Source organism: Fulmarus glacialis, unplaced genomic scaffold (assembly GCF_000690835.1).
Source record: "Fulmarus glacialis isolate BGI_N327 unplaced genomic scaffold, ASM69083v1 scaffold27780, whole genome shotgun sequence".
NCBI classification, from domain to species: Eukaryota; Metazoa; Chordata; class Aves; order Procellariiformes; family Procellariidae; genus Fulmarus; species Fulmarus glacialis.
Window position 1 is genome coordinate 1 of NW_009186270.1, and position 72,089 is coordinate 72,089.

General features: G+C 40.4%; 1 protein-coding gene across 1 annotated transcript; it reads right to left on the minus strand.

Annotated features, from left to right (window-relative positions):
• Positions 1-3,351: 3,351 nt before the first annotated feature.
• Positions 3,352-58,363, minus strand: PRRC2C (proline-rich coiled-coil 2C). The gene is given in 34 exon segments (XM_009587426.1): positions 3,352-3,681; positions 7,182-7,308; positions 9,050-9,153; positions 11,178-11,396; positions 13,004-13,111; positions 13,573-13,807; positions 15,827-15,963; positions 16,542-16,654; positions 17,335-17,538; positions 18,472-18,679; positions 22,905-23,006; positions 24,740-24,829; positions 29,575-29,826; positions 32,474-32,662; positions 33,643-33,728; positions 34,220-34,562; positions 35,026-35,180; positions 35,786-35,994; positions 37,171-38,698; positions 38,789-39,516; positions 40,314-40,527; positions 41,605-41,851; positions 42,471-42,631; positions 43,457-44,108; positions 44,881-44,955; positions 46,000-46,141; positions 46,431-46,518; positions 46,602-46,735; positions 47,710-47,789; positions 48,167-48,402; positions 50,324-50,455; positions 53,429-53,535; positions 56,824-57,001; positions 58,249-58,363. Coding segments are annotated over 34 exon segments (7,959 nt in total). The 3' UTR covers positions 3,352-3,420.
• Between the last annotated feature and the right edge of the window lie 13,726 nt (positions 58,364-72,089).

The following is a 72,089-nucleotide window of genomic DNA, read 5'->3' on the forward strand; positions in this document are numbered from 1 at the left end:
GGGGGGGGAGGGGCGGGGGGCAGGGACAGGGAAGTGAAAACCCCAACCAAAATAGTTCCTTAATTTATGGGAGGTTCAGCACAATTGTTTGTGATGACCAAAGTCCTCGAGAAGAGATTACACACCAAATCCCACTCAAATTAAAAACGCAAGACCTATTCCAGCGTAAATGGCCAGGAGCAAGTTATCCGGTTAAATGTCATAAAAATATTCAATGAAGCAGAGTCAGTGACTGAAAGCTCAAACTGGCCTCCAAGGCAGCCAGGGTGGCTGGGGGCTGTTTTGGGGAGGCACACATCAAAATCGGATTATTTGGATGCACCAAATGCTCAAGCATTTACTTCTAATTAAGTTTCTGCAGAAATATTATCCTTGTTCTGCTCAGTGCAAGAAATAGCCATAAGCTTGATATATTCCCACTGCTGACTGTGGCAAATTCATCTGACTTTTCTAGTTGAAGAATTTAAGATGAATCCTTTCAGCAGCACTTCCTTAAAAACAGAATAGTCCAGTGAACGATTTCGCATTTTTACGGGGTCCTTCCAAGATGAACCAGAAGACAGCCTCAAAACAGGGAAACATCAGCATAACAATTACCATTGAAACCATCTCTTTTAGAGCACATTTGTAGTTCAAACCGCTGTCTGCCTTCACTCAGTCCCCCTACCTTCATCCTCCTTTCCCCGAGCATTTGCTGCAGCTGTGCTTGTATGGTTCCTGTAAAAAAGGCAATTTACCCATGGTGTTGCCTACTCAGAGGTTACTTCTGCCCGCCGCTCCAGCTGTGGATTACAGCACCTTTATTTACTCCATATTGCTGCAGTTTTACTAGAAACCTCCTAAAAGAGCCAACTCCAGCTCCTCTGGTGCCCCCAAACCACCCCCAGCGCAGGCAGCTCTGCCTGCTCCGACCCACCACAGGGCTGGCAGCAACACCCCTGACCAAAGGCAAACTGCACGACTCCCACGGCACTTGCAGAGCCACCCCGACACCCATGGCTGGCTTTCCTTTCTTTGCATCCCTTGGAGATGGAACGCAAGCCAGCACCTTCTCCCAAGGCAGGAATGACTTCCCAGAGAGCAAGCAGGAGAAGGTTTCTGGTGTTCGGTATGAACCCAGAGTTCCCTCTGGTGGCCAGCTGACCATGCCAGCCTGGACCTGATCCTGCCTCTTCATAACCCCAGTGAGCCCGGGATGCCTTCACCCCTGCAGCTGAAGGGCTGCTAGGATGTTCCGCCCTTCATCCTGCCCCATGCTGAAGGGCACGGATCAGTAATTGTGTGATTTGCATGCGTGGTAGCGAGCGCGTGTTGCTCCGGAGCAGCACAAGGAATCCTCCCCTTCCCTTGGGAAGGCTCTCGTCAAGGCTCTCGTCAAGGCTCCTGCTCCCCCTGCAGGGAAACCTCTTGCTTTTAACAGCCCCTTGCTGCGAGGGTGCCTGCGCAGCCGGCGCCTGTAGTCACCCACCGGCTAAAATGAGAGTAACAGGCTGGGTTCATCCAGGTCTCCTGACGAGCGGCTCTTCTCTCGGAAACAAAACGCAAGCTTCCAGCACCGTGCAGCTCCCCAACACGCCGGAGATGTAACGTCTTGCAAACGCAACCGGAAAAAAGCCAGATGGAAGCCATGTCCTGAGAGACCTTCGCTGGAGAATGAGATCAAAAGTGCCGGGAGAAACAGAAATAAGCTGTTTCAAACCGTTTTTCCTTACACGTCTGGTTGTAATACACACTCTTCACTTGGCACACGATGTTCAGGTGCTCTCCTTGCATCCTGCAGCACTTTGCTAATCATGAGATTACCCAGATACTTTATTTAGAGAATACTTTATTAGTTTCTGTAATCAAACCCATGTAAATAAGACCGTACATATTTAATACAGTGCGTTACCCCTGTACAAATGGAAAAAAAATTAAGTTTAACATTTCTAGACCAATATGGCTGTTAATTTCTGTACAATGCCAACTCACACTACAAGTGGGATACTTTTTTCCAAAGTTGACATCACAGCTAAAGTTTCCAAAAATTCAAATTATATATATATTTATATAAAAAGATAACCAATAGCGATTCACTAGGCATCAATAGCAGCAACAGCCTTTCCAGCTTCTGCAGTCATTTGAACAAAATTATACACATTAGACTTTCAACTCACTCTTCCTTCCAAAAAATGTAAAAAAAAAAAAAAATCCCAGAAAAAACCAGCAAATTCTGCTACTGATGTGGTACCTGGTGCTTTTTATTAGCTTTTTCAATCATCGTCTGGAAAAAAACCTCTAGAATAACATTATTAAAAACAGCTCCAGTATAGCACAGTCACTACTACATATCATAAGCAGGTACAGGATATCTTACATTCACAGAAGTATCATACAGTACTGTCCTACAGCTATAATACTAGAGGATACAATTAAAAAGGCATTTATTTGACTTGATTCTACTTTCCAGCACGCTGTGGGCAAGGAGGTGGTGCGACGCAGCTCTGATATAAAGAATGCACCTTTTAGATAAAACTCTCTTTAATCCAATAAGGTTTCTTTTATTCTCGTGGCACAGTTCTAAGTGCTCGTTGCTGTATACAGACATAAGCTGGAAACCGTTTAAAGATCACTCGCATCATATAAAGATAGCTGGACAGAGGTGAACAGAACAAATTCGACTATTGATGCAATGAACCTTTCAACTCCAGAGGTGAACGACTGAGGGGGGAGTGGGTGTAGAGAACACAGGTGGCCAAGTAGCATTTTCATATGGTGATCTAAATACAGTATACTGTCATCCAAGAAGCAGCAGCCAGCAAAGCACTGCCTTCAGAGGGAAATTCAACATCATCAGCGTTACTCTTTGTGTTACGGTAAGTTAGATGTCACATGGCAAAGGCAATTTTGCCAGCTATATGAATCCCTCTGTTTATTACAAGATAGAAGCTTCTTAAGTCACTAAAAACTTACACACATTACTTGGCCCAGCACCATCTTCAGATCTGCATGTTCTCATACTCATGGGTTTATAAAAAGATAAATAGCAGCTGAAGATCAGAGCCTGAAGAAAATAAGAGAATTCATCTTGTCAGCTAGGAACATGCCTCCCCGACCACCTTCTTCCCCGCTATTGCCATTTCTCAAATTTTTTTCCACTTTGGGAAGCATACAGGTGTGTAAGCCAAAACACGCGTACACGTGTAGAACCAAAAGCAGCCTTCATGCTGTTAGAGAAGATACGAGCCCAAAGAGCCTAGAAGCTCAGTTGGATACGCAGCAGTTTGCACCCGTAACTGCCGATAGCTTCTATGTCCCTTTACGCTGTTCAAAGCCCTGCAGGGAAAGACGACTGTTGTCTCGTCCTTTGGGCTACAAATTCATGCTGCTGTCATCTCACCCACCCTCCCCTCTTCCCCCACCTCCATGGAAACACAGCCTCTAAGATTTTGTTTCTTCGGTTTTGATTGCCTGAGGTTTGATTGGTCCAGTTCTAACAGGTTTTGTTGCCGCAGCAGGCGCAGGGGTAGGCTTTTCCTCAGTTTTGTCCTGGCAGACTCCTGAAGAGTCAGCAATTGCCTCGGTGGGTTTGCTCCCGTTCTCGTCCACTTTCTGCGCTTTGCCTCCTATGGGTTTGCTCTGCTGCTGCTGCTCAGAAAAGAATCTCTGGGTAGACTGAAGTACCTCTGCTCTCTGCTTTGCCTTAAGAAAGGGAGAAAATATGTTTACTGAAGAGAGGGCATTGGAATAAGAGTGACTTCACAGAAGTATTTCCTAAATGAAAGAGGAAGGACTAACCGCGGTGGCCAGACTTTCTTAGAAAGGCAGCGTCCATCCAGTTGCTTCCCAGATGTCACCACATCTGGGCGCTTGGCTCCTCAGTAGTAGCTTAACATCATGCCTAGGCTTCCCTTGCCCTTCCTAATCCTCACCCCATAAAAGAGGATCAAGGACAACAGTTTGAAGCATTATCTAACATCTTTTTATGCCACTACTACTGCAGAGCTTAAAAAATATAAACACTGCCTACCGTAGGCTCAAACTGAAGCTTCACTCCTCAGTAAGAGTCAGACATGACCAGAAGGCACGTGTCTGTACGCTGCCCATGCCCTGACACCGGGGGCCATGCCAGCTGTCATTTCTCCTGCCGCGTGGTCTGGACTTCTTGAGCGCAGGGGCTGTATGACAGCAGCAGAATCTAGTCTGAGCACCCCAATTTTTCCCCCCTGGTGTTCTGGACACAGGCTTCAGAGTCTACAATGGGGATAAAAGTGAACCGGGTTCAAGGCTGTATTATATGTAAGCTGAAGCCTTATCTGCTTCCCACTCAAAGCAGGCGCTCATGCCAGGAAGCACAAACTACTGCCTGGCTTCCTTCAAATCCCTCCTCTGAATCCTACCAGTAACTTGACTTGCACCTGTGAAATTCAGCCTTTGTGACTACATGTTTCATTTACATTTTTATACTGGACTTTTCATGTGTCAGTGAACCACTGTGCTTCAGACCAAGCACTTGGCTTTCCTGCCCAGACTTGGGCAAAGCAGGAATTGCATTAAGAGTTCAATCTTTTGAAGCTGCACAATTAAGCCCAATGCAGTCAAACACCTTTTTTAAAATTAAAAAGGCATATCTTAATACAAGGAACCCCAACTACAATACCAGACACTAAGCCTCCATGTACCTCTCTAAGTATTTCACGCTTTTTTACAGAAAACAGGTGAGGGGACAGGACAAAACAGCAAAAGCCTGGAACAAGAGGTCTCGGCTTTAATACTGTGTAGTTGCTCCAGGTAACTCAACCAACAATAGAACAGAAAACAAACCTGTGAACTCTGTTGTGCAGGACTGCAGCAACAGTCTGATTTTACTGGAGCCAGATGGACACCTGAAATCTTTTGCATAGATTTTAGCCATCCCCTGAGATTAAGGCTAGAAGGCTGGATGACTTGATCACAAGTAACCAAGCGTGACAGAATAACTCACATTCTTCTGAACACTGCTTGCGGGGAGATTCAGAAAACCAGGACTGTGTATTAGTATTTGCTATGACTGGCTAGATTCAATTTGTAATATAGACTCAAGACAATATACTAAGCATCACCTAGTAGGTCTACAGCTAGCATAAACTGGTGGTAGAAAACTAAATGGACCAAATACCTAGAATTCAAGGGGTAATCAATTCTCCTACAACCAGACATAACCAGGAAAAATACACTCTTGCTTTTACACCTCAATGCACATGTTACGGCAAATGACAGTAGATGAAGGAGCTCCTTAGTACCACCTATTCATACAAGCAACTTATTCTGCAGAAAACAGGCTAAGTGTACAATGGTGTCCCTACACAGACGCCCCATATTGCAGTCCTGTCTTGGTAAGAAGAGTTTGCCTCAACCTGAAGGGTCCCAAAGTGCTTTAACAAGTTAGACGACTTCCATCAACTCCTACTGCAATGCAGCCACCTCTTCTGTGGAGTGTACCATGTTACTGCATTCTACCATAGGCAATTAAGCACAGGCATTTCAAACCACTGGGAAATCATTCTCGAGAGTCACCAAGGAGCAAGGCTGACTGGAACAGGAGGGTTCATACTGCTGCTCAGAGCTGGGGAGGCAGATGCAAAATGATAGCTAATAGCTGGGTTTGTAGGCTTCATTACCCATTCAAAAATGAAACCTAGTTGTCAGATTGCCATTGACAGCAGTGGCAGCTTCACAACTGCTGACCACAAGACCACTTGAGAAAGGAAGCTCCCTACAAATTTTTTAGTCTAAAGTTCTTATTTAAAACAAAACAAAACAGGGCTTAGAGAAGGTCTGTGTTCAGCTCTTAAAGGCCCAGCTACCGGCTCTGAGTCCAGAGGCATTTTAATTAAGACATGATTTGCAGACACATTCCTGCCCTACAAGCTGTCAAGACTGAACTGGTGTTAACAGCACTGCTGTTCAAATACTAACCTTCACGTCTCGTTCAGCCTTCATCGCAGCCTGGGCCTGATTGCCTCTGGCTCCAGATACTGATCCACAAAGACCTCTGGCCACACGCGGTAAATGAGGGTGGCTCATAAGGCCTGTGGTCATCTGAGACGGCATCTGACTATGCAGTACTATTGGCAGCCTCTGAACAGGCGCTGGGAAGGTGTTAGTATATGGGGCTCTTACCAATGGAGGGAGCAGGTTAGGCTGAGAGAGGATCTAAGTGGGGGAAAAACAACAAAAAGACATTTCGCAGTTAGAAAACTGCCAACTAGATTGCATGTTGGCATTATCTTAAAGGGGAAAAAGTTGCTGCTCTGCTGTCAAACTGATGTCAAGAAAAGAGGCTTTTATGTTAAGAAAGGCCACACTTGAACTCCAGAAAAACACAGCCCTATAGTGCTGCTGTGCCTGAAAGTAGTACCAACAACTTAAACCAGCATGTAATAAGGGAGAAGATCCACGCAAGGCAGTGGAGGAGTCACTAGTGAACGGCAGCCCTGGGAAGGCTAGGTAGTTTCTGCTAGTGGCAATCCAAAAATCAAATCTCAAGTCCTGCAGTCAAACACTCCAAATGCTGAAAGACAGACAGAAATACCCTACATTTTTACAGAGGCTGTATTTCCCTAGCAGCCTGGCTACCGTCACCTGTAACAGGGATGCACCACCCTGTGCTCCCTGGAATGCCAGAAGCAAATCAAACCCTTTGCCATCAGCCCTGCTTTGTATGGACTGTATGACGTCCAGAGATCCTTTCCAACCTCAGCTGCTCCATCAGTACTTCAGAGCTGCATCTCAGACAAACAACTGCAAATCTGCTTTGTCTTTAAACATTTAAAATATGCACTGGGACCCTTCTGAGACACGAAGCTTCTCCCCTTCCCCAACCAAACGATCTGTTTTTGCAGGATGAGGTGCATTACAGCTGCATGGGGAAGCCAGCAGAAAACCTTCTGTTCTACATCATTCACAACTTGTACTGAATTCCTCAGTGTGCACAGAACTCTCAAAATTAAACACACCACCAAATCTGCACTACTAGTTAGCAAGATCAGAGAGAGTTTTTTTGGCTTTGATCTTGAAAACAGTTTTCTCTCACCATTTCATTTTAAGGATTCCATTTTGTATCTCCCCATGATAAAGCCTGAGGAAACACAGCTGAGTTACAGAGTCACCAGGTCGTACAGAGAAACAGATTTGTTTGTAGGAAGCCACCAGTCACCTACCTGTGGTGCAAATTGTGCAGGAAACGGCTGTGTCATTCTCACAGCAGCAGCTGCTGACTGAAACTGCTTCTGGTAGACAATGCTGTTCATTTTATTGGACTGATTGTTAGGACTTGTAGAACTGGCCCTAAAGAAGATTATACCAGTTAGAATCACACTGCTCTCATTCAAAGCATGTTTCTGCCTTTAGTTACAACTTAACTAGAGATTCAGCATTGGAGGGGGAAAAATGATCTCTTAGAGAAGCTGGTATCAGACATGATTCTGTACCTACCGTTAGTTTCAAATGCAAACAAACTCAGGAACTTAAGAATACAAGAGAAATCAGAAATATTTAGGATATGGAAAGATTCCAGGGTAAAGTCTGCATGAAAGAGACCTTTCCCAAAAGTATTCATAACACAAATACTGTTGTTAAAAGTGTGTTCCCCTTCCCATCCCTGCTATCTTATGTTCAGCCCTACCCTTTTATGCTGTTCGCTCTATCGTGTCAAGTTCAGAGCTTGTCACAACTGGCATTAAGCATATGCAGCAGAAGCTGCCATGTACAGCTGCTTCCACTCTGACCTGTTGTCAAATGTTTCAAAATGCACTTGAACAGATTTCAAGAATTCACAGAAAACGCTCTCCCCCTGTTTTATTTGGCTAAGAACATGACCCTCCATTAAAACTTTTAAGAGGTGTCGAATCACCATGAATTAAATGAAGCCTGAAAGATTATCTGGGGGAAGAGCACCAAACAGCCCTCAGAGAAAGAGAAAAGAGTGAACAGCTTTCTTTAGGAAATGGAGCTTGAGAGTTCTCATGCAGAGTGTGTGGGTGATACACTTAACGTAAAATGAGCAGCGGGGCACCAGTGGCAAGGAAGCCAGCTAAACTCAATACACACGAACATTTTGTAAGCTTAAAGTCTCTGTTTAGTTTTCACTTTGAACTCTTGAGATCTATTACACTTTTGTCAATCTTCCCAGTACCTCCACACCTAAGAGCGAAAGCTTATAATAAGCCCTGCTTTGGTTGCTAAGAGAAGAGACATCTCGTGTAGAATCTCCAAGATATATACCATCGAGTCAATTCTCCTAAATGCTGACTAGCTTGCAAATTCAAGTTTCTTCTTCCTCCTCCCTTCACTTTTTTCTTAGGTGAAGTATTGGAGGCACGACTTCAGCATTGAGTTCAAACTCTCACTTCTACTTCACTAGAAAAGCCTGAACAGTCTGCTACAGTGAAAGCCACCAAATATAGTTATTATGCATGGGAGCGTGGCTTCCAAGAACAAAACTATCTTGTAACAAAGTTCCATTTTCAACTTCCTTCAGCCCACTGATAACTTCACCCATAAGCAGCCCAACAGGTTTACCATGACGTTCATCTGCAAATGATCATTTTCTGTTAATTCTGTCAATTAACCAAGCAAATCTGCAAACAGCTTACTAATTTCACTTGTGAGAAGCTTATAGATCTTGCAACGATTCTTAGTTCTCTAACAGAATTGTCACCACAACTGCAGTGTAAGCCTTCAAGTGTTTTTACTTTGAGCACTGCAATTAAGATAAACTGTCTTAGAGTTTTATCCCAAAGTACATCTTCCCTGCCACTTCTGTGCTTTCCTTGTACAATCCAGGTCATTTTACATTACTTGTTTAGTTTCGTTTAATCGAAAAAATATTTTTAACGTTTTATTTCAGAGCTACGTACTTCTGGCCAACTATAGCAGATCTGATGACCTATCGGAATGCTGCTTTTAAGCACTGTATTTTATATTAGTAGCCCTTCACCTCAAACCTTTCAGAATTGGCTGCTCATGCATGACTAGGTACATTTTCTAGCTCTGATTTCAAAGAATTTTGAACTTAAGAGAGATTTACCGGAAGGGACTGGAGGTTGGAGTAGTACTTCTACCAGTAACTGGTGGTGTTCCAGGTTTAACATCAATGCCACCTCCAAAGGCCTTCAGGTCCATTTCCGATATCTGAAAAACACAACAATTGACATGTTAAATCTAATTCAAAGAAAAATTACATTTACTAAGTAACTGTTAGCTTACCTCACATTTTTCTCAGTGAAAATAGATCACTTAAGTGGAGGTGAAAGCCACATTGCAAAACAGCTTCTTATAATTAGGACAACCCCAGCACCACAAGCGCCTCTGTGTACAATTTTCCTGCACTATTTGGCACTTCCAGCAATGGTACTGGCTTTCTAACTTTATTGTCCTGCATAATGAAAAGGGATTTGTGACTCATCTCACACGTTTGGCCCTAAAAAAGAATATATTTCAGGGTTGAAATTTCCTTCCCCATCTCAGGTACCACATGAAAATATTTAGATATAATCCTGAAAAATGCTGAAGAATGCCAGAAAATAATCCAGTTCTATAAAAAACCCCAAAAGCACAGCAAAAACGATGCTATCATTCACACAAAAAATCTCCAGACTCTAATTGGAGCAATGAATCTTGCATGTTAGTTTGCAGATACACTCAACAGAATAAATTAGTCTCTGGAATAGTATCCTTCCGCATACGGCCATGAAGCATAACGGCAACAATAAATCAGTTAAAAGTGAGCGGCTGTTTTAAGTTGACTTTCTTTAGCAGAAACATGAGGCAGGAAAGTCACCTAAGGCCATCATCCCAGTGCAGTTCTTCCTCATTTTTTGTTGAAGTGAGTGATCATTTTCCAATGACAACTGTAGCAAGAAACATGCTGCTGCTTGGAAGATGGGCTCATAAAAATTATAAAGGTGAAAAGGTTTGGCCAGATCCTATGAAGCTAGAAAACTGCATGATGCAAAAATCACCATATACTTTGGTGGATCACAGGATGAAAACTTAATTAGGTGATCTGGAATTCTGGTTGCAGTTACTGTCCAAAACATGGAATTAACACCTGAGAGAGATTTTTCTTATCACAGCTGTAAACCATTGGGACAGCAGGGTAATTTTATACTCAAAAGCACCCTAAAATCTAGGCCACAAGCTGTAAGGACTTCAGGTGCAGCTCCAGAACTAGATTACTCCCTGCACTGGGGAAAGACCTCGCTGTACCTGACAGAAAGATTAGCTGTGTTCATGTCCAGTGTTGTCACCCACTGCTCACCTGAAAGTATGCTGCAACTGCGCTGTGCTGCACACTATCCGAAAATCCCAGGTGCCTGTAAAGCTGTGATTCCATCTAAGACAAGAGACCTTGTGACTGGAAGCCAGCTCCACGCATCTCTCATTAGCAATTACAACAGCAGCTCCAGATAAAGGAGAGAATTACCTCCTAGGTATTCACGTTTCTTGCACTATTTCAGTGTTATCTCGTTACTAGAGCTGTCACTCAAGGACAGTTTTCTTCAGCTGCAAGACCAGCTTTTTTTTTTTTACATGTCAAAGGTCCCACCTTGCATACAATACTACATTCTCAATATGCACCTTGCTGTGGTATTCAGAAAAGCAGACCCCCAGCAACATTAGTAGAGTTTAAGTCTGGTTTAAGGTCACAGCTGATACAAGGTCCATTGAAGCCCCTAAAACTCCAGTATGTTGCACTGGAAAGACTTGATCCCATGCAACTTGCTCAAGTATGAGACCAGAAAAAAAAAAAGACGACAAACACATGCATGACCAGAATAAAAAAACCAGTCCTGACAGTGTAACATTGTTTGCCTGCTGCTCTAACAATGGCTTTGTACCATTTTCTACATGGCTTCTACATGAAATATCCTACTAGTCCATGAAGTCTTTATCAAACTACACATTCCTATAGTGCAAATGGACTAGTATCAAGTTAGCTACAAAAACTCAGCTAAACCTTTACAAAACGCACAGACCCAGTCACTAAGGAACTAACCTCGACTGGCTTTTCTATCTTCTCCTCCCTACCTTTTAAAGTCAAGGCAGATTTTTACATGCAAGAGTCTACATGGGTTGCTGTGCTGGTTCTATAAAACAGCATACAGCTGTGCTTTGTATTAATTTTTGTACTGTTGATCTACCAATATTGTTACCTTTCCAGTTGCAGCAATCATGCTGTGTTGAGTTCCTGCTGGGATTAATCCTCTGAAAGGCTGGGTTACTTGTGCAGGTCTGCTTAGATTTTGAGCCTGTGCTTGTGGTGGCGTGTGCTGTAGTGGTGGTTGTAAAGATTGGGGTAGGGCAATAAGTGGCTGTGCTGTGGATCCAAAGTTTGGCAAAGAAATCTGTGATCCTGGCAAAGGTACCGTCACCTGGAAAAAAGTACAAAATCACCAGTAACATATACACAAGGGCCATTATTTAACCTTCTTTGCTAGCTCTCTGATGTCAGGTATATTCAAGGTAAATGGCTTAATGAGTTCAAACATTTACCCAGACAGCGGCAAGCAAGTAAGTGAATTTATTGTTTAGCCTGTCTTTATAATCAGTTCTAATGGCATTGGGGTCTTTGCTTTTCAGAAACAAAGTTGCATGCTAGCTCCTAACTCCAACATCATTCAACATGATTTCATTGTATGAAGAAGTAAATGTAATTCAACTCAGAAAATAAAAGTAGAATGAAATAGCCAACTGGGGGGGTAGATGGGGTTATTTATTTACTTCAAATAATTTTTGTCGTCATAAGGACACTGTTTGGGATGAAAACTAGATTTTACTTTCCAGCAGTCCCAACAGCCAGCAGCCCGAGCTAAAAAAAACCCCCCAAAATCCCCACACAAACCAACAAACTGCCGCCTGTCCCTTGCTCGCATTAACAGGGAGTGCTGTGGGCTGAAAACACCACAGAATGGTAGTGATAAACATGAAAACACCACAGCAGTGACCTGACTGGCAGGAGTTACTGCATTTCCTAGTCTGACCATCAATCCACAACCTGCAAAATTATATTCTAAGTATGACTGGAAGAATGATATATTCTCCAGATGTGAAAGACTTACTAGGTTTCTGCTCTGAAGGATAACAGATTAAAAGTATAGAGACAGCCAAGCTTGAACACATTAAAAGCACTAACCCTTCTAAGAGGTCCTTAAAACTTTATGCTAGATTTCCAAGCGATGAGATCCAATTTTTTAAGACTCTTCTAGATTTCTGTCTTGGCAACTTTTCATGCATATGAAGTAGGCTATTATAATAAACCAGTCCATCATAAGCTTTTTTTTTTTAAAAGCCACTTAAGTAAAAAAATTGAACCAGAAGATGAAAACCACTAGACAGCATCCTGTAAATATCATAGAATGCTTGCACACAGCAAATAAACATTTCTTTCACAAAAGAATTCAAAAAACTTAAAATCACTGGAGTTATTTTACAAGCCTCTTGATGTAGGTTACTGGTTACTGACTTGGCTGTCCTGTTTGCCTGTATGATCATCTATCTGCTGACTTCTCATTTGTTTTCTACATATTTTGATATCGTTGACATATGTAGCAGCTCTGAGGTTTCATCTCAATGAGATTTGGTGTTAAAAATTAGGCTGCACTAAGCACCTGGAATTTGTCTCTCTTTCCACCATCACTAACTGATACCTGCCCCCATAAAGGCAGCATATGCCTCAATCAATTAGCAACATCACTGTGCCAACCAAATCTTTGCCTGCCACTGGAAAATGACCTATTTAAGAGAAGGATGCCAGAGACAAATGATCAACATGAACTTGTAGGCCATCCAACTTCTCAGCAATTCAATTTTTCAGAGCTGCTGCAGCAGTTCTCCTTTGCTATCCATTTTCAATTCTTGCATTTTGGAAGAATTAAAGATTGTCTCAGCCCCCACCTCCACCCCACCCCACAAAACCCATCAACAACAACATGCTTTTAAGAAGAATACAATTTAGGAAATTTACCATGCCATAGTTTACCTGCTGGAGAGCACTGGGAGACTGTGCAGTGTTGTAGAAATTGCTCTGGCCAGGCTGTTGAACTTGCCCAGAGTACAGATTTGAAGCCTGAGTGAGCGTAGCTCTGGCCTAAGAAGAGCGAGAGACACCATTACATCAAGATACTTAGGAGAGCAGTTCTGAGACAGCATGGCACATCATTCTGTATTTCAACGAGTACAGTAGAAACCACAGCATAGGAAGCTGACAACCTGAAGGTTTCAGCTTGTGATAAAGCTCTCATTTGCAAGTGGTAGAATAGCCCTTTATCACCTACCATAACAGAAATTAAACCTGAAGCTCCAATTAGTGACAGAAATGCAAGGAGCCCTGTAGTTTGGGGAACAATCCTCAATTCAGAGATTATGCTAATGTACCTTTATGAAATTAAAAGAACATTCTCTTCCAAGCATCTTAAGTTTCCTGCCACCTTGACTATCATGTAATTATCACAGAGGTGGGCTTATCCCAAGCTGAGCAATACTTGATTTATTATTGCATTATCTGTATCAAACCATTGCAGAAGTTTTGCATTTTGGAGCATTTCCTACCTGGAGAATGTGTGTATCAATAAGCTGAGAGCCTCCCAGTCCTGAAGCTTGACTAAGTTGATGTTCATATAAGATAGGAATAGGTTGTGTATTAGAAGTCTGTTGAAATGCCAGGCTTGACTGTGCCTTAGCAAGCTCCTGGTGTTGTACTGCTGGGAAGTTGTGTAAGGCCGTACCAGACAGAACTACTGGTGATGGCTGAGACAAACCACTTTGCATAAAAGCTTGCTGGGATCTGCAAGAGATTCAAGCATTATACATAAAAATGCAGACAGAGCTCAACAATGAGCCACCAAAAATTAACAACACAGGTTATATTCTTTAAATGGAATTAGAATGCTTAGTTCTACCAAACAGATTTTCACCTAAGAAAGGTAGATTTTTCTATTTACTCTGCAGACAACAAAATAACAGATGCTACTAAAGGCCACAAGAGAAAATGACTAGGCTTTTTATTTACATCTTAAAGTACACCTAGCTATTTAGATGTGTGTGCTAAAATAGTTCTTGCATAACTTAACTGTAACATACAGAAGCTACCAGTTCTTAGTTCCTGTGCTATAAGGTAGGACAGTGGGGAAGCACCACATGTGAGTAGTTACACTTAGTCGTAGAGTAAACTGCTTTGTTCTCTTGACTTCACAGATCTCCACAGTCGAACTTTTAATACTTACAGGTTAAATCACTGGATGCTGACAATTGTAGCTTCCAAATGCATGTTTTGGCTTCAAAATAGTAACACAGGCAGACACCACAGCCTTTAATTTTAACTAGATATTCAGTTCCCTTGTCACCAGCACGGGGAAGTTGCAGTTTGTTTAAAAAACAAAGACCAAAAACAGTGCAACAAAGCACCACACAAAGGTTTAATCCATCAGAAGTATTTATCCAAACATTTCCATTAAGAGCCTGCTGAATAGCCACCTTCAGACTGAAGAGTCAGAGTTTTTAAATAAATGCCCCTCTCAAAGCTCTTCAGCTCAGAGGACAGTGTTTCTGATACAAAAACACTTTTCACTTTTTCACTTGGTTGATATGTACCAGCATAGCACTGGTCCTGTTAATCTGTCAGCATAGTGGCCATATGCTTGCCTGACAGAACACCCGGGTTAGCTTTGTTCTGTACCTTTCCCTAATTGCAAAACATTCTTACAGTTGCACTCTGAGCACTGGAGAAACTTTTCCAGAATGTATGCAGAGGACTGTCTTCAATGTAGCCAAAAACATTTTCACAAGCTTTTTTTTGTTGTTGTTTTTTAAACCAGTAACCTGTACATCTCAAAGCTTATCCTCCTCTGCACCTTTAAAGATGTGGGAAAAGCATTCATACTCTTATAAATAGCACAACCAAAAACTCCATTAATACTGGGTTTGTGCGTGACCAGATCAGCCAGAAGCATTTATTTAATCTGGACTGCACGCCAGACTGTTTGTGTTTTTGCAACTAGCCAACTGTTTGCAACAACTTTTGTCAGCTGTGTCAGGACCAGCAATATTTGCTCCAACAAAGTCAGCCAAGCACAAAGTCAGGATACACATGTAGTCAATTAAACCTTCTGTGGCTTCAGCTTTCTACATTGCAACAAGCAGGTTTTTCTACAGCACATGCAAAACCCTGTAATTAAATTTCCAGAGAAGCTTTCTCAAAGTAAAGCTAAAAACTTGTCAGAATTACACCACTGTGAATCAGTTTTTATAGGAACTGCAAAGAAGCTTTGGAAAGGCTTATAGTGGAAGTTTGTCTGGCTATCAATGCCATTTGAGACATACTGGTCTTCCTATTATCTTGTAGCAAACAGAAAATATTTATTCTAAAACATACCCCTCTATCCCCTACGCATCTGAAATTAAGTTCCTGCCACCTATGGGGCTCAAACTAGGATTTCAAAGTGTTTCAAGACTCCAATGTTGGTTTGATTAGAAGATAACAAACACAAATTACTGAATTAAAGGGACAGACTCCTCTTTTTCTGTTCTCTTAGTTTGAAAGACTGATGTTTTCAGCTTTTTAGCCTTGTTTCCTAAAGATACAAATATCATGCATAATTTTGAAGCCACTATTTCACAACTACATCTGCACGTGCAGACTAGCCAGACAATCCACATACAGAGTTCTCAGCCAAACGGACAAAAGAGATTTGGGGGAAGACAGGAAGATGAGGCAGCTATTGAGCACAGAACACAAGTCTGCAGGAAAGCAAGTTCTAGAAATTCTACCACTCAAAGAACAAAGAAATTTGCAAATGCTACCTACCTATAAGGTTGTAAGGAGGAGTTGAACAGCTCCTGGGCTTGTGAAACAGCTGGTGCTGCTCCTAAACTCAGCTGAGCTTGATGCTGTCCTTGCAGAGGTGCATAGATGGGGATGGGGATCTGCTGAACTGAAGCAGGCTGCATAAAAAAAGAAACCATTAAATATCCAAGGACAAAAGTCACATAGAAAAGCTACAGTGTGTGCCAGGATTTGTGTAACAGTATAAAAAGTAAACAAAGAATGTCAAATCTCAAGGCTGCATGCAGACCTGGTATTGCTCCCATTCAGAAAATTACTTTCTAGTTGAATTTTACACTTTTCCTTGCAAACAATGAGCAGAGACTGAATGAATCATTTAGATTTGCATACAAAACAACTGCCCGAGATTGCATACAATTTTCTACTACAAAAGTTGAATAAACCTGCACTAACATGGCCACACAAACACCTCCCATGAATATGTACTTTTACATAAAGTATATTTGTGAGTGAAAGCTTATTCTCTCAACTTTCATGACAAACGCTTTAATTCTCAGGAACAGTAGAGATCAAACACTCTATGCCTGCACCAGAAGGAAATAGCAAAGGCAGGCATGACCTCATTTTTGCAAAGTCTTTAGTCCCCTCTCCCCTGCCCCATTAGCTCATTAGTAGAGCTTTAAAGGCAATATAGACAAGGAGGGGAAAAGAAAGAAAAAAAGAAATCCCCAAATACCTGAGAAAGCCCTGGTTGAAAGCCTTGCTGTTGGGCCAGAGAAGGTGGTGCCAAGCGCGCATGTTGGGTATTGAATAGATGACTTGTATCCATATAAAATGCTGGGATTTGAGCTGCAGTACCTCAGGAAAAGCAATACAATTAGTACCTGATTCCAAACATCTCCCTGCTAGAAAGGTTTTCATCAAGAGTTAGAGATGCAGCCACTGTCAGTACTTCCCAGTGTGACAGCTACCAGACAGACTGGGAGAAGAAACAACTGAAAAGCTGGGTGTCTAACCAGCTTGGTATCTTCCAATTCATCCCCAGAATCTATCAGTCTTGCATATGCATCTCCAGTCCCACGCAATTCTTGGGGGACAAGCAACAGATTCTGGCCAAAACGGGTGTTTGAGTGAAGGAAGGGGAAGAACATATCATGCAATTTCAGTTAACTATATGTAGGGTTTTCTTTAGAGAAAAATGCCATGATTCTAAACTATTATAGCACTTCAAGAAAGAAGTCAAGACTTAGTCATTCTTGGTCTTAAATAGTGATTTACAATTCTGCAACAGAAAAATGGTACATCAAGAGATTCAGACTTACTTCCCTCAACCAACTAACACCACAGTATTATCTTTATACTTACTGACAGAAACTTGCATATTTAGACACAATTAGGGAATATTTGCTTACAGAATGCTCTCCGTCATTCTGTCTTTACTGCAGACAAAATCAAAACTGAATTCAACTCTCCAGCTTCAGAACTCCAAAAAAGCAGACACGTGGCTTCTCAGCCACAAACACTATTACCTGCTGCAGACTGAGACACATAGACCTGGGGACTTTGCTGTTGCTGGGCAATGAGAGATGGCATGCAGCTCAGCTGGGAAAAGTGACTGGCAGAAGCTAGGCTGCTTGTCTGCAACTGCTGTGGTTTCACTTTACATATATTAGGAGGGTCTGAGGTGCTTGCAGTCTTCGTACTCAGTGAAGAGGTTGTGTATGTTCCAGCTCCTAGAAGGAGAGAAGCAAGTCATACATCATAAAACAGCTAAAGATATTTCAAAGCCTCATCTTTCAGTGGTCAAAGTTTTGGGACAGCTATGCAAGCACAGCCACAACTGGTTAAGAACACTGAAACCTAACGCAGCTGTTTCCATCAACATAAGATGAACAGGGATGACAACTCTGTTAAGTTCACTATAGGAAGCACTGCAACCATAATACATCTCCCTTCTCAAGTACAGAAGCATATAAAAATACTGAAGTAGACATCTTGGTTAGTTATGCCACAAAATATTGCAATGTATGGTGGTTGTGCCTCTCATGGTTGAGAGCCGGCCTCCAAAGAAAGGTCTTTTTCAAGCACTTCAGCTCAGATTTGGCATACATTCTAATATTCCAAGGTGTGAAGATTTAATCAGATATAGCATCTTTTGTTTGCGGCAAAGAACCAAGGTGGAAACCAGCACTGTTTCTGAAGAGCAGCTGGACATTTGTGCTGCCTAGCGTGAGGGGGTCTTGGTATGAGCTGTTGAAGCTTTGACTCCAAAAGCAAGAGCACAAATGAAAGTAAGACTGCAACTAGCTGGATATCAGAACCACCACCTGCTCCAAAATCTACTTGCTTGCCTTCATTCAGCTGAACAAAATGAACCAATAAGGCAGCCAACAGAAGTTTACCTCCTCTTTCAAGTCCATATAAATAGCATAGGCAGAGAGGTGTCATCTTAATATTCTTTTCAGCTGACTGAAGTGAAACAGGTGAAGTATCTCCTCATTAATTAAGAGGTTATTTGGGAAGCTGCTGATCAGATCCAACATTTCATACTAGCATAAAACTTCTGTTGGCTTTGCATCAAACAGAATTCCAAAAGGAATCTAATCTCTTGAAAAACATAACCAAGGAGCAATACAACAGGCTGCTACAATCTTGACATCTGGTACCTGATAGTGAAGTTGTTGGTGTAACCGAGGCCACAGGAATAGGAGGCATTGATGCACTAGAGAAAGAGCTGTAAGTACCACTGCTTGGCCCAGTGTTGCTGCTGCTGCTGCTACTGCCACCAGCAATGGGAGATGCTGCTGAGGTCACTGGCGAACTCTTCTCCCCCATGTTTGGGGAATTCTCCCATGCTTTGCGTGCAGACTCCATCTATTTAAAAGAAAACAAAATTTCCTCATCTATTAGGAAGTTTAAACTAGTCAAACAGTCTTCCTCTCTTAACAGTTCTTTTTAGTTCAAAAGGCAATTCAGGCTTCATGCGAGCCTCTTTTAAAAAAGTCACCATAATCGTGCAACTCTGTTCATGCAAAAAGCATACAGCCTTAAGTTGGAGCTTCTTATCTGTTCCAACTGCACACGTGCATATTTCATCATCTTAACATTCAACGCTCAAAAGAATTCACTCACACTAATTTGGCTTGGCTTTTTTTGACATGAAGAGCAAAAGACACAGTGAGCAAAAGAAAGGTAAAAAACCCTCTAAATATTTCCATGAAGTCCTTTACTTACAAGTTATCAGGCCATTTAAATGAAACAGCCCCTTGCTTTCTTGGTAAATCATCCACTCTGCGTGACCACCAAAATATTTAATGCACACTTCAGCAAACACGAGTGTCGTCAAGTTTAGATTTCCAAAGCAAGTGCTGTTCAAGAAGCAATCACGAGCTGACACAGCTTGTGCACACTGCTTTACATTAATGCTAAAAATGCTTCATGCTCCTCTATTTCTATAGTAATTGTAAGTTTAAGTCTTGCACAGCAAGGAAGATGAAACTTTAATTTAAATATTTTATACATTCCTTTCCACCAAAAGTGGAAAGAACTATTGTTTTACTGCACCCAATAACAATCTAATTATTGCTACATTAGACACGCAATGCCAAATCTTTGAACTGAGACACTTTTGAGGGACTATTGAAAAGGAAAAATTAATGTTCAGACTACACCCACTAATTTAAAGGCTCAAACACAGTCCACGGGCTTCTCTACAAACTTCAGCTGTCCTCAGTTGAAACAAAGATTTTGCTAGCAGAGCTGGATGCCATAGGCTGAAATTGCTCATCTGGCAGACTGTAAGCTTCTCAAGGCCAGGTGCCATCTTTAATGATCTATGTAAAGGGGCAAATACATATTCACCAACAAATCCGACCTCACTGTCTGGATCAATAGAGCCCCCTAACTGGGACTTGCAGTCTCTGGAAGTCATACTTTCAACCTATCCTGTTTTACATGAGTTAGGCACAGTCTGGACAGACCAAACATGGCTTAGATTATTTGTCTAGATGCTTCAGAAGTGATAAAAAAGCAAAGCAACATCCAAAGAAGCGGGTTACAGGTGATCAATACACACACACCTGGAAAGTGGAGTTCTGTGTTCCTCAAAAGAGTAAAGGGGGAGGAGGGAAACTTTGTTACACAAAATGATTTGGAGGTAAGTCACCTATTTTCCTTTCTGAGACCATGTTCCCCAGCAATCATTCTCAGCTTCCCCTCCACAACATTTTCCTCCAAATTGGTTCCGATTCTTGCAGACAGGGCAAACTTCAAAATTTATTATTAATCTGCTGGAAAGGATTTTGCTTAAGGTGGACTACAGGTAAGACTAGAGGCTCCTTTCTGAACACCACAGGCCCTGGTAAGACAGAATAACAGTCTTGTACTGCACCGGTATTAAGTGAAGAAGTACCTGTGAATGTCTGAATCAAGAAGGTGTAGAAGCTTCATTCACTGAGTTTCACGATGTCCTGGAGAAACTATTGATAACAAAAGCTAGAGTCTACATACTGCATTTTGTCTTCCAAACCTAACCACTGCCAAGATCCCAGATCATCCCACACCCCTACCAATTTGCAATAAAGGGCATATAACAGAGTCCTGTGTTTTCTAACAGCTTTGCTTTTAGAGAGCTCCTTAACAATCTCTAACTTCTTCAGCCAAACAAAAAGATGCAGAACAGACTGGTACTCTAGGAGCACCTACGCAGCACCATCTACAGACCAGATATGAACGAGTAAGAGGCTCCAAATTAAATGAGGCTGGGGAAAGCGCTGTAACTTCACTGCTTGCTTAGTTATGGGAAAAGGAGAGCACAAGTTGGAGGTCATGGTTGCTTGAGGCTTCTTTTCACTGTTGACCCATTGGGGCCTTCACATTGCAATAATGGTCCAGTACATATTACCCAAAAACTTAACTGGAGACAAGTATCAATGTGCATAACCTTAAGTATGCCAAAGTTTAAGTGATCAGAAAAAGAAAGTCGACATGTGTCAGATTCTGGACCAGATGCCTGCACAGGAATTTTAGATGGAACCTCGGAACATGGAAGAGGGCCAGGCAGCTTAGTTTAAGATTGCTTTGGACTTCCTTTTGCTGAGCTCCTTACCTACCAACAGCCCTATCAGCTAAGTCCTTAAGAGGATGTCTGCCTTACTAAAGGTATCTTTAGCAAAGTTACTCCAAGGAAACATGAGATCTTAACAAGCCTTCCCATATGAACACTTTATACCACCCTGGCAGAATGATGCCAAGTAATGGGAGCAATTGTGGCTGAGTTCCCCTGCCGAGTTTCCTCACAGACAGCTTTCTGTGATAGGGGATGGAGGAAATAGGAGACGTAAGGATTATTCCTTTATGGAGGCAGAGCCTGGAGATTTTGTTCTTTTAAGGGAAGAAAGGAAATGCTTTCTCCTCTGCTGCTCCAAAAGTATCTTTTAGAAGAAGCAAGGATTATATTGAAGAGGATGACAAAGAGCAGCTCTGCTCTGTCTGGTCCAGAAGGCCTGTTGTGAAAATGATAGTCTCAGCGCGTGCTTCAAAACAAGCTTGTTGCCTTCAGCATTTGCAAAAAGGAGGTAGAGCTCCAGTGGCTGGAATACAGAAATTAGAGACAAAGCTGCATCCAAATGCCTTTCCATTTAGATTTTGGTCAGAGTGTTCTTCAAGGTAGCCTCAAAACATGGATCTTCAACATATTTTGGTAGCACACAAGATCCAAGATCTATCATCCACTGAGAAAGCAATCAAATCAACTGACAGCAGAACAGCAGAAAAAGAAACTGCAGGATGAATGACACAAACACCGCAGTTTGCTCTATAACTTAGCAGTGTCACATTCTTTGCAGCATCACGCTGTAGTAACATTCCTACCTGTATTACATGTGAATCGGATATCCAGCTGCTAAACAGAGACTGCTATTTCAGAAAAATGCTTTCAGGCGCCAGAAAGTCAGATTATGGTAACTTATTATACAAGAATGCAATAGAAAACCAGAATTTTGTTAAATTACTTGTCCCTCTCCAGCCCTCTCCCCATTTTTGCTGGTCTATTGTTTTAAAGTGATGTTACGTTTTTTTCAGGAAATAAAGTGTTAACAAAAGAAAAGCAAAGATTCAACAAGAGATCATTAATAACTATGATTTGTAGAGAACATGAGCAAGCAGCTGTCAAACCATGCCAGCGAGATGCAAGTCTCACTGGGACTGACAAGCAAGTTTCTCCAAAGTGTTAGTTCTGCATCCAATCCCTAGTTTCATTTCTTCTTTTAAAAATTTAGAGAAACTAAGTTCAAACATCACTCTTCCTTCATACTAGAAGCAGCAACAGTATTTCTACTGGTTCAGTCACCTGCAGTCACAATCACAAAGCCGATCTAGGACACCAAAAAAAAAAAAGACCAAAAACTTCTAAAGATACAGTAGCAAAGCTAGAGCCCAACTCTATGTTAGTGAGTTATACAATGCACACAGTCCAAAATCCAACAAAATGGGAAAACACCATTCAAAATATTCTACACACTTGCTCTACACTGGAGAGCAGAAAACAACAGAACATTTATAACACAACAAAACACGTTCTGACTAGCTGATCAAACTGCCCTTCATAGACACCAACACACCACCTACATTTAATTATTTAGAACTTTAGCCATCCAACTCAAAACCACATTATCACTGCACCAAAATCTTACAGCTAAGAAGAAATCAAGCTCGGCTTACCAAGCAACTCCTTACAGCCTTTAATACCAAACCAGGCAACTTACTTTAAGCTAAACTCTCAAAAAACCTCAGTCAGATTCTGATGGTTTGTCATGAACACTATGGTACAATGCTAAAATGCTAGGATCTTTTTTTTTTCAGGGCAGTGGGAGCCAAGATCGGTTGAGATGCCAAGTGTTAATGCAAAACGGGGTTAGAGATTTATAATTTAAATGCATCCTTTGATAGAGTCTTGTGTTTCAGCCATCCGTTTTTATGCAAAAGCAGTTCAGCAGAGGAAACAAAGGAAGGCTCTAAAAAAAAGGTTCACCAGCAAGTTCTCCATTAACTTTTTCCCCTGCATGCAAGAAAACGACCCTTAGAGGGATGTGGTACATACCTTGAGGGTGAGGTCGACGGTAGCGGGAGAAACTGGAGTTAGGCTGGAGCTCTGTTGTAGAGTCTCCCTCCTAGGGAGGGGAAGGGTGTGGGGCAGGGGCACCTGAAAGGCAGGCAACACACATCACATTCTAACTACGTCTACTACAAAAGCCCCAAAAAAGCAAAGCTCAAGCTTTATTAAGTGAGCTACAATTTCTTCAAGGCTTGAGCATTTGGCAGGGAGATTTTGATAAAATAAGGTGAAAATTTGGTAAGCGGGGAAAGGCCATTCAGCAGGTGCTGAGATGCTTCTCATCTCTCTTTAAGAGGCTGATGACTAAGGTTCTGAAGTGTCCATGTCTCCTGCATAAACAAATACCAATTTTCTGCTTTGGGATTTACTTTAAAGTACCATTTCAGTTTACTGATATGCAAAAATTCTTCCCAAGCCAAGTTTGGCCCCTTTTGTACCAATACGGTACATAGGGCCTTCATGACCTAGAGTTCTGAGATGCAGTTTCTGAAAAGAGGAAGCTATAAACCTCCAAAGTCACCAGACCATGAAACAAACCAAAACAGATTTGCCATCCAATAACTGAATTCAGTTATCTTGTCTTCCAAAAGATGAAAGATGTGAAACTTAAGGAAATAAACGTGACATAATGCTATTGCTATCTTTGCCTAAGAAAACACTGATGGATTTCCTGGAAGTTTAAAATGAAATATATCAAAAATACTCCAGTGGCCAGTCTATTACTTCTGACCATTTCCTTCTCCATTCAGAGCACAGCTAATGGACTTCCACTGGATGAGGTAAGGCTAATCCAAAAGACAGAGATACCGAAGCTTTGAAGCAGGTGATAGCACAGATCCTTTGTGGCCAGGAGCCCCCATTTCCTGTGTTGCAAATCCAACTCCAACACCCCACAGGGGAGCATACACTAATATCATTAACACAAAAGAGTTCAGTCTTCCACACTAATCACCAAAGGCACAACCACAACACCACCAGAAAATCCAGCAGAAGAGTAAGTTCAACCGGTATTGCTTCAAAACTGCATTAAAGGATGCCACAGTAAGCTGAAAAGCATTTCTTAGATGGAATTCACAAGACATCTTCATAAAAACCCGAGATCCTACTGTATGATTCTTTCCTCTCACAATCAACAAGTGACTCAACTCTGAGCTAATTCTATTTCTGCTACTCAAACAACAAAAATCACAAGATACAAGTTCCCAACCTGACATCCCAGCACACTCAAGACAAACTTGACTTTGCTACAAGTCACAACCCGGCTGGTCCTCTCAATCGCTACACCACGCTCACACAGTCAGGATCATTGGCTTTGAGGACTGCATACATCTAATCTCCGTAGCAAATGAACAACTGAAAGCCTGCTGTCTGCTTTCAGAAACCATTAAGCTGCTCCCTTCACATGCAGTTGCTGTGATTTCAGTTCAAAATTGCTTTGTTTGTAAAAGCCTTTCTTCAAAATTGCCTACAGAGCTCTGCTGCTGGTACCAGGTTCAAGTCCCAACTGCTGCCGAGAGCATGCTCTCTCCTTACGCCTATCCTGGCTTTTTTAGAATTGCCCCCAGAAACATCTTCTCCACTTTCTGTGCTCTTTAGCTCATCGTGGTTGTTCAAAAGACAAGAAAATACATGATGAATTCCAGAACAGATACTAATCAAACCGACTGTCCTTCCGAGCAAGATTACTGGACAATGCACAGCTAGATAACATGAAAGAAACCCTAGTGACTTGTTTACTGAAGGCACTATTTTGTGCTTTAAAGAAGTGCGAAAATATTTTCTTGTCTTCAAAGTCAAGACGATCACTCCAATAGACTTACGTTCGTCACCAAAGTCTCCTCCATTTTTGTACTGCTAGTAGCCACTGTGTTAGGATGAGAAGAAGGTGTAGTGTAGTCTGTTACAGACTCCTGTGAAGAAAAATAATTCCATTAAAATATCTCCCTTATCTAAATTAGATTTTAAGTTTCTTGGACAGATGTCAGCCTTTCTACAGGAAGAGTTCACCAATCAGCAGAAGTTAAGAATTTCACACCAGTTTTTTCTTAGAAGACACGTCCAGCAGTCCTTGCTTCTGAATTGCTACTGAGGTCAGAAGAATTCTTGGGAGATTACAGTTTGCCTCATGACCTCACAACGTACATCTGGAGACAAGTCAAAATACAGTCTGTAAAGCAAGAATATACAGTGATGTACTGCCTGGGCACTAGACACATTGAACTGTAGTGGCATTACATCATTTGTCACCCAAGATGCTTTAGCCACCTGTGGGCACTTTTAGCCTATTTAAAAAGTAAAATATATTAGCTGAAAGCTTTCTGTAGCTTTAAATAAATCCAGAAATTTCTTGGATAAACCTATGATAAGGCCCTCCAGACTGAAAAGAACACATAGGGATGGTTGCAATTTGCAAAACAATTTTCTTTCCTTTAAGTCCTGCCTCTGAAAGTCACAAGACTCAGTTTCTCTGGATGATGAAGTCTACCTCCTGATTTCTGCACTGGGTAGTGACTTCAAGGAAGAAAAGGGCTGAAGTTTCCAGTCTACCCAGAGGCTTTCCTTGAAGCTTATTTGTCACAGTTAGGTGGACCTTAATGTGCTCAATGAACAAGGTCCACTTTCATGGACCTAGCTGTAGCCCATGGTTATTGCAGTTGTAGGTATAAACTGCCTGATGAAAGTGTCTCATTGATAACACTGCCAGCTCTCTCGAGAATGGCCTACAATGAACAAAAAAGGCACTGGTACTTCTGTGAAGCCATGTTGAGCACTGTTTTTTAGCTCTTGTCACTAGGTATCTACTGAGCGTATTCTGGACAGGTAAACAGGTGTTATCAGAACCTGACCCACAGATTTTGTTAGATAAACGGTGTGACCCTGAATTAACCAAGATCCACTCTCTAGCAAGCACTGCCAACTCCAAAGTTTTGCATGACTGAAGCCCAGAAAAGGCTCTATCATTTTTACAGGGCCAAACACCAAGAAGGAGCTGAAGGACAAATTAGCAGCAGGACTGCTGATGAGTGCCTGGACTTGCCAACACAAAATGATTTTGAAGGCACAAAGCACATAATGCTTGTTTAATTGCATCCAACCAGTATGCTGATGATAAGCTATTAAAAAAGTGCACACTCAATTTACTCCTCAAGCCTATGGCAATATCTCCTAAAAGAGCAATTAAAGCATCAAGATACTAACTGGCAAATAACAAAGAATCTTCCTTAAAACGATGAGCTCATTTTGGTAAAAGACTAGGACAAGCTAAACCATAATGGGGTGAAAAAGGACACAATGTGCACATTGACTTATTTTTGCATTTACGAAGGAAAACAGAACTATTTTCTCCATTTAGTTACTTCCTTTACTTGTTAAACTGGTGAAATACGAGATATACGATGTATACATGCAATGCTGAATCACCCTACAAGGATGAGTTACCTGCTGAATATGCAGATAAGACAATGCTTTAGCCATAAGAACACCACTCCATAAACTGTAGGTTTACCACCATCCTTCATTTACTGGTACAATAAGTCTAGGAATCTGTTAGATATGGCTTATCACCATAAGCTTTTGTAATTCAATTAAAGTGATTCTCCTGTACAACTGTTTTACTGAAGAAACCGATTACTTTATTATAAACTAGTAACAGTAATAACAGCAAAAGCAAAAAGCTGTACATGCTTTTTTGGAGTTATCTACAAGTTATTTGTATCTGAAGAAAAAGAACAGGCAAACTTTTTGTAACTACATACTTTGCCCAAAAAGAGATCACAAAACCTGAAGTGACTTTATGAACAAAAGGGTAAGGCAGACCTCAGAGCTGACCTTGCTATAAAGGATCAGGGTACTATCTGGGATTAATTAGCTATTTGATTTGTTCCTGATTTACGTAAATCACCCAAACCAGAGAGCTTGTCAGATACTCAAAATTTATTCTCAAGTACAGCCTGTGTCCTTCTAGACATTACCTCTGTAAGACTTAGCTGTTATCAACTACCTGTGCAAACATTTCATTGTCATGTCCACAACCAGGTATTGATCGTTCTTGTGATTTGAAAGCTTCAAAAATTTAGAGATGGTAGGGTGGGGAAAGGCAAGGGGTAAGGTATTTTACCCGATTCAGACACTTACACATCAAATTGCCTTTACTCCAAAAATACTGCAAAACCTAAGAGAAACAGCTGCAACTGCTTCGGAGCATCATGCTTATGTTCTAAACTTAAACATCTCACCAGTATGAGTTGGTGTATATTTATACAGTTTCTAAGGTAAAACAGTATTGTACGATGAAATGCACATGCTCTAAGGTGTTTGTTTTGGGATGGATGGGGTACTCTTACAAAGCTTCTGAAGGAGGACAGCTGGCTTGACTTTCACAGACGTTGAAATCCCCAAATACACTAAAGCAAGTGTGCCTTCCTGGAAGCTGAGCAGTAGTCTCCGAGAAGGATGTTAGAGCGTGTCAAAAGAGAAATCATTCAGGTTTGCTAAAACTTCAACACTTGATGTTGAAACAACAGATTAAAGACGTCATCACTTCTTCCCTCATTAATAAGCAATGGAAAGAGTACAAAGACAAGAGAAAGCAGCTGCAATACAGTTCAGTCCAGGAATTCCAAGGCCGGAGCAGTATTTGAACCCATTTTAAAAGCCACTTTAAAAAGTAACAAGACTGGTTTATTCCTGCAAAATCTAGATGAAGCTTATCTTATCCAATAAATCTGCAGCTTGTTGATTCAGCTTCCTTAGAATTAAATATAAAATATGACCACCCCTTTCCTAGAAAAAACTTACTGATGCCCCGGGAACTACTCATGACAAAGGAATTCAAAAGCCAACCTGGAACTGTTGAGACAGCAATGTTTAGGCCTATTATTAAATGCTTCTATTAGCAACTATTTCATGAGGAAATTATTGAGAATTTTCATATCCAGCACAAAATGGAAAGCTTCCTTTCACTCTGATCTTCCCTCCAGAAGACAGAAGCTTGGCGCTTTAATACTGTGGTGGTTCAAAGAACCTTGGCAACCCATGTTTAACTCAGGCCAGAAAAGCATAAAATCCAGACTTCCCTTTTGAAGATCTCATACTTAAAAAATACAATTGTAGAGGGGAAATTATGCTGATTTTAGTAGAGCTACTCTGTATCGAGTTAGCCTGGAGTAATCAACAAAGCTATGTTTCCTATTCTTTATGTGGCTTAGAAGCATCTCCTCCTCTTATCTTGAGCTCTGATCACAGGAGCTTGAAAGACAGTGAGAAAGCACATGACACATACAAAAAGCCTTCTTACCAAATACTTGAGCAAGATGGTGTTTACAGCTCTACACTTCTGATTCTGCATACAAGAAGGGCAGTTTATCCGTTTCTGGTATCAACATAAACCATTCACATCTACTTACAAGATGGAAAGTGCCAGGAAGGATGAGAAATCCCAGCACTGAATTTTCTTACATATTTGCCATTCCACTCAAAGATCAAGTTTGCAACTACCATGTCAGACACAAATATCCTCCTTAACACTTGCTCTGTAACAACACTTCATTGAGATAGCATCTTCTGCTTGCATGACACTTGGCAAAGAACTGCCCAAATTGTCTTTTTTTTTTTGCCAACTGCAGGTGACAAAGAAATTGTGAGTGATCTGTATTTCAGATTCTCCAACTATTAATGCAACTTTTGCAGAGGATCAGTTTTCCTAAATGGCATCAGAAAATTTCTGCTTAAGACTAGGAAAAGGAAGATTGAGACAGCATGCAACAAACTTGAGTCTAAACTCACAAAACTGCTTTACAAACACACAAGCAGCATTTGTCCTTTACCAAAGCAGGTGTAACTTCACTAGTAGCTACTCAAACTGCATGGTTTCTTTACGTTCGAGAGATGACAACCATAGTTCTTGCTCAAGACACAATGCTGCCATAGTGAGAGCAGTCCCCACACAGGTCCTTAGGCAAAAAGGATAGTGCTTCTGCAGATGTTCTTCAGCCAGTGCTATCAATGCACCACAGCTAAGAACTGAGCTATAGAACAATGAATCCCGACAGCAAGTCACCATCTCACTGTTGAGCAGTTACAGAGAAGTCAGGGGAGTTCCACACAGACAACATCCTGAAGGAGTTCTGCAAGGGATACCTTGACAATATCCAAGCCAACAGGAGCTGACATACAGACCCTTTAGGTAAACTGAACGAGCCTCATCCAATGCTTTAGCATATTCCTAGTTTAGAGATTTCTTTTTTCACAGAACAGCACTTAATTCACAGCTTCAGGTCATCCATGCACTCAACCAACCATCGCGCACACTACTACTCCAGTTCTCTGCTGAAAGTCAAGCACTCATCTTGCATATATCACATATATCTGAGTTTACAGAATCTGCCTATACCAGGCTCCAGTGTCACTCTCCGCAGCAAGGCTCAGGACAGACTTTTCACATTCATAAGGCAGCAAAAACGTTTAAAAGCTTCCAAGGTGATCTCTGTACAGGGGTATGACAAAAAATATGTCTCCATACCACTTCGGGAGAACTGTAGTTTCATATCTGCTAGTCAGTGGGCTCTGCTGTCCAGGTAACTACCACCAGCAGGCAACCATCATTGTAATCATATTTTACATCTAGTGCTCAGTAATCTGTCAATATTTTTCTTACCTTTGTGTTTGTTCCAAACTCCGGAGCAGACACAGATATCATTGTTCCTATTTCCGTGCTCAGTTCACTTGCTGCTTTGGTTTCCTTTGTAGTGACAGGTTCTGGACTTCTGACAGAGGTGGGAGATGGCTTCTCCTGTCCCTCAGGCTCTCCCTGTTGGGCATCCTTCACCTTCCTGTTCTTTAAAGAACGCTCTTTCCCAATAGGACCAGGTTTATACTCTTTGTTTTCTACCGGACTCAAGTCTGGAAGCTAAGTTAGTGTTAACTTGTCAGTTATGTCTTCCCCCCCATGTCCTATCCTACAAGAATATTCTAAACATGCTTAAAATGATTTTATTTAAATCTAACAAGGCTTTCCTGAAGGGTAAGCATTTTCTAACAGATAAATCATTTGAGACTAAATTAGCAATATGTACATGAAATGCATTAATTGTGAACACTAGGACTCTAAACCATTGTTTTCAAGCAGTACATGTTTTATGTGAAGTGGTAGAGTTCAACTAAAATAAGATATAGTTCAAACCTACAGAAGAAAGCCAGCTTGACTCTCCTTACAAGAAAAGCACAAGAAAGTATAGAAGTCACAAGATATCTTGATGTATGGATGTTGGCAGCATTTTTCCCTAGCAATTGAGCACTAGGGATATCCAGACAAAATAAAACACCTATGCGCAAGTGTTGCCTTATATTGCAGACACCATGGCTGGAATAACTGCTGCAATTCAGTAGTTCCTTTTAGTGCAGCTGAATTAAAGCAGAATGAAGGGCCTCAGGGAACCCAAATGCTCTGTTGTTTAAATAGCCATATACTTTCTGGCTGAGACTACTCAGCCCATTTCACTACAGAACAGCACAAAAATTCCTTAAAGGCAGTACTTAAAATCCTATTCTTTAAGCTTTGATAGTGGAAAGACAGAAGCTGCTGGTATTGTCTCTATAAATACAAACCAGCTGTTTCAGGAGTAGATGAAGACTCTTTACAATACAATGCCTTTGGGCTTTGGGGAGGGTGGAGTTTCCCAAAGGTATTTGGTCCCGCAGGAGGCCAGCAGAGACTAGCTTTCAGAGGGAAGGAAGAAAACAACAGTAGAAACAGAGCTCTGCAATGCAGCAGTCAGGAATATCAGACCCACCTCACCCCAAATATTTTTTGCTCTAAGAGTTTGCAGAGGCAGAAATTCCTCCAGATACTTTGAGGTCATACTTGGAAAGGTAAATTGCTTTGTTTCAAGTATGGTCCTCTTACATTGCCCATATTAGTCCAACAATACTAACCTCCAATCCTGAACATACGTTTGTATTTAGGCTTCATAGTAAACAATATCACCATGGGGGTGGCGGGTGTGTAGGAATTGTTTGTTTGTTGGGTTTTTTTTGTCATCAAGACAGTTAAAGGATTACAGCCTGCCCATTCAGAAGAGTGGACAAAAATGTTAATCTCCAATGAATTTACCATTTAGTCACACATTTGTCTTTCAACAAAATCTACAGGACTCTTGATAGCTATAACCAAGCAGAAAAAAGGAATTTTCTACACAGTGTAAAGTAGTCTGTCTCTCTATTTATTTATTTAACTTTGGAGCGCAGTATCTTTAAGTGATTTCACAGGGGCAGTTTTAGGCATGCTGCTAGTATATCTGAGATACGGGTTTTGAATGTGCTGGGTTACTACAATTCACCAGCAGTATTAACTACTGCATATTTCTCTGCTGTATGGGGTTTATATTTTGCAATAAAAACCAGCAACTGCAGCATACCCACTGAGTGCCTCATGTAGCAGAAGTTAAATTCATTCTACGTGTGACTGCACTTTCAGATTTCAGCTTTTTTTTGGGAAAAACCTCCAAAAGCAACCAACACAAACACACATCCCATCTTCTAGAAAGACAAAAGGGCTTTAATTACATCAGGACCACTGCCAAATCTCAGACATCAAGAAACAGCTCGTTCTGTAAGTCACCAGCCAAGTTTATCTGCTATAACCATCTCTTTCTGCGAGTAAGAAGCTGGTTCTGAGTGCTAGCGATGCACATGTAAGTATGCATTGGAGGTGGAAATAACAGGAAAGTTATTTCATTAACTTGAAAGATCACTAAGTGTAATCTAAACAACAGGAGGAGAAAGTATTACTCCTTATGAGTGGTAACAATGGAAATAAAAGATGATGATGATTGAATGGAGCCCCTAAATCTCTGGAGGGCAAGTGATACTCTTTTTTTTTTTTTTAAATTGAGATAAGTTTGATTACCCACCCAATCTTCCTAGATTAGTTGCAAAAAAAAAAATTATCCAGACATTTGTGCATTTGAATTTGAGACTTCAAATCAGTGGCTCTAACATTCCTCCCTTTCCAATTTTCCTGCAACTTGATGTATTACTCATCTTGGTAATCTGGCTACAAAACTAAGCAGGGCACCATGCATCATTTAGAGGGGGGCAAGGCAGGCATGGTGGCAGGAAGAACTACTGAAACTGGAGATATAGCCAGGGCAGAAACAGAATGCCTGCTTCAAAACAGCTCTCAAAGCCTGAGCGAAGTAAGCTCAAGAGAAAACCAAAAACTCCAAACTAGAAAACAAAAACAAAACAGTCTCCCAACAAAGCTATCGCAAATTCACAATCCCATCCCTGCTCTTAGCCACATCCCCTGCTCCAAACACAGAACCAATGGGCAAACTCTGCTGGGCTAGGATGTTGTTTACGTACACTTGCTTCCTGAACTGAATTCCCCCTCTTCTCTCCAAGACCAACTCGTTGATTGTTTTAGGAAATATAAAAAGGGGAATGCAATTTTTATAGGTCTAGTCCTAACCGAATGAGTATTTCATTATTTGTAATCTCTTTTTGGCTGAACTTCTTTAAGTTTAAAAGTTTGTACTGAAGATATGACCTTTTACCTTTTGTGCTTTGATGGGTCCAGCCCGAGGCTGTTTCTGTCTTTGCTCTTTCGGTTCTGGTAGCTTGTCAGTGGACTTCTCAGAAAGCACAGGGCCAACTTCATTGTCACTGCCACTGGAAGCTGGGGCTCCAAACTGAATAGTTTCTATACCAAGATCGACTCCACCTTCTTGCCCAGGCTTTGTCCCCTAGTTAAAAGGTAAACATTTAACACATTCCAAGAGATTTCTAGATCAGTACAATGCCACTGGTTGAGAAAAGAGCACAAAATATGCTCAGCTGAAAACCTCTAAAAGGGTACTTTTACTTTCTGCCAGCAAAAGCATTATTTGTGACTGCAACAGATTTGCAAGAGTAAACAATATATGAACATACACCTCCTCCTCCTCAAGTTCCTACTGTTTATACAAGCTCAAGAGTAAGGAGATAAAAAAAGCAGTGGAGAAATACGTAAACAAGATCAAGATGATGAACTGCTGGAGAAGGGGGAGAGGGACAAGTGCAATATCAAAATGTCCAGATTCAGGTTCACAACTTTCTCCTGAAAGTTCAAAAATTAATGTTCAATTCGAGAAGAACAGTAAGAAATTAAAAAATATTTCCAGATCTCCTTATGCAGTTAAAATGGTCTCCTAAGAGAGTTATGTCACATTCTTACAGTTTAACACAATCAACTCAAGACCAAGAAAGCCCAAGAAAACAAAATCACAGGACTTTAAATGTAAAATTTAGAGCTATGCAAATTACATGGGATAAGTAGAGCTAATATAGTTAGAAAGCATCTATTGCTTTTTGTATCTCTGATTTAAGGGACACAAAAAACATTTAGTTCCTTGGAGACATCCTGTTTCTGTCTACATTACTTAACTGTACGCAAGTGTTCACACGCAAACTAAGCAATATTTTTATTTAAAAACCGCACTGAATAACAGCTATCATTAGAATCTGTGAATGACTGAGATTTTATTAAGAGAACAGTTTTTCCATGCTGCAATCATAAAAGTACTGTATCCTGTGTTTCTGTACTATCTCCTGACTTCATGGAATTCTACACATACTAGTTTAAGTATGTGCACGCCTGAACAAATGAATGATCTGTACCCAACCCCAATGAGATATCATTTGGGTAAGCTTCATATACAGCTACTCTTCTTCCCTTCATTCTTACCTCTGGAGATGTAGCTGAACCAAAAGATGTCAAAGGCTTGTTCCAAGCACTGACTGAAGGTGGCTGAGGTGGGCTAATGGGTCCCACTGACAATTAAGAAAGAGAGAGTTTAAAAAAAACCCCAATGTTGCTAAATGCATTTGACTAAAGTTATCAATTGACTGAGAATTAAATTATAGACTTCTTGATTAAATAAGCTTTGATTAAGAAATTGTTAACCCATTCAGCAGTTAACAATATGCTACTGATTTAGCTGCTTTCAAGTGGGGCAATCATCATGTTTGGAAGCATGACCAAGCCCAACAAAACACAGATTCCTAAAGGGAGTGAGAGCTGCTCATTCCTACTGAATGAAGAACATGACAACACAGTAAAATACTGAGTAATATCATACTGCAAAAATCTCTCTTCTGAGATATTCATAGGTTACAACACTGCACTTGGGAATGCTGCCCTCTATTCCCTGTGCAAAATATATTTGCAGGTAGAAATGAGACATTAACACCGAGAGCTGGCAATCAGCATTCTCCAACTAGAACGCTTGCCCCCCACCCCAAATCCAAAAGACACCACTTACATTTTTTGGAGATGTCATTTAGAACTGCTGTAGGAGGCACCTTGTTTTCCCATAATTCAGTTCCTAGACCATTGTGAGCCTGGGTGTTCTGCAGAACTTTGCCTGACACTGTATATTCTGTGCTGGCTGTCCCTCCTGCAGCCTGGTTTTGCGGCTGAACAGAAGCCTGTGGTTGACCTGGAGTCTGCGTTGTACACGGAGGCTGTGCCTGAGCTTGTGCCTGAGCTTGTGCCTGCTGCGCAGCTGCGGCTGCTGCCTGTTGCTGCTGCTTTTTGGCAAATCTGGGTGGGAGCTTGGAATTCTGACCTCGGCCTTTTTCGCTTGATCCTTTTTTGGTCCAAACCTGTAAGCACAAGCCAATTTTATTCTTACAGCTGATAGTCTGTATGGACAACTAATTGTACATTGTGTAGCAGCACAAAGCAAACTGATTAACCCTGTCTTAAAGCAGTTTATTTTTTTAGGGGTATTTAACCACAGGAACAATGATTTCTCATCCATTTTCCTCCTGGAATCAACTGATATACAAGCAATAGTATAAATCTTTACCACAGGATGAAAAATGGTGTTTTCAGTTTGCCAGTTCCACCTGCCTGACAGTGCCCAATCAGGAAGTACAGAATCCTAAGATGACCAAGTGAAAATTAATTTCATTTACTAATTCTGAACAACTTAATATTAATACAACTATCTAGTTATATTTATAAGGTGAAAATATAGCTTCTTTGGAAGGAAGATTCTGCACACTTCACAACATTCCCAGTACTGCAGGGAGCTCTTTCCCATTATAAATGCTGGTCTTGTACCTGCACTGTTTGTTCTTCCTTCTTTCTGCGCTCTTCGTCTTGCAAGCGTTTTTGTTGCTTCTTAGACACCACTTCTGTGAAACCATCATCATTCAAGTTAGATTGGGAGTCTTCAACTACTGTCACTTCAGGGTGATCATCAATGATCACAACACCTATAGAAAAAGGAAAGGTATGGACGCTGCTGTCTTAACAGCTTCAGATGCAGCGCACCAAGCCAAAATCTGCTTTAGAGTGGAAGCCATTTCCCCACATACACAGATGGTGGCTCTGATTAAAGGTAAGCTGCTGCTTCAACTTGCTGTTGAGTTTGAAGACAAGGAGTTAATCTTTAAGAAGTGAAAAATTGGAGGTTCCTGTACAAGACTGTCCAGGAAATAAAAACTGAAACATAATAATGAACAGTCTTCCCGAATATTAGCTGTAAGCTTATCAGTGATATCCACTGCCTTTGCTTACGAAGGTTAAGCAAATTAACGTGTGGTGGAAAATGGTCTGAATGACAGAGTTAAGATCAGGTGATAGAACAAAATTGTTCTTATCTATACATAAAAACACACAATGAGATTTGCCACCTTTTAAAGGCAAACACATAGTTAATTAGACATGACAAAGGTACCAAAACTCAAGTACACAATTATTCTGGTGTTTTAAAAAAAAAAATCACCTTTCCTCTTTTTTAAGTTTTCAAACATCTAGCTCTATATGCAGCAAAGCTAGCAGGATTACAAATTCTTGTTAGCATATTATCAATACATACTTGCGTAATTATTAAGATCAAATTGAGACAAGGCATCCACTTTTTCCTTAGGCTTCTTTGCACCAGCCTTAGGTTCTTCTCTCTTTTTGCCACCTGCATCCTTGGTGCTCTTTTGTCCTGCAGCAGTAACACCTCCATCCTCCTGATGTAAAGAGTTGCTGTTGGCGGGATCAACACTAGGCACAGTTGCTGTCTGCTCTTCAAATGGCCTATATTAGAAAATATTTGAGAAAATTAATGACCAGCCACAGAGAACACTCAGAAAGGAGCTAACAATCTAATGCAGATCACATTATAAGGCTCCAAGTGTCTACTGTGCAACTTCTTAGTAGGCTCCAGACTTTTACTTTCAGCTCCTCAATGCTTAAGGAGCAGAAGGTTAACAGCAAAAGCTGTTTTGGGGACATATTGAACACTCTGCTGCCAAAAGGAATCACAGGAAAAAAAGCATAATTTTAAGGTCAACTCTGGCTTGGTCTATGTACTCCAGTAAAGCCTTCCATGGAAAAAATGGAACAGAAGCTTACAGTATCTAATGTGAGCAAATAAAAACAAGGTACAATATACTCGCTCCACAGGCTCACTTGCCAAAAGCTATCTGAAGCCCTAAGAATCAGATTTGCAGCATTCTGACGTTGCTGTGGAACCTGGAATACCCAACTTTTGCTTCAACATCACCTTTAAGTGACTAGCCAAAGAAACTCTTAAGAGTTTTAACTCAGAGGTAAGAACACCGATCACAAGTTTTTAAGCCCAGGCAAAACCTGAAGTTAGAATATAGCAACCTACAAGCACCAGGAGTCCTAGAGTACAGGGTAGGCATTCAATGAAGAAATGTCTGGTCCTGCCTCCCACTTATCAGACTACTGTGCACTGTGGCTACAAAACAGTGGGCAAACAGTAACATTAGATAATTACCAAGTTTCAATTAATTTTAGCCTATTGAGAAACAAAACTTAGTCTCAATGGCAAGCATTTCTCAACTTGCTCGACTATGTTAGGTGATCGATCTAAGAATACAAAAAGCCAAATGCAATGCAGCAATCTATGCACTAAACTGCAAAACTCGTCACATTAATATTTCAGCTTGCATCCAAATCTTGAGAAACACAGCTCGACTCTGAGAAACAGGACTGCAATTTTTATTTAATTAGGCTTTAACACTGTGCATACATATAAGAACACTCTGCTCTTAGCTCCATGTTCCAAGTGTCTGTAGACAAACAGAAAAAATAGAAAGTACACAGCCACAACTGCACGAGTTTGTCTAATTCTCTTTTCTGTCAGTTATTACAAATCTAAAATGACTATTAATGATTTTGAACCACAAGAGGACAACAGAAGACTAAGACCATATGTGCTTCCTTACAGAAGCTGGTACTCACCCTCTTTTTCCACTTCTAGGTGGAGGACCACTTCGCCTTTCACTCCTAGGCCCTGAGAAGTTCCTCCCCGGTTTAGCTGGCCCATTGTTGCCACGTCGGTTTTGACGGTCTATTCCAGGCCGCTGACTAGAGAAACTTCTCTTGGCTATTTCCCTTTTTGGAGCTCCAGCGTTTTCTCCTGCCTTTGCAGCCACCTGTGCTGCTATATCTGCTGTTTTCTTCTCATCCCTCTCCCGCCTCTCGTTGAAGTCGCTGCTTTCTGAGGCTGTTTCCCACTCTTCATTCGCCTGGTCTGAAGAATTCTGGTTGGACAAGTCTGGTGTCTTACTTCCTGACACATCCAGAGCAGTGTTGGAGGGCTCACTAACTGCATTACTAACTGTGGCACTTGTTGATGAGTTGGTTACCGCCTCATTTATCTTTGATGCGGCCTCTCTTTCTTTTAGGCGCCTAAAGCGTGGTGGCTTATCTTGCCTTGGAGGTCGAGCAGGCCTTTGTCTTCGTGGCCTCTCTCTATTTGGATCAAACTTTCTCTCAAATTTTGGAGGTCTTTTATCAACTGATATAGGACCATAATGTTCATTTCTTCTTGGAGGCTCCCCATCTTCTGGTTTAATGATGTCTGTTTGCCTAGGGTTCCACTGATTGTCTCTGTAGGCTGGTCTCCTTATTGTAGACGGACGTGGAGGACGCCCACCAGGATCCCTGCCACCACGTCTATACATTCCCCCTCTGCCTCGTCTAGAAGGCTCTCCTTTAGGAAGAAATCCTGGTTTGGGTTTGTTCTCATCATCTCTTATATATGTTTTTTCTAGGGATCTGTTGTCTACTCTGATACTGTTTTCAGGTTTGAACGACAGGGGCTTTGGAGGCTTCTTGCCATCAGCTCTCTCTTCTCTTTTTGGGTGCTTGCCTTTGATTAGGCTGTCTTTGTCCGAAAGCAGTGTGTCACTTGCACTTTCGTGAACTTCGCTGTCAGAATCTGTCTCTGAACCATGCTGTCGCCGCCGTTTTGGGATTACTTCAAAGTCAGAACTCTCGCTACGAGTTTCACTCTCTTCTCTTTGCCTAACCGGCCCTGAAGGCACATGGTCTGATCTAGGCTTAGGATCTCTGTAGTGTGGGTACTCTCTATTATGGCCTCTACTGCCCCGACCACGTCCTCCGTAAGAACCCCTGTAGCTACGACCTCTAGAATAATACTCCCCACGACCTCTGCCTCTGTATCCCTGATCTGGGAACCAGTCTCTATCCCTAGCCTCTTTCCAGTATGTCCTAGGTGGTAAGCCAGGCTCTCTTTTTACTGGTCTGGTTTCTAAGCGTGGTTTCTCTACAACCTCCTTGCTAGCTACCTTCTCAGTCTGCTTTTCTTCCTTCACTGCAGAAGCTGGCTGCTGAACGTGTGGCTGCTGCTGTGCTGCTGGTTGAGCAGGCGGCTGCTGCTGTACTGCAGGGGGAAGCTGTGGAGCAGCAGGCTGGGCAGCTGGTAGCTGCTGCTGGACTGGAGGTGTGGGTGGCTGAACCGGAGCTTTAGCTGCAGTCTCAGTTTGACCGCTCTCCTGGCTCGCTGGTGTCGGAGCAGCATCCTGGGTTATCTTCTTAGCCAGAGGAGCGCTGCTGGAGGCGGATGTCTCTGGCTCAGCCTGAGGCAGTGGCACCTGAGGTGCTTCCTTTTTGTCACTTTTTTCAGACTTGCCAGGTTTTTCACTAGCTGTCTTTTCTCCTTCTTTCTCCTTCCTCTGCTCACGCTCTTCTCTCTGTTAAAAAAGCACAGGTTTTTTAATAGGACCCGATCTTCTTACTGGTCTATCACCGCCTTCATCTCTCCTGCCATAACCTGGCCTAGGACCCCATCTTGTTTCAGACTTAGGTTTGAAAGTTTTTTCAGGTTTTGGTCCTTCTGATGTTCTATTATTGATCAAAATTTCTTTTTTTGGCTTAATCTCAAGTCTCTCAATTGCCTCCTTTGTCTCAACAGGCCTGTTATTTAATTTAGGGATATTTGTTGCTGTCTCATTCCTCTGGTCTTCTGACTTCAGAGAGTGACTTGAACCATGGGAAATGCTTCTCTTTAGCGAAGAGTGACTTTCCCCCACAGGCATCAATTCTTCCGGAGAGCTATGTGTAACTTTCTCATTCACTCCTTCAAAATTAACTGCTGTGTTAGGTGTGTCAGTTTGGAGAGGTTGTACGTCTTCCAAAGGCCTGCTTGGGAACTTTTGTACCTCCACCTCTCCTGATTCTCTGAAAAAGTCTGTCTTTGGATGAGAGTCCAACTGGTTGTGTTCTACAGGATAAGCAGTGGCAGGGACAGCAACTCGTTCTTGCTCCAAGTGTGCCTCAGACCTAAGCAGCAAGCAATTAAGAATGTTAGGGTGGGGAAAAAAATTTTACTCACAAACATTTACTTAAATCAAGTATTTTCTATTTCTATGAAGGATTAAGGTCAGCTCAAGGAAGTAACAGTTATTAATCTTTATAGTGGTTGCTAGTTGTAGGGGTCAATATCCTGATTAAGAGTTCAGTATCAAATGTACAATTAGCTTTAGGAATCTGCTATTGTTAATGCTATATACGCAATTTTAAATGAAGCCTCCAAGTTAGCAGGCTACTATAACAAGTATTACCCAGACAGCAGTACAGCAAAAAGAATTTTTGGGTACTTTTAAGATGTAGAGGAAGCCTTCCTGACCATTCATCATGCAGCAAAGGTCAAAAGTGACTGTCTTGCTTTACACCACTTGTGCTTAACACACCACTTTTGAAAATAACATATGTAAGACAGAAGTTCTCTGATACAGGGAGAGCAGATGGAGAACAGGACAACGCTACAGAAGTGTTCTACAAAACTGAAAATTCAAAATATTATGGCAATCACCATTCATCAAATTAGATTAAGGATCCTAAACAAGGGGTAAATTGTCTTTCTACACCCCACTACAGAGCAGGCATGTCTTTTGTTTTATACAGCAGTGCCAAGTACACTGCAACCCCCAGCCACAACTCCTTTTAAAGTTTTGTGTGAAGAGCAGCTATAACTCAGTCAATTTAAACTGTGTTTTGCAACGTAAGTTATGCAGCCAAGCATGTAAGTATGTATGGCTTGGAGAAGTGACACGCAGGAGTATGTAACTCAGGCTTACCTCAAATCATCAGGCTCTTCTAACGCTTTGGAAGGAGAACTAGATTGCTGAGGTTCTGCATGGGGGTATGGGTCTGACCCCCACATCATGCGGGGCTCTGACAAAGGAACAGTGTGCTCTCTTGCTGAGCGAGCTATATGTTCAAATGAATCTGAACTAGTTGCTGATCCCTCTATCTGGTCTCTTCTCATCAGTGGTTTGGGAGGCATAATTCCTGTGACAGATTTAAGTTCAACAATTGAAACCAGTTTAATATTAGCAAAGAAACCTACCTCAAGACAAACAAAGCATATCAGGAGGTACTGAAGAATGCTATTCTCTCTCCTCCGATCTCCTTCCCTCTGTACCTTCCGTTGTTGAAACCAAGTGTCTATTCGCTGCCAGTTGACCTCAGAATGACTAAATCATATTCACCACTAGTACCCCGTGTACCAAAAAAAGGAAAAGCTGTCTGCTTCCACTACAATGGGACAAACCAGGTCTGTAGACCTGTAAACCTGGATGAAGTTTCTGATGTAAGATCTGAACAGCAAAAGGCAAGATGAGTGTACACACAGGTGTTTTTTTTATACTCTATTAAGGACTCTGGGTCCTTTTTTTTTTGGTAACATTTTAAAGAAATTCTACAGTTTTCACTGTCTTTGCTTAGCCTGCCATTTCCTCTGTTCACTCCTTGCACTCATTCAGGATACCCATTCCCTTGTTCATTAGCTGGGTAAGTATCTCCGTTACGTCACATGCCAGACTTGTATTATTTATGCACAATAGCTTTCCTAACTGCAAGTCAGATGGCCATTCCACAAATTAAAAAGGACTTTGTAGTGCCAAGAATCTAAAACCATAAATTTACTAAGACTCTAGAGGTGCTAATACATAATATAAAAATAACAAAATTTCATGGGTTTTTTTAATAAGCAATGTAGTATCAAGTGCTAACATGTAATGAAACATAAATGGTAAATACACTATTTTTCTCAGTTCAACCTAACCCATGCCAGCTTTAATATCTGTAACAAAGTAAGGCTTATGCTGACATTCTGAATACATCCTTAACTGTCACTAACATGCCTGCAATACAGAAGAAAGCTGTGATTTTACTTTATAGTCAAAGATATACATTGACACATGACTATAATTTTTCCAGTATTACTAAAATCTATTTTGTCTCACACAATGAAATAATGTAGTTTTCTTTTTAAAAAACCCACCCATTTGCTGTTACTGTACACAGTGTGGTTAGGGAAAAAAACCAAGAAAGTTCAGCAGTCAAAAAAATGCTACCGGATTTTACCTGGATGAATAGGAGGCATATCCATTGCAGGTCTTCCTGACATCATTCGTGGGTCCATGTAAGACTGCATCATAAGCCACCGTGGATCAAAGCCCATTGAAGCTAAATGCTGAGGATGTGGTTGCATGGGCTGGTAAAGGGGTCTATGCTGGGGAGGCGGGACAGGGCCACTAGAAGGCTGTGAGGGAGCAGACTGTGGAAGGACACCTTGCTGTTGTTGTTGCCACTGCTGCTGTTTCATTTGCTCCTGTATAACAGAAAGTAATATTACACAACTTCTTGTTAAGATGAAGACTTGAGCAGAATTCAAATAACCCTTGGAAACAACAAGTACAGTTATCTCCAGGACACTAATCATTCTGAAAATTAATCGCAACCATGCATCAGGAGAAAAGGGGGAAAACCAGACTGGACAATTTAGAATAGCTACGGTTTTGCTAGTGTTCAGCTGAGACACAGAACAACCTATAGTTTGTGCATGTCATTAATTCAAAGTGCTCTTCAGACCATAGGACCCAAGTCCAAATTACGTTTGAGTGTGTCACACCCTTTACGGAAAAGCTGCAGAAACAATGATCAAACTTCAGGTTCCACAGGTAACCACAGGGCAATGCTCTACTTCAGCAACTGATGCAAAAACCGCCCGTTTTAAAAGCCTCTCTTGCCTTCTGCTCACTTACATGCTTTGCAACTGACAAGAAGTGCTTCATGCAGTACAATTCCTGCCAATACCACAGATGTTATAGAAACTGGAAACCAACAACTTAAGCTTTTTGAAACTTCTGTGGTCACGTTCTTATTCAGAATGAGGTAGAAGATATTATTCTTTTAATGAACTTCCTTCTTTTAATGAACTGGTTAGTTACCTGCTGCCTCTGAAATCTTGGTGGTAATGATTTCTGGAACTGTTTAGAATAGCCCGAGGAAACAGCAGGACGAGGCTGAGATCCTGAGTCTGGCTCACTCTCATGAGTCACCTGTGAAATCTCTTTCTCATTCCGACTACTATCTTGTCGGGTAAAGACTGCTTGATCTTCTGAAAAACACACACGTGGGAGACAAGAGTGAATCTTAAAACTATGATAATTTCACCAGAATGTCAGATAAAGGATGTTCTAAAATGAAAAGTCTGCCTTCTCTAACCTCCTCTAACCTCACAGTCTTAGTTTCCAAAACCAGTAAAGGCAAAAAAAAGTTAAGAACAACCCCTCAAAAGAGAACAATTGTTGTTAATACATCTCTCAGTGTCCCTTTTAAACTCAAATATACCGGGTAATCAACCACTGGCATTCAGCTTGTAACTATTATGTGATTCAGGCAGTGCTGTATCAATGCTACCATATTACATTTGAATCAATTTTTTTTTATGAACAACGTTTGATTTTACAGTCACTTTTATCCACTTAAAGGATAACACAACCTTATTAAGCATAGTCTAACAGTTCTCTTGTGGCATTCAAGTTCCACTACAAAAAATGCACTAAGTTTAAATACGTACTCTTTGTGTCTACTTCTCTAGGCTTGCTGAAAGAACAGAATAGCTGAAATAATTTACGTTGCTTTTTAGCAACACAAGTTGCTGACCCTCCTTTAGCATGAAAAGAAAGCCTGCTTTTCTTCTGCATTCTTCAAAGTCCAGCCTAAATCACAGAGCCCAATTTTTCCTTTAACCTTTTGATAAGTTGGGCAAACAGGTCTAGCTCAAAGAGCAGTTAGCAGCTATTATGTGCCAGGAAAATAAATGGTCTAGATGCACTCGGTTAATTAGGTATGCAAATTAGACTCCTAGATTACAACTGTGCTCTGTGGCTCAGCTTTAAGACAGACAACTCCTACTTGCGTGCAAGCATACCTTTTTCTTCTTTGTTATTCCTGGTTTCACTTTCTTGTTTTTCTACTACAGGTGTTGCCACAGGTTCTACAGGCTCAGGCACCTCATGTGCTGGTTTCTCTTCTTCTTTCTCTTTCTCATTCTCCTTCTCTTCTTTCTCCAACTCCTTTTCTTTCTCTTTCTCCCTTTCTTGCTCTTTTGCCTTCTCCAGTTTTTCTTTTTCTTCTTTTTCCTTCTCCCTTTCCCTCTCTTTTTCCTTTTCCTTCTCCCTCTCCCTCTCTTTTTCTCTTTCTCGTTCTCTCTCCCGCTCCCTCTCCTTTTCCCTCTCCTTTTCCCTCTCCCGCTCCCTTTCTCTCTCCCTTTCCCTCTCCCGCTCCCTCTCTCTCTCCCTTTCCCTCTCCCTCTCTTTCAGAGGGTCTTCCCGGGAGGGTTTTGTCACACAGCCAAATTTCTCATTTAACCGTTTTAGCTTTTCGGCACAAGCTGCTTTTCGCTGTTCTTCCATTCTTCTTTCTTCCTCTTCTCGCCGCTTACGGGCTCGCTCAACTGCGGCGGATATCTCTGACTGCTGTCTTCTCCTCTGTTTCCAAATTTCATCTTCATCTGGTACTGGTTTAGGGGGAAAGGGTCCCTGCCTTCCAGGTCCAACCTGGCGATCAGGGGGAGGAGGGTGCTGCAATATTAAAATCAGTTATGTCAAGTTGAGCATGTATTATATAAACAGCTAGCTGAAATATTATATTTAACTATTTGTCAACACATGTATTTGCATGGCACCTTTAAAAAGCAGATCTAGAAGAAAAAGCAAGCCCCCACCTTCCTGCTCCAGTTCAGACTCATGCAACCTGAGCTTGGAAAGGAGAGGTAAAGATTCAGTTGGGCTCATATCACTCCTCCTCCCCATCACTAAGGCAAAGTGACAGCAAAGATGACAAACATCTTCTAGATTTAGTTACAGGCTGCTCTATATCACAGAGACTCAGGGCAGATCTCAGACAAAAATCCCCCAAGGAGCCAAAGAAATTCAAGGTAGCTCAGGATAACAGAGATTTTAATAAGGACTGTTGAAAATTGGTAAGAAGCTACTATGTACACATTTCATTTGAGACCTCATCTCCTCGTCTGCCTCGGCAGCCAGCCCTCCAGCACCGTTCCCATGTCCCTGTCCTCTCTAGTTCCCAAATGGGGCTGGACAACTGAAAGCTCTTGAAGTTCTCATGCATTTCATATGCCACTTATAAGATGGGGCTGCTTTACACAATTAGCAGTACTGCTGTGTTGGGGTCCCATTCTCATTGGCCCCAGGCACTACGATCATTTTACTTGTTAAAAAAAAGGCTTATCCCTATGTGAAGCATATTTTGTCTTTTTTTAGTCTAAATCCCTCCACCACAGCATTAAAGAATTTAACTCAAGGAAATAAGGACAATTCCAATCTTTCTTACCGGTGGTAGAATAGATTTTGGATGAAGAGCAGGACCACCTCTTTCATGTATAGAAGGCTGTGCTGGACCCCGATCCTATTGAATCAAACACAGTACCAGGGTTAAGCAAGCTCATAACAACAGTCAAGCTGACAAATTTTAGATTTACTGTTTTCTACTGCATTAAGATAGTACACCTAGTGAACCATCTGCATATGATCCAAATTTGCATGCAAAACAAGGGCAAGAACATTTCCACTTTATGTACTGAGAGCTAAACAATTACTTTAAAAATTCACACATCCAAATTTCAGAGTTTATGTTACTGCACTGTTTTTCCTCAGATTCAACGTAGCATCAAACCCTGAAAGGCAACATGATCTTTATATAGAGAAAGTGCAAGTAAAACCAATTCAAGATCTCCTATCTTCACTATTACTGGTGTCAAGAGAAAACATTTCTGGGAAATTTTCAGATAAAGTCAACAGTAGCTTTTCCGGGGGGGAGGGGAGACGGGACACGACCCAAAAACCAGAGCTGAAGCAGGCATAAGCTGAGATGGTTGCCAATCTTCTTCTACCAGAGGATAAACCAATAACCAAAATGGCTGAGCTGATGAATTTCTACATGGTCTGTATAAAATCTATCCGCCTGAGATGTCAGAAGTGAGCTAACATACTACTGCTAAGTTGCACTGAAGAAAGTGGGTCACAAAACTAAAAAAAAAAACCCACACCCAGGAAAAATGCATGGGACAACTGGGCACCTATTTACTCTGTGCCACTATAAAACATGATAGACACCAGAACAGTTTCATTCACTGTTACAGGGATGGACAGACAAGAGTATCGAGTTAAAGCTTGTCAGCTGAGTCACAGTAACTGACACAAGAGTTCTCACTCCCTCACAACTGTGGATTAGAACACGCTAGATAAAGATGTGCTATTTTTATTTTGCGACCAGAAGCAGCTAAGTTGACTAAGCAGCACCCGATCAGTTACCACAGCTCAGATAAACAGTAGCTAATGCTTTCACTCACGTTCATAACCTTAATTGACCTGACAATTTGGAAAGACACTTGAGTCGGACCCCTCCTGGCAAGGCTGTTGCCAGAATAGCTGAAGAGAAGAACACACAAACCTGATCAAGCTGAGAGCTTTTGCCGTAAGACCCTTTGGTTGCTGCTGTGGAAACCTGGGTGGCAGACTTAGCACTCGTCTGTTCTTCTGCTTCCTTCTGGCCATCAGGACTCTGGGAATCTTTTGATGGTGTTTGTTCATCACTATGTGCAAAGAAATAAGAAAAATGGAAGGTGTACTCCACAAAAGTATTTGGTGATTTATCTTCTATCCTCAATGCTTCTTATCAAGAGTGAAATTTCCTCACAGCAAGGATCATTCCTATTACATGCCCAGCTGACTGGAGTCTGCAGGCAGTTATGCAATTTAATACGGTATTAAATTACTGGAATAAATGTTATTGGAATGAGTACTTGCACTCATTTCATTCAACCTTCCCAAAAGCTAAGCTAGCTAAGTGGCATTCACACCTAATTGGCAACACCAACTCACCCACTTTCCTTCTCTTTTTGACTACTTCCTTGCTCATCATCATCACTGAAGTTGAGCTGCTCAGTGTAATCCACTTCACTCTGAGCACCTGATACATAAACAAATATTCAATTAATCTTTCAGAAAGATTCAATTTACAAATAACAGAAACCATTAATCTGATGTTCTTACCTGCCCAGCCTTCATCAGCCTCAGCATCTAGATTATCAAATTTATCAAGTTCTTTAAGTTCACTAGCACTAAGAATAGATGGGCGCTCAATAGGTTCTGAACACCATGAAGGTGGTCCTCTTCCCCTTGGCCCTCTAAAAAAAAAAAAAGAGAAATGAAGGCCACTGTCACTATTTATCCAGCAAAATGACTAGATAAAAGGTCAACTTGTATGACCATTATTTGAAGTATACAGTACTGTTCTCTCAAATACAGTATAAATGTGAACTATCATCCATACGTGCGATTGTTCAAACAATTACTGATACACCACCAGATGGTTCTTTATGGAAGAGAATGATTAGATGCTATAGCCTTGCTTGCAAACTTCACAAACAAGCAAACATCAGCTGACAGTAGAAAACCACATGCCTTGTAGCTTTCAAACAACACACTGCATAGATCTGGCATCCTTATCACCAATTTATCCACCTCGGAGATATTTCTTTATACTTCTCATGCTTTCGCGCTGTCAAAGGTTCTGTACCTTCTCCCTACTCCCACACTCAATTTCTCCCAGTCACCCCTCTCAGCCTTTCTGTCCTCTTCCTGATCCCAACCACAGATCACCTGTGTCAAAGTTTGTACCCTACTGCCTATGGCATCCCCTATTTCCTCATGCACGTGCACAGCCATCCTCAACTACGGAGAAACGCACAGAGAGGAGGAAAACTAGTTTTATAATGCATTACAGTTCTACTTTAATTGGAGAGCAGTAGAGTTGAGAACCAGGAATTAACTACTTTCATTATAACAATAGAAGTGTCCTTTTACGGGCAAAATACTGGTTGAAGTTTCAAAAGTGTCCCCAAGTGACTCCTGCTCTTCCCAATCAAAAACCCTGTAATGTGCAGAATTCCCTCAAGTTTTGCAGTTGAGTTGTCAAACACAAACCACTCCATGGCACTGCTCCACACAAGCCAAACTTGCGAGACTAACCAGCGGCAGTTCTTACGCAGTGTACAATCATAATCAAGACAGTGCAAATTTTTTTTTTTTCCCTTTTTTTCATTGAGTCACAAAAAAGAGTTCATACCTACACAACAATAACACTTGCAAGGTTTCTTACCTGCTAGGCTCAGAATTGGGAAACCTTGTTGGACCTTGCATGGAAGGAGGATATGCCATTCTAGGATACTGATTAAACATCTAAGAAAGGTTTAAAAACAGGAGCCATTCGTTAAAAAATATCATTGCATTAAGCATACTGAGATCATCAAAGGAATCACAAAGGAAGTAAAGCAAGACTCTTCACTCAAGACAGTATGCTTAATATCACAAGTGTGTGACATCAAGTCACCAAGGTGGAGTGATTACAGGGGTTAATCAGCTCCTGACAAGTTCAAACTCAGTGTAGCAGGAGCAGCAACAGGTAGCCACATCCTTTAAGGAGTTGGTTGCAATCCCACCCTCCTAGCAGAACTGCTAAGCGTTCTATGGAGGGAGGAGAAAGGGGCATAAGGAAATCACACTAGCCAATAATCAATCCCTGCTGCTTAAAAACTTTTCACATAACCATCACTTACATAAGGTGGCATCATTGCTCTGTACTGAGACGAGATAGGTGGTTGCTGCTGGCCATTCAGCTTGGGCTGAGGGACCTGTGGTAATCGCACATCCCTCTTCTCTGCTGCCTTCTGGCCATCATTTTGTTCTGCTGGTGTAGCATTACCATCTTCTTGTCCAAGAGCCTTAGCTTCTTGATCGGTTGGAGAACTGGGCGAGTTGCCCTTATTACCACCTTCTCTCCAAACAGTAGCATCTGCATGGACAGAATCAGTACGAGAAAAAACAAGAACAGACTTTATATTACAGATTTACAGACAGGCATGATGAAAAACACATTCTTCCTACCCATTTTTCAGTGATACAGTGATCTATGCAGACACACATTCATACTTGGTACTGAAACAAGCAATGGCCACTTGAAAAAACAGAGGCTGTTTTCTAATCCTCTTTGGCTCTACATCCAGCTGTGTTCCTGAAGGGTAAGAGTCAAATTTATAGACTGCTCTAGTTGTCCTACTTACCTTACAAAACACAATGCAATTTGGGAAAGATACTGATAATAGCACAGGAGAGAAAACAGATTTAGCTGTGGTAAGTGAGCCACTGTCGACTCAGTGTGAAGACACTGTCAAGGGAAAGATCAAGCTTCATAAGCAGCAAAGGCCTTATGAAAGGCCTACCACGAAACTCTCAAGCAGCTCAAAATGACATATACCTGCGCATTATCTTTCTAAGTGAAGACAGGTATCCAGAGTCTGGCTTGTATCTCTATCTCATAAGGACGGAATAGAAGCGATGAGGGCTGTACTTCTGGGTGTGAATGTCTAGCAAAAAGTCCAGGAAAAGTAAGTGACTTTAATGACCTATCACTTGTGCCAGGCAGTTCATTCATTCAGCAGTTTCTGCCCACAGAGCACAGGTTAAGGCAAAAAAAAGAGTAAACTTAGCAGCAGTGCTCAGATCCATGGGGACCAACAAAAATTCACAGATATACACTGTAAATAATGTTCCTTTAGGGGTGCAAACTCTTTAAGCGGTGTTAAACTATGCTCCTAAGTATCCACTACAGTTCTTGACTTATCTTTGCTGGGGAGCACAGCTGCTAAAGGGGCAGTACTTGCCAAGCTCGTTTAGCCTTCTGCTGTCAGACCTGAAAGAAGGGCTTAATATAGTATGTACAGTGCTGACCAAAACTATAACTGCCTGCAGGAGGCCGGAACAGACATGCGTAGTTATTTTCCCAATTTGATGTTGAACATCTCTCGAATTTCTCGACAACTTATTCTTCACATCAAAATCAAGTTAGGACGTGAACAAGCATATGGCCTCAGTCTGCAAGACGTGATTAAAACAAATTAAGGAAAACTGATGCCTGTAACAGAAAGGAGTTAGGGATTCCCTGAGAGCCCAAGCCCTCTAAAAGCAGTGCACATTTTGTCTATCACTGGCACAAGGTAGTGCCACCTACAGTGCAGGAAAGGATCCCTAGTCCATCAAACCTCTTAAAAAAAAAATTTTTGAGGACGAAAGGAATCTTGTTTCTCACTGGCACAATCCCAAATGCCTCCCCATTAAAAAGATTCAGGGAAGCAATACACATTTCTTCACTGAGACATGTAAAGCCAGCACTGTTATGGCTGTTTCCACCAGATCTAACCCCCCACAGCTGAAATACATCCAGCTAGTCAGAGCACCTCAGCCATGAGCTAAAGATGCCTTAGCCTTTCAAATCACACTCCACTCTTTTGGTATCCTGTAGATTATTCAGGCTACTCCTTGAGTACTAACCATTTAGGGACAACCCTAATGATGATTTGTATAATTAGTTAACATTAGGAGATTTCTGTAAATACATATTTTACTGTTGTGACACCTAGCAGCTGGAAGTAAGAAAATTCCAGTATTGTGCAACTAACAAATGTTCCTCAGAGCACAAGCACAACCACTAGGTTGGGAAAATGGAAAGTGAACTACAGCATAGGATTAAATACCCTATTTTCCACTCACCAGTAAAGCAGAAGAAAGCCCCAAAAATCTCCTTCTTCAGTGTAGGAGTGTTTTGATTAAAACAATCAATTTACTGATTTATTTTGTACAGGGCGCAAGTAATCTTGTAATAAACGAGTTCCACACAAACCCATGCAATTTCACAAAAATTTGTAGTATATACTTACTTTGTGGTCGCAAGTTGGGTCCTGATCCATGGAGCTCTTCAGGTGCATCTTTCTCTTTGCCTGACTTTTCTTGATCCCCAGCTGCCGGCAGACTGGGGAACTCTTGCTGGAAATAACTATTTACCGGAATAGCTGGACCTACACAGTAAGATATTCACAAAGTCACAATTTTCTGTAGTCAAAACAGTTCAGAAAGTGATAAAAGCCTGATCAGCCTTAAAAAGTGAACTTTAAAGCCACAACAATTTACTGGTAACATAATTCACATAAGCAAAGAACAATCCCTGTAAAGCATTCACATTTGCTACCAAAGTTGAATTTACTGGGCCAACTGTCACACCTCTTGGGGCTGAGAAAAATCCAGAAGCACCAGAGAGCAATAATGGACAATGGAACAAGACTTAACACAGGGAGAACCTGAAGTTCCTCAGCTCTGTTAACGCCTCTCCCCCTCTGCCCCTTCCAGACAAGGATTTCCTTCATTTTATTCTACAACTATAGTCAACCCAAGAATGGGCACCTATGTTACTGCAAAAGCCCTTAAGATTAATTACTGTTCTAATAACAATTCTTCAGGACTTTAAAAGGCCACCGCTTTTACATTATGAGAAAAGTATCAGAACTGTAGTATTCTTTGATTTCTAAAACCCTTGACACCATACCTCTGGATTGGAATTTAAGACTTCTGTTGCACATGTTAGGGAAACCAAATACATAGATTATCTTCCTCTTTAGCAAGTTTTGTTAGCTTCTACTTTGAATCAATGCCACCCTCCCCCCGCCCCCCGACCCCAATGGATATTGACCTATTAGGTCAGTAGCATTTCTAGTACCAAACCACTGCTAATCTTATTGAGGGAAGATTTCTATTCCAACAGCCTGAATAATGCCCTGTTCACATACCGTCTTTACTACTGGCTACTATAAGAGACATCATATTAGGCTACACAGACAATATATTTTTTTTTTTAGCTAACAGCTAGAAAAGCTTCTGTTCTCTCTGATCCGTGAAAGAATCTTTCCATAACAATAAAACGCAGGGATCCTGATTTTGTTTGTTGTTTTTAAGATTAAGAGTCAACCACAGGATAAACTCCTTACTCTTTGTACTTTCTTTGTAAAGGCATGACAGCAAATACCAGTATTTATCCCTGTGCCTACAAACTGCCTTGAAATCTTTCAATCTTCATTCCAACTTCACCTACTACAGATCAAGTCAACTTTTTTTTTGTTAATGGACGTTAGACTCTTTGACATTCCCAAGCAGCTACATCCAACGACTTGCTTAAGAGGAATGAAAACCACAGTCACGCTAACCAGATGGCCTGCCAGAGAAGGGAGCCTGTTCAGAGGTCCTGTGGCATGCAACATTCATGAGTTTTACGAATCTTGAAAAATGTTTTCTGCTCAAGCCTACACAGTGACAGCAACAATGTTTTAATTGCAAAGTAATAGCATCCTCAGCGACCAGCTTGACAGCACTTAAGCTATCAACCTGAAATAGCCAGATTGGCAGCCAACAGTTCAGAAAGAAGTTAAAGAATTCAAAGATGTTATGGTAGCAATTAACCCGAACTCTTAGCCAATGCCTGAGCCGAAAAATACATGCTGCCACTACATTTTAGAAGTCTTTCCTTTCTATATGGCCACCAACAGCATCAGAGAAGGATTTAGTCTTGCCTCACTCTACTGAAGTCTTACAAGAGCATGAGGCAGCCAGCTGAATGACTGCTGGAACAGGTACAGGGCACCTGCAAAAACTACAAGTTCCACCAGCCAACTGCAGATCAGGAAAGCATGGGCACAACAGGTGTATCCTGAGTTTCAAACTGAGGAGGACAGGAGGATAGCAAGCAGCTCATGCCAATTCACATTCTCTATTTATTCTTGAAATAGCAAACCCACTACCGCATTAACTGAATGAAATGAGGGTGCCATCTGCGCTTGGCACACAAGCTGCCATGGTAACTACAAAATAATTAGCTAAATGCATTTTGAAGCCACTGAGCCGAATCACTATTTCCTGTGTCATAGAGATGATCTTATCAGCTTATATAGAAAGGCTGGTATGCAGATCACTTTGACCAGTGTTAATTCCTTTTTTTTATTCTACAAAACTCCTGCAAAAGCTTAAAGGAGGAGAGTTCCTATATTTGACAATGAAGGAAACACTGAACAACAGAGAGGAGAGCAAGAAGTGAAGAATCTAGAATTGTCACTTCTAATACTTACTACAAAAAAAGGCAAAATCATTAGATATGCGATGTTAACAAACTCCATATAATGGCTTAGAAGTTACCTCCATGCAATTCAGATTTTACTATTCTAAGATGCCTATCCAGGAAAGAGCTCACTTCTTCAACCTGGAAGCCAAAACTCTATTTTATAGCCACAAAAAGCTTCCAGGTCTCATATTTAAGGAATAAAACATGTCGTAGGTTATTTTTCATAATGGAGACACAGGAATTCTAAGTAACCTCTCACTCTACAAGCAGTTTAAAAAAATCCGCTGAAGATTTAGCTCTGATCTTACATCTGTAATGAAAACACTCAAGCTAAGATTCACGCTGATGGAAATAGTTCTCCATCCTGTCATACAATTATGTTAAAAAAACCCCAAAACACACCTTTAATGCTTTTCCCAGAAAAAACCCTACTTGAACACTATCACTTTGAAACCAAAATAACCAAGGAATCTATAAAATAAAGGGAAAAATATTTTTTTAGCAGACATTTAAATAGAAGCAAGACTACACATATTTTGCACAAAATGATACAAAATTATGATTAGAACAACCACTAACTGTTTATGGTTCTCCCTCCCATGCCAAAATTGTATGCATTATAACTACTGACTGAGATTTTCCCTCGTCACCATAGCCATGTTCAAGACCTTACACTGTCACCATCATTTTCCTGTCAATCCAACAGAGGTGACTATACCAGCTGTTTAAAAGGCAGTCAGACCTGCTGCTAAATCAGGCTGGAGCTCACTTGAGTGACAGGGACCAGCTCACCTTCCGGCCAAGAAAGTTGCTTCCACAGCATTCGTAGTCCCAACTGCTAGGCCCAGTCAAAAACCCCTCTGCCTTGAGTATCACTTACCATCTTGTCCGCCTGGTTTGGTGTTGGCCCACGATTTGGCAACAGGAGCTGCTTCTGGAGGAGCAGGAACAGCAGGTTTTGGCTGTGTCTGCGGCACGTCTGGCTGTCTGGAATTAGAGGAAAAGCACTTGTGAATACAGGAGGGTGAGCACAGAATAAAATCATCAGGATTACTACTGCAAACAAGTGAATGAAATGAGGCAGCTATGCAGCTGAAGAACCAATAACCACTCTTCTGTAGAAAAAGCATTTTCTTGTATAAAAGGAGTTGTTATAGTAACACTTAAAAATTGGAATAAATTAGCTAATTCTTTCAAGAATAGACTTCCCAAAGTGCAGAGGAATGAATGAAAATGGCTGGGAAGAAAATGCAGTCAGTCATGAACAGAATTATAACTTTTGAAGTAGTGTATTGGACAATCAAAAACCAATCAATCTACAACCATGAAAGGGAATAATTTGGAATAATGTTCTCTTGCCTCAGGAGTTGAGAGAAGAAAGCGCTTAACGACCACCATGAACTGAGAGAAAGAATGCAAATATACATCAGAAATTACGAAGTAAAAGGAACTGATAAGGAAAGCTAAAGACATCATGAATAAAATTTATGGGTATCATGAATTGGAGCCCAGAAGTTTAAGTCTATTAAGAACAAAGTCTCAATTTCACCATCTTAACAATGAAGAGGCAGACATTTACCATAAGCACTCACTTTGTCCAATACAAAACTCACGCATTTTCTTGAAGATCTTTCTAGTCTACAGATTCAGTGATGTTGTTTAACTTCTTTCAAGAACAACTATTTCTGCAATCTGCATATTCAGATACCTTAATACTCCAAAGCATTAGTGTCTACAAGTCACGACCTCCAGCTCAGTAGTACTCATTTTTGATAAAACAGGAATTATGGGGTAAATCCAGTAGTCTAGAATCACTTTATTATACCAGTAAAGAGATAACTAATGCAATATCATGTCAGTTAACTTACAATAAACAATTGTAAATGCTTTAAATAGATCCCAAAGTAATCTGAAATTTCTGAGGAATGCCACTGAGAAGTCAGTTCCATTTGGGTTCTGCAATGATCAGCCCAAAGCATGGTAGTCTCAGAGATGATGTAGAAGTGACCACCACCACCAAAAAAAAAAAGTCACTGCTGGGGGGAAACACATTGGCTTCTCACAAGGATAACTGAATGCAATTTTGATTTGTTTCCACAGATTACAGGAATTAAAAAAAAAATCTCTTCAGTTTCCACTTCATTTTCTTACAGCTGCACATTTTCTAAACAGACTTTGGGGAAGTCTGGAATTTACGTGGCTGTACTTTGTCACACAGAAGTGAAACAAGGAACAAGACTGTTAAGAGTTTATTTCTTGCAGTTCTACTGTTTCAAAGCTGAGCCCATGTAGAATTTGAGTTATCCAAACACTGTCCTATAGGAGTACCATTTGATAAGGGAAAGAACTCAGCTTGGTGCTAGCTGAATTAATCAAATCAATACACGACAGGCTACACTATCCAGGAAAAGGGGCCTGAGGCAACACCCATAGAAAGAGTGACAACTTGGGAAAGCAGCAAAAAAAAATCATCATCACAGACAACAATTCACTCATGTGAACTCCAATGCAGTGATACAAGAGAAAAAGAATTAAACTAAAGCAAGCTGATATCAAGATGTTACCTTTATCCACAACACTTACGAGAGGAATACCAAAACACTTTACATGTAAACTGCAGCATTTATAAGCATGTTGAAATACCGGAGAAATATAGCAGTAGCTACAAAAATGGTCTGAAGACTTGAGCAAACATATTAGATGGTCTGAATTTTGGAGAATTTACTCGTGGCCTGGGCATACATACTTGTTCCTGGGAACGAGTCCCTCCCCCCACTAGTTTTACTTGTATGTGGTCTTTGAGGCCTTTATCAGAATAATGCATATGAAAATACAAAGGCAAACACCTTCCAGCTGCAGATAAGGGACAGCTATTTATTTATTTTTAAACGCAACATCAACTACTGGAATATACTTCTAACACATGCAGCAGGCTATGGAAAGCCAGACAAAGATGCAAATAAAGTGTGTTTTAGTCAAACAAGCTACTGGCTCAACACAGATTTAACTAGACAAAGTGTAAGTGACCTTGAAGTACAGGAAGATGTTGTTAAAGTACTATACAAAACATTGGGCAGAAAATTGTAAATTTGTAGTTTCATAAGCTTAAAATGAAAAGCTGAACACAACATTATACTCCTGCAGTCTAACAGCCTTTCAGAGAGATGTCAAAAATTGACATTTAAATGTAGGAAAGTATACAGGGAGAAATAAAGGGACAGGAAGAAAGGGAAGAAAACCTTTATCATCTTTTGCTTTCACAAGTATTAGCGACATACAGTCAGTGCATCTATCTTCAAGTGTTTTTTCAGAACAATTTATATGTCAAAGAATAAACACTTAAAACCCACTTCTACTTTTGTAGTGAGAATCATATCCTATTTTAAGCTTACATGGCAAAAAATACTTTCTAATTAGATTATTGAAAAGTTGTGGTCTCTATTTTCTTCAGCTGACCTCCTGTACAAGCGTGAAACAAACTTAGCAGACGAAACTGAGCATGGGAAATTATATTATATATGGTATACAGCAGTGCATTAACATCACCATTATTTCTATTTTGTTTAAATCACATATTGGGGGAGTGTGAAACAATAGTGTAAAGTTTAAGATAGAAAATTTTTGTCAGTCTGTAGAATTTATGGCATACTACCCAAACAAATGAAAGTGCAAATATTAAGAACCATTAGGAAAATAGAGATTCAAACAGATGTATAGAAACCAAGAATTTTTGAGCTTTCTCTGCCATACATCAGCAATCACACTAAATTAAACAGATTTTTGCATACTCTCATGAACCTGCAAGTTATTATTTAACTTAGGTGCTGTGTACCTAAGGGTTCCTAGAGTTGCAAGAGAATTTTAAGGTGATTACACTGATCTTACAAAAACGTGCTATAGTATTTCCTTTAAGCAGCCATCAAAACTTACACAAAGGTAGCCACGTCAGGTGGCTAAATGAAACACTTATCCCCTCATATGGAATTTATAAGCATCCTGCTTTCAATGTAAGTGTGCGGGAGGTTTTGTTGTTGTTTTTGTGGGGTTTTGTTGTTGTTGGGGTTTTTTTGTTTCTTTTTTTTTTTTTTTAAATATCCCCCTAAAAGCAAGCTTCTTCCTCACAAAAATTAATAGTGGTGCTATTTCCTCTCTGGTAGCTTTCTTGAGGACAGTCAAGTCTAGCCAATTTCTTCCCCTGCCCTGCCCACCCCTAGTTTTGGGAAAACTTGAGAGAAATGGCACAGCAAAATAACCCTGATCTCATTGGTCACTTACTTTTCCTCCTCGTGCTGTTCTTGTTTCGAAGCCCATCCTGTACCGTCTTTAGGCACAATGTTCACGTTAGGGTCATTGCCTTTGTTCTCTGCTTTGAGACTGGGGAGGTTAGCTGGGGGAGGCATCCTCCTTGAAATAGCAACTTTTCCAAGACTCTGTAATCCATGGCGTGCGGCAACTGCACACCAAAACAGAAAGTGCAAGTTAAGAGTGCTGTTTAGCAGGTAGTGTTCATGTAAAGCTGCATAAATCAATAAAAATGTTTTGCAAGAAATTCAGAAAATTTAAGAGATAAGAATTAGAAATTCAAAATTCTTCATAATTTAATTAAAAAAAAAAAGGGAATTAGAAATACTTGTTTGGGAGAACTTGAGTACTTCTTAAATAGCAAGTCACTATGGTTAGCCTATTCCAGAGATTAAAAAGGATATATCGCCCCACCTTTATACACAATGCTCAGTGACAGAAAGCTACAGGAGCTATTTAAAATACGATGTTGATGTCTTAATATCCTTTAAATATGTTGTCAAGCATCATCCTTTTGCTCCTTTTGGGGTTTAATGTACCTTGATGAGTCCAGGAATACCCACATGGGTTCAGCTCATTTCGTTTTTGCTACCAGTTTCAGTTGGCAGATGCTGCTCTTGCAAAAACATTTCTACAAATTGCACTTACTCCAGACCACAAGTATGAAAAAGCAACATGAAGCTAACACACTACACAGGACATTCAACCTACCAACTAACCAACTCAGGTGAACAAGTACAAAATACTACCCTAGGCATGTTGTATCATCACAAACATCTCGGTTTCAACCTTTAAAAATAATATTGTGACAAATTTTAGCAAAGTTTGAACACATTTCCCCTCTTTCACCCCCCAATTTAGACAAATATGTCAAATCAAATTCATAGCCTTCAGAGTGTCATTTCCCCCCAGTTCTCAATCCAATCAATCACAAAAAAGCAGGCCCACAGTGGCATTATTTGAAATTTCAGTATAAGTTTCACCCAGTGTTTGACTGCAAAACAGACAAAGCACCTGATCTGAGAGTAAGCACTGCCTTCTTGTTAATCAAACACCTCCAGTATTGCAAATGTTTTCTGAAATACGGTAAAAAGCACAGCTGGGGAATGGCATGTCATATGCTGATAACAAATGAAGACTGCAGCTATAAAACAGTTATATACTTACATTCTACTTCCTACTAGACTGCAAATGCTGTCTCCCTGGTTTAATACTCTTGTTTACAGCTAACCAGAAACTGTAATCAAGATTGCTTTCCAGAATTCTTCCACTTAACTGTTGTATCAAGCAGTTCAAAAATCTTGCTGTGATTAAGTGCTCATATACTTTGCACTCTTAATTAGTACTACAGTAATGTAATGAAGAAACAGAATGCAAAACTAAAGTCAGTTTACTCACCTGTGGTTTTCTGAGTTTCCAGTGACTTTCCCTTGTAAGTATTAAACAGACTGAGTGTTGCATACTTTGTTTTTCCATCCTTTGCTTTTGTACTCTGGCCTGACTTTTCCGACATTTCGATGGAAACTCATCGAGTCTGGTACCTCCTGCTCACCCCTCAAAATTTGCCTGAAAAGAAAAACACCAGAAAAGTAAGACAGTTTCCTTATGTAACACTGTGTAAGTTTAAAGTATTTCCATCTCCACAATTTGAAAGTCACAAAATCAGGAGGGTCAGCATTTAATTAGTATCAAACCTTTCATAAGTGGCAAATATTGTCCATGATCTCACTAAAAAAAAAAAGCATGCTAAGTTTCCACCAGCAGCTAGCTCCCCACCAGGGAAGCTCAATGACTTCACCCACTCCTGCAGCCAAACACTGAGATACCACTAACTGTGGTGCAGTATTTCTGGAATTTGTATCCTTTTTTTCCAATTAAAATCATCATGAAGTCAGCAGCTAGAGAAATTACATACACCGAGTCAGAAGTTTTCTTTATCAAAATTAGGAACACAGTGTGTTCAGACAGGGAGGGTAAAGAATTCCTTAAACCAAGAGTTACACTATTCTTGCAGTAGTAAATTACAGGGCTGTTAGAGCAGGTCATCCCTCTCCTCCCTCCTTCCCCCAGACTAGCAGGCCTTGAGAAAAAGAAGCTAGTAATTATCACTGATATTTCACTAGAAGTTCTTAGAAGGTACTTGACAGAGTTGCTGCTCATCATCAGGCAGGAACACAAGTGAGCATTCACTTAAACAGAACATTATATAGTCAATTTATCTTAACACCACCCAAAAACCCTGCTACCCCCCTTACAGTAACAATTTTTTATATATTTCCATATGAATTCCAGAACAGTTATGTATGCTGAAATACTCTTGCGTTTCATTCTAAGAGCAGACAGCAATAAGCAAGACAGAGCTATACATCCTGCTGAAACTCCCTGATCAAACTCAGAGTCTCAGCAGATCTTCAAAAGGAACTCGATTCATGTGCAAGGCACTCATGTATTAAGAAGAGTCTGCAGGGGCAAGCAGTCCAAAGAATAAAGCACTTACTTGGTCATGACAGACATTAACCAATGTCAGAAGACCAGGGAAGTTTCACTTATACAGGAATGATAACATTCCCACTATCCTCTGCCTTCTCCCTCAATTTACAAGCCATGATTGACAAGACGAAGAAATGAAGATGGCAAATAACCTTGGGATGGTCCAGCTTCAGTAGGATTTGGGCCAGATGCTATTCTGTTACAATCCATACAGACTGTTGCAAAGGGGACAGTCTTCAGCTTCATACAGGGCCACATACATGGCTAAGAAATATATTCTCCCCTCTCCCAAGGAGAAAGCATCTCCCAGATCTTTTGCCAAATTAGTCACCATTTGGCTATTTCAACAGCATATGTTATATCAACAGCCATTCCTCATGTCACACAAAACCACGAAATACAGGATGGAAAGAGGCTGAACCCAGCTCACCATGAGGACCATGTAACCAGAACACAGACCTCAAATACGGCTGTTTGGCCATCCCTTATCTATCCAAAAAACTACATATTGAGGCTTAAGGTTTCACCAGAAGCCACAGCTCACTACTCAAACATCATTACAGGCACAGGGAAGAAAAAAGAACAGCCTGATATAGAATTTAGACAAGCTTACCTTTGGAGCTATCATTCAAGCAGATTTCAAGCAACCATTTACTGTTCATGGCTGCCTCAGTACTTATTTGCAATTCAACAACACGTCAAGCTTTGCTATTATTATTATTCATGGCCACGCAACCGCTTTCAGTTAGTCTGGAGACCTGAATCCAGGCAGACTAGTTTATCAAGCTGGAGTTTAAATCAGACATTAGGCCCTGCATTAGCCTCTTCTTCTGTGAGGCAACTTCAGTAAAATGTCTGTGAAAGAACCTGACAGATTCTTTCCCTTCAATTCTCCTGTTACTCTCTGCTCCCAGACTTGTATTTACGATAAAGAGTCCACCACAATCATCCTGGAGCATCAAACAGAAGAGAAGGTATTGGGCAGATAATTACGAGGAGCACATGGGTGGCAAACAAGCTTTCAGGTGTGCATATAACCATATCAAGTAATACACTATAATTACTTGATACTTAGCTGTGAAAAAAAAAAGAACAACTCATACACAGTTTTAATTTTCAGCCCAAGGCTCATCCCAGCCCCAGATTTTGTAAACAAGAAGTAGCTCCACAATGGTGAATAATCTAGAAGTTGGCCAAAAAAAAAAAAAGAGGGGGAAAAAAAAAAAAAGAAAAAAGATGACTCAGGTCATTTCTTGCCCCCCCAATTCACAAAAGCAGCAAAGCCCTAACAGATGCAGGCAGAGCAGAAAGCAGTTTGAGGATGGTTTAAGATAATGTTGAGTTTTTGCCATACTTTCCAAAGCCTGTACCTCTGGTAGAGATCAACCATGGAAAATCTTAACCATAACTCTCTTCTTTACAGAGTAAGACAGAACTCATACTTGGACAAATCTTAATCTTAACAATTGTTCGTTCGAGAACATTTGATAGCTTAAAGGTCAGGAGGCGGTGATCACGTTCCCCAATAATGCTTTTTTATGTCAAATTTACAAAAATTGGTCTGCTCGTTACAGCTGAGCTCTATGCCTTTTATAGTATTAAAATTCATGCTATTTGACAAGTTTTTCCAAAGTTACACTACGAAGAGAAAGAAACAGAATATTTTAAATTGATTAAAATTGCACATTCCTCAGTAATCTGACTTGCAGAAATTAAATCAAGCACTGCAAACAGTGCTCTTTTAAATTAGGCTAGTCAATATATTCATATTTAACTAAGTTTAGACCTGATACTGGTTGCCAAAGAAGATATACTTGCAAAATTAGACTTCAGACCAGATACTCAAGCCAGGGATGACAAATCCTCTCTCTGAAGAGCCCATATGGCCCTCTACAAACATACCTGCCAGGTCACACATTAAACAAGCATCCAGTGCCATCTAACAACAGTTATAAAGAGATAATTGCATGGTTTTGAGCCATATGAAACGCACCTAGCTTCAAGACCTTTGCCTTCTCATTCAAACTTTAGTTATACATGCTACAGTCCTATACCGGAGCATTGGAATCGTTCCCTCTGTAGGGAGGGGTATTTTAACACGTGTTTAATTTGTGCATACAATAGGTTGGCAAATACTATAGACTCACCAAGTGGTTCCCAATTTGCCCTAATATTTATATCTTTTGTTATTATCACTAAGGTAGCTGTTAGTCTGAACTCTATTAGTCAAATCCTTAAAAGCGAAGTGCTGCTGTCCGCTAGGTTTAGACTCACTGTCATATGAGCAAGAACATGAGACAGCTGTATACCTCTGAACAGCAACAACATATAAAAGATGTCAGAACTACTTACCAGAATTAAATAACTACCATGATAGCAAACAGGACAGGCAACAGTACAAGCAATAACGGCAGCTGGCAGGGTTCACTGCACTATTAAGAAATTTAAACAAGTCAGCAGTTCATTTTGAATGACTACAGTTACTATTAGGCATAATTACAGAAGGCACAACGCTCCCAAAATTCTGGAGCAAAGACTACCTTTCAGCCACTCTGTAACATTACCAAGTAAGTTAACTGACCTTCACAGTGGCCTTAAGATTTTAATGTTAAAGTTATTACTGTAATTTCTGTACCAGACTATTTTTTCAGACTGCAACTGGTTGGCTTATTTAGATCCTGCAACAAACTCAGAAGCATGTGTACAGAAATTAGCACAGTAAGTAGCTGCCACAAATTCTAGATATCCTGGTCTCTGTTAAGGAATATTTACTTCTGCCCTCTTAGATACTTATAGTTGGTAAAAGAGCAAACAGAATGCAGTATATTCCAGACTGCAGAATCATATTTTTAAAATAATAATAAAAACCCAGCAAAAGAAAAAACCCATACATACCACACAGACCTTTTCCACTAAGTTCCCAGCTCGCCTGATCATTTCAGAATTCCCCAAAATTACCTGTTTAGAATTTAATGGTATAGATCATATGTCTGTAAACTTTGCATAGTGTTCCATTACGACCAGCTGCAGACTAGAAAAGATCTTACCTCCACTTCAGAAAAAAGTTCTTATGTGATTAAATAAGGAAGAAAGTATTACATATTTCAAGGTCACTTTTGAGGACTGGACCAGTAAGAAGTTTAAAACATCTAACAACTTAACTCAGCAATTCTTGTATGGTTTCCCTCCTTCTCTCCCACCATGTCCATTTCAGTATTTTGTAGTTTTATTATACATATGAAAAAACAACTTTACATACATGCAAGAACAGAACAGCATTCTGTGTAAGCTACGGTATTCTGTTGTCTTGGTGAAGAAGTACAGGCAGGCATGGAAAGGCGAAGAGAGTTGTGTAAAGGTTCAGGTAGAAAATTAGCTTCTTTATCCACAGTTTTTGGTGGGAGCAGATCAACTCTTACTATTGCCATGGGAAATAAGTGTATTCTCCACATTATGGTCTTCCAATTAATGTGCTTCTGTGTATGTTTGAGGCACAGCATACACCATTCCTCACCTTTGGGAGAAAGATTACTATTCCCTGTATTTTTCAGACATCCCATCCTAGCTGATGTAAGCACAGACGACCGCACGACAAACTCCCTAGATCTGTATTTTATATGCTATATTTTTAAACCTCTAGAGAAAAGTCACCTTTATTTTTCACACAAGTGTAACATGTCAAAAGACTTCTTCAGCAATTTTACAGTTCCTTTAAACAGTCCTATCTTATGAAATCCCACACCCTATGCCTATTTAGCCTACAAGCACACAATCAGTTAGGACAGGTAACCTGTACATTAGCTTCCCAGAATTTTGAAGTCTTAAAAACATTAAGTAAATACTAGAATAATTCCCACATTCCCTATTCAACACAGCTAGGATATCTAGTCCCTTCCACCTCCACTCCAAGGGCTATATTTTGGTTAAGTTTGGAGAAGGATGAGCTGGAATGACTTAAGGCAAAGCACACCATTCAAGACTCAAACCTGCTGAAGATCTCCTAGAATCTTCAACTCTCAGTGCCTCAAATGCCTATCTGTGAAGTAGGAATCATCATAAAAAACATTACATGAAAGTTTATTCATAACTGGGACATACTAGCACCTCTCTCAAAACAGAAAACAAGAAACAAATCCAGAAAGACTTCTCATACACTATTTTAAGCACGCTAAAGAAAGCGGTTAAGGGGCAAAAAACACCATACACAAATTTGTCATTTGTATCCAGCCATAACTCCACTTTTCTTAGAATAGCTTTGTTTCTGGCACTCTGAAGAATGTGGTTCTAGTAAGTTCTGGAACTAAATAATACAACCGAAAAAAATGAAGCTTTTTTGCCATACGCTCGATTGATGTTAGAGGCAAATGTTCCCAAATTCAGTGTTATTAATTTCAAAAGACCATTGCGCTCAAAACCCCAGCTAAATAACGTGGCATTAAAAATTTCAGCTAGAAAGGAAAGATTTCATTTCAACTGTAAGTCTGGCATATTTAGATTCTAGAACTTCACTGAAGAAGTTGCCTCCTAACTGTAAAACTTAAGCATAAACTGCAGCAAGATATTAAATTCTGAAAAAAACCTGTGTGATCTTCAGAAAAGAGACTAATTTAGATCACTTAGAAATATAAAGCCAATTTAAAACAGAGAAACATAGGATACTGGATTCAATGTACTTGGAACCCAAAAAAGCCTTCTTCATGCTTTATTTGTATCCCATTATCAAGAAACCCTGTTATTTTAAATGAACACTCCAAAATATTGTGTAATTATTGAACACATGGTTTTGCGCAGAGAAGGGGGCACACAAATAACAAATTAATTACAATGAAACATACTGACTTTACTTCTCTGACATGGATGTTTATAAACAATACACACTAACTAATAATCTCTTATTGATGACCTTATATTTACAACTTTGTAGTGCCCAAAGCGTCATTCTGGGACTGAGGTTTTCAGACCCAATTTTTATTAAAAAAAAAACCCCAAAACAATTTGGCCATTTATCCTACTATTAAGAATTCTTAATAGCTTCAGCACTAGTCAGCTTAATATGACACGAAAACAAGCTTCAAAAACCTCTAGTAACCCTTAAGTAGCAAAAGTCTCTGTCAAATCAAAGTATCTAATAAAAAAGCCTCTAAGGTCAGGAATTCCCTCCCCTCGCAAGAGCAATTTGCAGTAGGGTTCATTGTCAAGTAGGTTGTTGCTAAGCAGGCTGAAAATTGCAGTAAAGATTTTGGGGACTTTTGAGCTTCTATTTCATGTACCTCAGACATGGCTCTATGACCTACAAGAACAGAAGCTCTCCAGATCTTAAAAGAGCTCTGGGTAGATCTCACTACAACTCATTCTTGGACAAGATCTATCCTAAGTTTTATTTCCGTAGAAAGCCAGGCTAATACACATTTCCATCTCCATTCTTCTTCCCCATCTCTAGATTTTGGGCTTACCTGTTTTCAGCAGAGCTTGAAAGAGGGTACACAATGCAAAGATTGCATTGATTCTACAAATTCTGTGAAGGTAGGTGGCTGAGTAGGAAAAGAAAACCCTTTTAATCACCATCTCTTCTGCACCCATCACCTCAGAGGAAAAACTGTAGCACAGGCCGATCCCTGAGGCACTAGACAATCTATAGAGGAGTATTGTTAATGGCCACCAAACGGAAAATCAAAATGAGTTTTGCTCCTTAGAACCAAAGCACTCTGTCATGAGACAAAGCTGTAGCAAAGCAGGCTTTGCTAGTTCTATCATTCTTCAAATTATTCCCTTTTAAAGCCTAAGAAAGTCTTTCCAAAACACTACCAAAACTAGGTATGTCAGGTGGAAAACAGATCATGACAGAAGAAAGCCATTTTAGGACATTATCCCACAGATGTGTCTTATAAAAATGCAGTCTGTGGATGCCAGAAATGAGCATCCACAAATATGTCCGCATCAGTTCTAAGAGACACCTAACAACAGTCTAAACAGAGCTACTAAGCTAAGCAATGAAAAACAATCAAAATTAGTCACCCACAAAATCTACACAGAAACAAGCTTTACCACAAAGCATGTTAATTCAAACTAGCAATCCACAGAGCAAACAAATCTTTTGCTACCTTAGAAAGACTGGAAGGCAGCTTGCGAATTGTCTTCCATGAGAAATACTGCCACTTAGAATATGGCCTTCCAACAGGACAACCAGCAACAAACCACAACATCTCAGGGAGCTTTTGTTAGGAGTTTCTCAAGTCTAACATGGCACTAATAGCAGTGACTAACACTTTTCGAATAAACTTTTAGGACACATCTGGCAGCAGAAAAATATTAGCACGGACTAAAATAATCTGTCAGTTCTATTCATTTTTTTTTCCAGTGCATTCTTGAGAACAAAAGGAAAAATGAGTTAAGAACAGCTGGCTGGAGTAAAAAACCACAGATAAAAGGACAACAACCATGCAAACCTCAAATTTGTCTCTATCCACAGATCTGAATATACATTTAACTATACATGCATGAATATTTCACTTAACATGCACAGAAATCACACTCCTGTGGAACAGCCCTGCCAAAAGAAGCTTGATCCATAGGATCAATCATGATCAGCATGTCTTTTTAAATGTGCCCATATAACAAGGGATCAAAAAGCCACAGACAGGATAAACTCACACTGGCAATAAAACTGTCAAAAATGCACTAATTATTTTCACGTGTCACACAGCTTCTTTCTTTTAGCTAAGATAATTTCTGATACCTGTACTGTTTATGAAATCTTCTCCTTCTGAAGTGACCTCAGGTAACAGAGAGGTTAGGGTCCCCTCCCTTCACAGGCAGAATGATGCTAGTTCAGCTAGTTAAGAACTCTGGGAAAAGAAAGGACAGTTTTCATTTCATTTGGTTTAAGAGTAATTTTTTTGCATGTTTATATCCAGAGTATCAAATAAAGCTGTTCTATATTTTGACAAATACTATCTAAATATTATTTAAGGCAATGCTGTTACCCAGGAATTCAATGCTTTCAATGTTTACATATGTTACTTCCTTCCATGTTTTACACCAGTGGCCCAGTTTTGGTCTCCCACTTTCTACTGGATAAGAGAAGCTGTTCATCAACAGCTTCTTCTACTTACTTTTTGCCTTTTACAAGAAAGGAAGGAGACAATGTAAACAGGCACTCAAACATAAATACAGATATTCTTATGAACAAAACGCTGAAATTATTAAGTGCCTCAGTTCTCAATTATTGTACATGCAGAAGACACAATACTCTGTCTACTTTAGCTTTATAATTAGACTTTTAAGTACTCTTCTGGCTGTAGATTCTTCCACGTTTGAGACATAAACCCAGTTTTCTCACTAGAGGAGATTAAATCTAAAATGTACAAAGTGCTATCAATGAAACATTTAAAATAAATAGTATAAGACTGGCTACAGAAGGCATATTACAAGTTATCAAAGAACAAAAAGCCATGTTTTTGAGATGTACAAAGATAGCAAGTTTTAGAGGTTGATAGGTACTAAAAGATGACCAAACAATGACTGCCTAACTTTTTTAAAAACACTTTCTTGTCATCTTTGTAAAGAGATGGCCACATACTGAAGTAAAGCAAATTCTCTTGAAACTAAAAGAAAGGTTCTCTCCAAAGCCCTGAACAGAATTCTTTTGGCTGTGATAACATCCAATGCAGGTCTTTAAATCCTTATCATATCAAGCAGAATGAAGATAGTAAAGTGGTTCAAGTGGGGAAGGAAAAAAAAAAAAAAAAAAAAAATCCCTTTTACAAGGAAAAAATCTGGAAGGACAAAGCACTGGCACCACCTTTCTGACTGCAAGAGGCTGATGAACTGAAATTAAATTTCAGTTTAAATTTTAGACTACATCCACAGTGCTTCCAATCTATTTAGGCATCTACCTCCTGCTACAGTCAATGGGAGTTAAGTTCCGACACAGTATGATTTGAGCCGAAGTTCACACCCTGTGACTGAAATTAGCAGAGTGGCTAGGAACTTTTTATGGGTAGTTTCACTGTTACCATTCAGAAGCTCACCAAGAGCCAGCAACATATTTAACTTTTACTTTGTAGCTACTAAGATACAAAATAGACTCATTGGGGCTTCCCAGACAACAAACAAAGTTTGTAAGGAGGCAACACATCAGCACAGAAAAGGAGACCTAAGAAAGCAACAGATGCTCCCAAGCAACAGGCAGTGAATGAGGTCTGAAGTGCAGACACCTACTAACCAGCAGCAGATGAACAGGTGACTTAAAGGGAGTTCAGGACCAACTAACAACCAACCCCTGCCCTTCTTCCCAGCAGGGAAAAACACTTTCTCAGACTACTGCTCCTATGTCTTTACATTAAAGTTTTCACTCTTTCTAGTCAGTTTTCTAGTAAATTTACATCCTCTGTAAAGGAAAGACAACAGCTTTGTATTTTAAAGATAAGTTTACAATTAAAATAGAAATAATTTTCAAAAGTATCAAAGTATCAAACAAGGCCAAATCAAGAAACTCCCTTCAATGTATTTTGAACCTTCAACCTAAATACACATGATAAAGCACCAAAGCTCGCCCCTCTTGCTTGTCACATTAAACACTATTTCCAGAATTTCAGAAGAAAACAGTAGTAGAATTTAATTATTTGAATTACGAGAAGTTAGACAATGAAAAAGGGTACAAGTACCATAAGAGAGTTTTAACAAAAAAGCCTCTACTATTGCCTACAACTTCCCAGTCTTGAACATCATTAAACTTACCACTGCACCTCCACGTTCCACCACTCACGCAAAGCCACACACACTCTCCCCTGAACACCTGAAGTACATTTGAGTAAATTCCAGGCTAACTATACAGCTTATACTCAATTAAATACACAAGCTCCCTAAAAACCATTCTGCTTAGAACATTTACATCACAATTCTGAACTGAAAATCCAACATCTGCTATCTCCAGCAGCAAGACCTTTAGGCACACAATACTCCTACAGAAATCCTCTCCCATACTTACTCTAGCATTCAAGAAGTGAAATACACAATGTCCAGACTCAGCCTTAGGTCTCTAATCTTCTGTGTAGCCAAAGAAAAAAAGTTGACTGGCTTAAAAGATCTAGACAGAAGTGATCTTAATTTGGTTTCTGAGATTAGAAAATTTACTTTGGTCATTTTTTAAACTTCTTTGCAACATGAGGGATAGATCTTTAGACTAATATACTAACGGAATTTGCATACAACCAACTAATAAAGAGAATGGACTTAAAGGCTGAAGTTGTACACCATAGTTGCATGTGTCACAGGCACCACAAAATTATGAGAATCGGAAACCCCGTACGTGCCCCTAGACTAAACGCACATTGGGTTCAGCGTTCACCTCTACTGGAATGGACCAGAATGATTTTGGTATAAACACAACCACCTCAACACTGATCCAGCATATCTTGCTTCTGTCCTTACAGTCACAGTTTTGGAAGATTGCATTTGTCCCAGATAGCTTCCCACTGATGACTGAAGTAAACGTGGACTCATGCTTAAAGAAATAGTTCTCTCTATGTCTGCTGGCAAACTCAAATAGTAATGACCCACAAGCTAGTGGAATGAGCTTTCAATTCTTTTCAGAGCAATTCCCAGTTTAGGTCGAGGCAGAACAAAGCAGCTATGTAAAATGAATCTTGTTCCTCACTGCTACATGAATAAAAAGCTTCCAGAGCCCAAAAAGACTGCAATCTATATTATATGAGAAGAACACAGCTACTAGACTAAAATTTCACCTGTGGGCTATAGTGACCACATAAAATATACTACAGCCTTCATTGGTATTACAAGTGTCTAGCTCCTTTACTCATTTGTTCTACATAAACCAGACTAGTGAAAAAACTCAATACCACCACCACAGCTCAAGTAAAAATGACAAAGATTAATAACTACTAACAATGGAACTATTAGAAGCATTCCTTCAAGTACCAGCCCATTTTCAAGTTATCAAAGTACATTTAAAGAGCTGCTTTGCCAGAAAGGATTTTTCAAGATATTCCAGTAAAGAGACTGACAGTGTGTGCCACACCTAAGTCAGAACTAGCACACCATAAAGCTAATGCACTAACACAACTATTCTTGCCATGTTCTGATAATCCTCAAACATAAATTAGAATAATTTAGATGTTCTGCAAGATTACCAAATACATTTTAACTAAAAATGTATTAATTCCTGAAAATGTAAGATTCAAAACTTCTTCGCAGCTCAATTTTAAGGCAGGCTATTTTATTCCTTCTTAGCCTGACAATTTCTTTACAAGTCTTTACTTCTTCGTCACTAAGCATTAGAACAAATTTTTTGCAAGACAGATTTTTGATTTTCCAGTTTCATGCAGTTGGTTAAGAAACTTTTTAAAACTGCAAATTTTTAATTGTGGCAGGAGTTTTGAAGTGCTGGAAGGAAGCCAGGACCAGAAAAAAACCCAAAAGAACAGTTTCTATACAATTAAAGAGAGCATCATAATGAGATGTGTTCTCATTACTTCTGGGAACAGAACAATGCAAGTGCTTTCACCCAATTAGCTTTTCAACTTGCAGATGCCAAACGAGATTTTTATTTTAAAGATTTGCAAAAGCATTTATTAAACAAATTTCCATTATTAGAAGACTGAGAAAACTTCAAAGCTCTCAAAACTGAATTGCTGCCTATTTGAGAAAAAGATAAGGCAATAAATTAAGGCAAATTCTTGCAGAAACAAGCCACGTACCTGCTATCAAAGTACAGTATTCAATAGTAGGTTGGTAGGCAGCACTTTTCTATGAATAGAGAAAACTAATGCGACCTGTCTTACCCATCAGAATTCTGAAACTGAACTGTAATTGAAAAAGTTACAACTATTCACTAGGCTTCTTACAAACTAATCTAGTTCAGTTTATCCTGACTACAGCCACTCTCTGTAAAGGCATCTGTTAATGTTTAAGATCACAAACAGTCCCTTAAACAAATTATAAATGCACTTAGCATGCCATCACAAGTACCACTCTGTTTCTTGCTCAACTGCATCACACCATTGGGCAGAAGCCTGGAAAGGCAAAAATACCAGCACACCCACTGTCTCCGCGCACACAGAAAGCGACATGGGGAGTCTCCTCCTTAGTGGAGGAAGCGGTTGCTCTGTCAGCCTGAGAACAGGGGAGCAAAAGGGAAGTCCACAGTGGGGCTGCAAAAGAAGCTACACAACCGATGACAAACAGATGTTCCCATTCTGTTCCCATGAGCGTGCTGAAAATATTCAAATTGGTCAGCAGTTCTCTGCACTTGCTACATTTAGACTTAATTGCACGGAAAGAATAATCCGAACTGGTGATGATGGTGGGTTTGAGGATCCATTTGCAAGAATAAAGGAAACAGAACTGCTTACATCCTACAGCAAAAAAGGTATGAGCAAGAAGTCTCCACATATTGCTGGATTTTCTCTTATTTCTAAACACGCAGAGTAGCAGTGAGCTGTGGTTCCCCTCCGGCTGCACTTCAGCAGATCTGATTCCAGACGCAGGCTGAACAGTGCTCAGGATCTGTTCCTCCGCAGGCGGCTGTCTGGGATAAGTTACCAGAAACAACAGCTGAGCTGAGCAAGCTTGATTCCTTAAGTCAGTCACAGTGTTTGGTGCAAAACACTTCCTTTTAGGAAGCTGATGAAAGATAATCAATAGGTACATGAAAATAGACCAGGTTCCCGACAGATGAACAGCAGAAGTTGCAGCCATTTAAAATTACCCATCTCTCCACTGTTTTGTTTTTCCCTTTCATTTTAATACTCCTACTGCAAAAGACCTTGCACTTTATTACAAACCCTGAAACAATGCCATTTGAAGTGGTGGCATATTTCCAGCCCTCCCCACCCAGCCCATGTTGAATTGGACAGTGGAAGAGGGCAGGACAGATTAAGAGACAAATGTAAAGCCATTCCTTGCTTGAATAACTTGAAGAATCTTTTTCAAGACTTCCATTTCCTGCTCCTTTACCACAATTTCCGAGTCCCACTGCAATAATTAACATTTCTTGACACATAGTTTCAGTGTTCTTCCCAAGGAACCACAACTCACTTTGAGCAGCGGATTTCTCTCCACATCATACCTTTCTGCACCTTTAAAGTATCCCTGACCTCAGCTGCAATTAAGTAAAAGTTTTTATACAAAACTTGTTTTTCCAAAGCCCCTATTCGTAGATCAGTCCTTAAGTAACATAAGGAGTTACATCTAAGGTTTCTGACTTCAGAAATCAGCAGTTAGATGTTGCTTTGAAATAATGTTCAGGCAAGCTCTTCTGTTCATGAACAGATGTGCCAAAATGAATTCCCTCTTCTTTAGCTATTTTTTCCAACTTTTTTCTGTTCACCTTCTCAAGATACTTTTGTAATTGAAGAGTCCAACCCGAAGATGGACACACAGTCATCCACAGTAGGAATCTACAGAATAAACAATTTTATACAGAGTTCTGTACAACCTTAGCATGATAAAAAAACTGTTCAAAACCAGTTACTCTAATCAGCTAAGTCATAACTTAAGCTACTTGTCACCACCTTCAAAACTTCCCACTTTGCTCAATACCCAAATTCTGTGTTGCCTGTAACTCCTACCACATTCCTAACCTGATTCACATACATCAAAAATAATCATAATTTCTCCTCTGTTAAGGAGGAAACATTAAGAGATGTTACAGGATTTTGCTTTTAAGGCTATCAATATTTGCTTTTAAAGCTATCATTATATATATCATATATATTACATCATTAAGG